The sequence below is a fragment of the Ornithodoros turicata genome, chromosome 1, assembly GCF_037126465.1.
Source record: "Ornithodoros turicata isolate Travis chromosome 1, ASM3712646v1, whole genome shotgun sequence".
NCBI classification, from domain to species: Eukaryota; Metazoa; Arthropoda; class Arachnida; order Ixodida; family Argasidae; genus Ornithodoros; species Ornithodoros turicata.
This window is the reverse complement of record NC_088201.1, coordinates 73,694,313-73,766,401: the sequence shown is the minus strand read 5'-3', so window position 1 is coordinate 73,766,401 and position 72,089 is coordinate 73,694,313. Positions and strand designations below refer to the sequence as shown.

Genomic DNA, 72,089 nt, shown 5'->3' with positions numbered 1-72,089 from the left:
GTTTACATCGTCGCGTTTGTTGGAGTAGTGTTGTCGGTGCTGTGGCCTTTATATTTGCGTGCCATTTACCACTTCTACCATGAACGACGACCTGCCTTCGTTTCTGTGAATTCGTTGCAAGTTTAGCGAAGGAAGTTCGCAGCATATGGATCATCGTGCTAGCTGCATCATGCAATTGAACTATTAACAGATGCATCAAGTTGTTTGCATCGAGTGAACTGCGCATTGTTGACGGTACTTGGCACAGAGCTCTGTAGGTCGATGTGCGATATCACAATCTGCCGTGATTCAGGCAGAATAGCTATTCGAATGCACGAAGTAGAGGGAAACGTGTAGGTGAATGAGAGAGCAACACACAACTTTGTTGCAACAAAGAAAATCTGTTTATTAATGCGAGTCACGATTTCATTAGAGAACAGTACAGTAACATTAAGCTGTTTCACGGGGTAGTCAACAGGCATGTACCTGCTGCTGCAAAGGAGCATCTAAAACGTAGTTGTGGATGGATGCCGTTCTACAGCGCTACGTCTGAGCAAACTATGCTTGCGTCTGTCTTTTTTTTAGGTATGCTCCCTAGAAAAGGGAAGAAAAATGTGGAGGTACAGTCTTTCAGTTTCCCATCTGTAAATCAGGATGACATCAGGTGCTGCTGATGCATTTGGGTGTTATAAGCGTCGTAATTTTTCTCTTTTCTCTGTGCAACTGGACCTCAGGTAAAGGAAGTCATATATACAGTTGTCACAATTAATGGTCACAAATCCTGATTGTTGTGATGTCAAATGTGCCTTGCATAGTTTATTTTTGCACTAAAATAATTTTACATTATACATATGCATTCATATTGCCACTAACTAGTAGATATGATACATGATTGGAGTTCAGACAGAGATCATGTTCAACCAAAATTGGGGCTCAACTGATTCGGGGTAATAATCAGTAGGAGATGAGTTTAACTTGAAAAAATCAGACCGTAAATATAATGCTGTTCGACACAGGTACACCTCTATATTAAAAGGATGGATGGTGATCATGAGTGGTCTACTTTATTGTACCGAATACAATTAACACATAATTTATGCAAGGTCAATATTCCTGCAAAATATAATTAATTGAGATTCATAAAGCGAGGCTTATAATTTTGCAATAAATGGGTTTTGTTTGAGAGGGCACTGTTAATAAAATAAAGGAATTTGAGAATTTCATCAATCAAGAGATGATTCTATTTTGTTTCAGTGAAAATACAATTGCATTGACTTTCTCTGTAACAAGCTGTGACTGTATTTCACAGGAACATTCGCCACGCCACGCTGCACTGTCAGTGTCGGTACTCCCCATGTAGAAGAGATGATCGACTGAGCAGCCACGATGTAGAACATGTTGTAGCACATAGCTGCTTGATGTAGACAGTCGTAGTGCCCGCACACTTTGCTGGAGATTCTTCCTTGGTTTTGGTATAATTGCACAAAAATTTAAGCCATAGTTTTGTGGTTAGTACATTAATTTTAGTCGTGTAACATATGCTAGATGAATATGCCTCACACAAACTATCTGGCCACCCTCTTTTGGCTTTTCTGGCATTTAAAAATTACATTTATGCAGCAATCATGTACTTTTAATTAGTACTTTACTTTTTAAAGGATTTGAAAACCCTTGCTCAAGCAAAAAGTACTTTGCAAGCAGCCTTTCAACTGAATGGCCCAAATGAAGCCGTTCCTGTGTCATGGCTTCATGGCAAATGCTTGAAGAGGTTTGCATCTGAGACACACTTTGCTGTTGGTATACTCTTGCATGACCTGCACACAAGCACAAGCAGGATAAAATTGAGAAAATTCACAGAGAAATACAGAGGCACACTGACACTAAAAGGAATGAAACAGTGTAAGCTCCATCACCTGAACATGTATACTTTGTTGACCTGGTGCCGGAATGCTAGGGCATGCACCAGGCTTCAGTACAGCTCGACTGTGTCCACCATAAAAGGAGCATTGCGGAAAATGAGTGGAGCACATGAGATCGTGTTTGCAGTCAGTGTAGGATTTCGCATTCACTTCCTCAAGTCGCTGAACCCATTTCGAATATCGATCGAATTCGTTTCGAATATCGTTGTTGTGGGAGCCTGTGAGGGCGACAAATTTTCATTAACAATGTCACCGAAACAACAGAAGTAGTGCCCTCTTTATCTTTATGTAGCACATGCATAATACACCTTCAAATGTGTCGGAAAAAGCTATAGGATCTTCAGCTGCAGGTGCATGCATCCCCAGAGCCTTCCCGAGTGGAGCTGTTAATGGGATGGTGCAGCATCTGCTTGCCATATTCCCAGAGTGAAAATATCTGAGTGCTTGTATTACCTTGAGGAAAATACAAGGTGCTCCTATATGTGTGTGTACTTGTATCTGAAATGCAATTATTTTCTTTGTAACTTGCACTGCTTCATTCGGTACCTGTTCTCAGATGGTTGAACAAAGACATGGCAGATGGGATCAAACAAATATAAGTAACTGGGATAAGGTGGGTGCTAAGCGGCATGCTACCTTGCGGCATGTGCCCTCTAGAAAATGCTGTGTTAGTAAAATATTTCTGATGTTGAAATTTATAGGTTTGGGTGAATGTTACAAATATAAAGCTATGTTTATACATATTGGCACTCTGATGTACAAAGCTGCACGGCCAGGAAAAGACAAACTTAATTCACTCAAAAACATAGTGGAAGAATTTCACACACATGAAAGTAGGAAAAGCAGGCTACTTACATTAGGAAATATGCTCCTGATCCACCCTCTCTGCACTTCTTGCAGTTCTCTTTTATGCATTTATTGGCCAACAACAATAACAACTTTATTTTAAGATTATGAATGGGGAGTTCCATCGCCAGAGGCCAATGGGGAGTTTCATGTTTATGTTAATTGCTGACTTCCGAAACAGCGTCGAACCTCTCGGATTTCTGTCCGTTTAAAGGCATCGGTAACCACGATATCTTTGAAATCGCCAATAAACTCACTAATTAAAGACACGTTCACGCGTTTTATGGGTTGACAGGTTTGACAACCACGAAATAGAAACCGAAATCTAAGTAGGCTTGAGTTAGAAAGCTCAGAGGTGGAGGCTAGTCTAAAAGAATACATCGGAACAATAAAACACACAAGATATGACCCCACTCTAGATTTAACCGCTTTTTATCACGTTTCACACGTCTTTGTTTGGTACACACAGTGACAAAACGACAAACATGAACCAAAACCATTGTTCAGATTTCCTCCGCCAAAACTAGCGGGCTCCGCCAGTTCTGGCCTGGCAACACGGGGACGCCTAATGGCGGCTTCCTTAGTTTGACGGCAGTTTTGGATGAGCTCCGGTGACCTGGCTCCGTCGGAGCCTAATATGACGTCACAATTCTCAAAAATAAAAATTGCTTTTCTCTAGCTTTCGCGTCAGGTAGAGCCAAAATATTTTGCAGGAATGTAAAGTGAGACAAGAAGATTTCAGTAACATAACTTTGGTAGTATTCTGAGGACACGAGACTTTAGTCCGTAGTGAAACATGGCTTTGACGTTGCTGATGTGAAACATGGCTTTGACGTTGCTGATGTGAAACATGGCTTTGCAAATCCACCTTGGACATCAAAAGAATGTTGATAGAGGCATGTTGCAGCGACCTCAATGGTGAGTGACAAATTGTGTGCTTTAGTTGATCCTCATGCACACGGTGTTTAAAAAAAACTAATTAATTGTACTTAGATGAGCAGAAATCCAGCGAACTGGTAGAGGTGTAGGAGGGGAGTTGCCTCAGCACGGGAGCAGCTACCTTGCACTCCTGTCCTGAGGCAAGTCCCTTCCTAATTAATTGTACTGTATCTTAGGCATCTCCTGTGGTTGACAATTAAATAAAACAGACACAAATTGGTGTCATTAAGCTCAAGATTACATACTTTGTTGTGTACAGTAGGAAAAATGTCATTATCAACACAGTAGGGTCTGACGTGACATTTTGGGAAGTTGCACTTCCAAAAGCAACAACATTATTTCAAAACCTTATACTACCAGAGGTCAAGACAAAGGGACTGCTTAAAGGAATTGAGACTGCAAAAGTGTCATGTACACGCAAAGGAACAAAATCGGGTGTGCTTGCTTGCTTGTGCATCACAGTAGTTCATGTACTATGTGATGGAATGTTTTTGTTGTTGTTGTTTTTTGCTCCAGAGTGTTTTGTACATGTTTATTGTATGTGACCACAATAAACTTCAGAATACAGAATGTTTATTTCGCAAGAAAGAAGTTGTATTGCACATGTTGGCAATTGATGTTCTGAGGCTGCAACACACAGAAATGACAAATACATAGAAAGCCTCAAGTGTATCTTTCATCATTGTATTGCACAGTGTCATTGTTGACAATCAGCTCACAAAAATCTTAAATACAGTAGCACTATTCTAATGCACGTAGTAAGGAAAGCTTTGAATTGGCTTTACTTACACCAGTGATGCTCACCGAATGAGTTTTCTGGATCCCTGACGAATGGTGGGAGAAGATTCGCCAACGCGCGACAGGCAATTAATGCCTTATCGATAGTTTCAAAATCATAGTCATTTCTCCTCTTGACGAAGGCCATGGGCAGCACTGGGCAGGCAATTTGAAAACTACGGAAGCATATCGGCCTTCTTATATTTCGAAGGTGAATTCTCACTTTCAATTTCAATTTATTTCCTTGCGGTTGGGAGAGCAGCAAAAGGCCAATGAGGCTTGACACCGGCTCCTCCCCCATTTTACTATTTAAAGCAACAATACAGTGACGATCACAGCGTGCAGAAAAGAAAGAAAGAAAGACCAATATCGTAACAATAGCCAAATGAGAGTAAGAAAAAGGGAAAGAAGAAATATAATGCCTATAACACAAACAAATCAACTAATAGTTCAAAGTTGACTCGTTGATTTGTTATGTTTTTGTGTCTACTGCCTTCATACACTACTCATTGCAATAAAACGTTCATCGCATATACCGGTGGCATAGCGAGGTAGAGTTCACCACCATGAACCCGCTCCGATGGTAGTGCAATTAGAACGGGAAAAGAACCTCTCTTGGAAATAATCCTCTACCACTGAAACAACCCTTATGATCTTTCCTTATCTTTTTTGGGGGGTGGGGGACGAACGAATTCGCACTTTTTGCATAACGCGTTGTATAAGAAGCTCCCCCAGTGAATAATTACGCAATAATGCCATTACGAAGTGAGACGCTATAAGACGTAAGTATGTCAATATGTTGCATTTTTAGTTATAGCTTTATCCAGGGATAAAACACGTTACTTTGAAGCGCTGTGGCAGTTCCCCAACTGTGTTGCTGCTATGGACAGGAAACACGTAAAAATAGTGAAACCGAAGAGAACTGGCTCCCTTTATTACAACTGCTCGTCCTCGTTGATGCTTGTCAGAACACAATGTATGCACACAGTGGCCTCCCGCAAACGCACCTCATGACTTATGGTGATCTCGGGGTGCTATCTGAAAGCTTGTGTAATGACAGCCCTAAAATATTATAGCATTACATGGTTAATTTATGATGCCAGACAACTATTAATATGCGCGACCCCCGCAGTGGCCGGCTCGTGGATTAAATTTTGAGCCCCTTTGGCTACCTGGCGTGCGACATACTGCTCACACATTTTCTCGTTTTTAAACGAAACTGAGCCGATACCTTCTTCTTTGGAACGCGAGCATGCAGCCAACTCGTTGTTAATAATTAACACGTTCTCAACTGATACAACGACTGCGCAGTGAACCCAAATGGGGACCCAAAATGTGGACCCAAAGAATGGGGACCCAAAAAGTGCTTTGGTGTACATGGCTACCGTTGCTTCGACATCCGGGTGTCTCTTTTCCATTTCAAAAGCGATCTTTTCCCACTTGGCATGCTTCCTTGCTACATTTCGGTATTGCTCATCATCGGCAAGTTTCCACAAAATCAGGTGTTGCTCTATCAGGTGTATTAGATAAACAACAAAGGAGTTTGTCACATTGGCAACAGAGGGTGGCTTTTTTTTTTCTTTTCGTTTTTCGTTTCGTCCTCCGGGAAGGATCTGAGCGTCAGTCGTCAGATTCTGTGCCTCGCGAACAAACTATCCGTGTGGTTCTTTCTGACGGACGGAGCTGCCGAGCGTAGTGATGTTGCACAAGGCTCTTTCTTGTGTCCGTCCCAATCTCCTCCGTGTCTCTGGTTCCTCCTTCTTCAAGTATGTACCAGCTTGTCAGCGTCCTCTCTCTTTTATCAGTCTCTCTTTTATCACTCTTTCATATCTCGCCAAAAATAAGATAAAAACTTGCGTGTAGTGGAATAATATCTTGCGATATCCCACTCGTTACACAATATATGGATGACACCGTGAAGCTGTCGTTGGCCCGGTAAAGTGGGACCGATAAGAAGACACGTAGCACAGAGACAGAGCACAGAGAATTTTGCTCAGCGAGGTTTATTTTGCGACTAAAAAACTAATGGCTTTTCCTGGGGTCCAGAGACCTCCAAGTTCGAACAAGTAAAACACAAGAAAAGCAATTGAGACACAGGAAAAGGGGAGATAGTTTCCCAGGAAAGTGGAGTTCCATGCCCCCTTTCTCCTGGCTGTGTCATGACAGCCACTTGTCACTCCGAGCCGCAGCCGTCCAGCTGCATACCCGTTTTTGGCCGAACACAGTTTTACAACATTGCGCGCTCCATTGATTCTGCTGTACAATAAGCCCTGCCCGCGACCGAATGGTTGGATGGTTGCGTGATTATGCTGATACCTCCGTCTCCTCCTCCAGTCGCTGCGCAGTCAGAAAAGGCGCTCGTGTGAATACACGGATACAGACGTCAACCTCCTGCATCTTTAAATATTAATGGCCTCACATTTGTAATCATACAAATTACATGCACAATTTTCTCAAGATACTGACCAACTCGTATGGTATGCGGTGATTTGTACGCCGCTTCCATCTCTAGCTCTGTGAACTGTGGACTGCTTGCAAACGGTGGCATAACACGTGTTACATTTCGGTCCTCAAGTCCAGTCCGTATGCCAGGGAAACCCTTGTCGGCTGCACCTCACCTCCTTACTGCAGGAGAGGCAAAAGCTCCGACTGCACTGTGAGAGCAGTGTCCTCTGCCCTCCCTCCAAATCCAGATGACAGAAATATCATAAGACCATTTGGTACTATGCCGATGAGGTAGTTTGCAGTATAGCTAGCTGCCTTTGTAATGTGGATACCATGTGTTTTGCTGCTCTACTGTTGGTGGCATTTCAGTCTGCAGCTCCGTACAGGCCAATTAAAACACAGCTACTTGACTAGTGCAGACGGATGCTTGGTGGCATTGTCGCTTGCACTGCAAACCTGCTTGGCCAAAAGAGCCACTTGCGGGTTGCACCCTGTAGGCATTCCAAAACAGTGAAGAATATCCTAGAAGCTGCTGTCCGATGCACACTGAACATAACAGGAAGGAATGACAACGGGACACCATGTCTCAATTTCACAAGAAAAAGCAAGAGTTTGTCGTGCAGTGCTTGCAGTACAGTTCATTTGTCTTTCTAGCCACATCTGGCAGTAAGCGGTGCAGAAGTGCAAACACATGACATGAGACAGCTGTGAGGGCATGCAGTCGACGCTCATCTTCATCCACAGACTTGAACCCTCCAAAGAAAGGACCTTTATATGGTGTGCCACAGGCACTGTCTTCCGTCCTCACCAAATCCTGTGTGTCTGTAGCCGCAGTCTTCAACTCTTTGTGGGAAACATATGTAGAAGCATCTGCTCCACCACAGCACGTAACAGATGCAGTAAGTGGCCCAAATGTGAGTGGTTCATTTTCTGTCATGGTGCCCACCTGTAATGAAAATCTAAACAATGAAGTACAACCAAACAGGCCCATAACATAGCACTGACACTTGCAGTAACACAAATCTGCAGTGATTACTAGACCTCGGATCTTCAGGTAAATACCTATTTTTTCTATTGAACAGGTTGCTGCCTTTTCGATACTAAAGCACGATTTACGTGATAAGGACTTCATATAAATGATCCTATCGTGCCTATAAACGCCTATTTTGACGTTAGCGCCTATTTCGGCGTTTATGCCTAAAACGTCATTTTTCTCTCGTAAAAAGCCTAAATTGACCTTTTGTGTCGTCTCATCTTCCTGTTTTTCCTTTTTTTCCAATAAAGGAAGACAGAACGCGCTGATCCGTCTTTGCCTTACATTGCACCATTTTTGCCCGTGCCGAAAATAACATATTTACGTATTCATAAGCCTGCCGCACGACACGTGGCAGCAATACATGCACGATAAGCGAGAGAACAGTCACAGGCCAAAGCGAAACTATAGCGGACGCCGCGCGTGCCATCGACGCCGGTCATCCTGGCGAGTAGACGCATCCACAAAACGTGAGATCGCGGGCTGCACGGAACGTTGCAAGTGTTACACCATGCCGAAAATAAAGTCGTCCAGGCGAAGTCTCGTTAATTCGTGGACTCAGAGCTTTGAGTGCTATACCATTAACGGATATGTGGTGTTCTGTCAGACGTGTGGTAAACAAGTAAGTACACGGTTGGCTTTCTCCTCGGCGCCCCACGCGGCCTGCTAGGTCCGTTAGTTCCGTTCTGTAGGGCTTACCGCTGCCTAGCCTAATTAGCCCATAATTTCCAGGTCCCATGCGAGAAAAAGTCTCATCTAGAGCAACACGTTGCTACAGCCGCACACAAGTTCAATTGCGCAAAGGACCTCCCGTCGACGTCCCGCCAAAGCTTTCTTCAGGATTGCGTCGCGGCCGTAAAGAAGAGTGAACTGCACGCTGACTTGTGCACGGCACTTGTAGCGGCAAACATACCCTCTGCGAAGCTCCAGTACCCCGTCTTCAAGAATTTCCTGGAGAAGTACTGTAAGACGAAAATTCCGTGTGAATCTACGCTGCGTAAAAATTACTTGGTCACGACGTACGAAAGGGTGCTTAACAGCATTCGCTCTGAGGTAGGAGAGTCCTGCATCTGGATTGGGGTGGACGAGACGACGGACGCAAATGGGCGATATATTGTCAACTTGGTGGTCGGAAAATTAGATCCAGATCAACCCAGTCGTCCATTCCTGATAGCCTGCAAGCCACTGGAAAAGACGAACGGCGACACGGTGGCTTGCTTTGTCAACGATGCCATGAAAGTGTTGTATCCATCAGGAATTAAGGATGAGAAAGTGTTGCTCCTATACACTGACGCTGCAGCATACATGCATCGCGCCGCGACCTTGCTAAAAGTGTTGTACCCCAGGATGATACACGTTACCTGTCTCGCGCACGCTTTGCATCGAGTTGCAGAAGAAATCAGTAACAATTTTGCAGAAGTAAAAAGCTCATCTCATCAGTGAAGGTGTTTCTCAAAGCCCCTTCAAGAGTGAAGGTGTTCAAGGACAGGCGCTACCTGACGTCCCGCTTCCCCCCCCCCCCCCAACCGATTTTGACGCGTTGGGGCACGTGGCTGAAAGCTGTCCAGTACTTCCACGCCAACTTTGAGGGGCTTCAAGCCGTCATTCAGCAGTTCCTGAGGGAAGAAGCTGAGAGCGTGAAGCGTGCTCAAGATATCTTGCAGTTGACAGCGATCCCTGCTGAACTGGCGCACATTTCTGCGAATTACAGTTTCATCGCCGACAGCATCATGCGCCTGGAAACATCCGGCCAAGCTTTGTGCGAAGCGGTTGCTATAGTGTCAGCCCTACAAGAGCGAGTCCACAACGTACCAGGAGGTCCTGTGAAAGACAGGGTTGTGCGAAAGGTTGAGTATGTCCTGCAGAGAAACCCGGGGTTCAAAACGATGGAGTCAGTGGCTGCCGTATTAGCTGGGACTGGCTCAGCTGTGCCAGAGGATATCCAGCCTTCAGACATTACCACATTGAAATTCGCACCGCTGACCTCAGTGGATGTGGAGTGCACCTTTTCAGCCTACGAGCTCCTGCTTGGTGACAAGCGCCGGAGCTTTACGCCGGCAAATCTGGAAATGGTGATTGTTTCATATTGCTTCTACAACTACGGCTGATGAGTGCTTGTTTATGCTTTAGTTGTTCTGTGACTTTCCTACTTCAGCTAATCCGCTGCTGTTTTCAAATTCACTGCATGCAGTTTACTGAGATTCATGTTAAATAAAGTTGAATACAGACGAAAGAGCCCGTAGCGGAAAAGGACCTAACGCTAACCTTCACTTAGCCGTTGCTACCATGGGCGCTGCGAAGGGGGGGGGGGAGGGGGAGGCAAAGGCGGCCGTTACCCTCCTGGCCGCGGAAATTATTTCATTTTGACGACATTTGAGGACAAAATTGGTGTCTTGCCACACCCTGACGTGGATGCGGATTCGCCCCACTCAATAAAGTCCTGGCAGTGCCCCTGGTTACTACCATGGGCGAAATGCTCAATTTTATTGAGCCTAAAACTGCGCTTTTAGTGCCTAAATCGGCATGTTTTGTGCCTATTATAGGTGCCTAAAACCAGCTTTTTAGTGCCTATACATCCGAGATCTAGTGATTACCTCTGCCGAGGTGATGCCTACAGGCGTGCAGGAGTGGTCAGGCTCAGTTAGGTCCATTTGTGAAGTTTCACTGACCGATTAGTTTTGATGGTCTCCTGATACAGAGATATTAAGCTCCGGCACAGCTTCCACGTCATCTGCATGGCCGGACCTTATGCGCCCTCGTCTCATCCTCCCGTTGTAATAAAAAAGCTGCATTCAGGCAACAGATCTTAATTCTGCCACATGCTAGGAAGCATGAAGTATTGATATAGTAGGTTCCGTGACCCTCAATCTACATTCACATGCGCACTTTGAACGACATTCACAGAAGTGACAGGAACTAGTGATGCAACGGGTAACGGAAAAACAAGTCTCTGCTTCTGTGTGGAAAGCACACAACAAAAATGTGGACGAGAAATGTTCTGAAAGTGCTGCAGCTAACCTCTCGTGCCTCTCTGTGATGTCTGATGCATTGGATTTCTTGTACACGTCAGGGGATATCGTTGGGTTGTAACTGGGGCTGTCGGTTTCGTCCGACTTTTTGTTGCCGATTAAGTGTTTACTGCATATCCTGGAGTTCGCAGTCGGTTGCCAGTTCCCACCTTCTTCACAATGACCAGGATCAAAGGGATGAGAATTGCGACAAAAGGCAGCAACGCTAATGGACATAAATCCAGGCAACGCGCGCCTACTTACTTCTGTCGACGAACAAGGGATATCCAATTCTCCAGGCGACCTATCTCGTACCACCGGGAGGGAATGAGTAAAAGCGGATTCCTGGAGAATTCCTATAGCAGCTGTTGCATTTAACGTTATGACAATTTACTTTGCTTCTTTTAATGTGCGCCATCCCATGCGCCGAGCGAACTATCCATGTGACAGAGAAAGGAACCAAAGGAACGACGCGTCGGATGGCCCCACACGGGACGACGCCACCGCCGACAGGATGGCGCTCGTGCCTGCGAGAGTTCACGAGAGTTAGCTCCGCTCGTGGCCTCCCTCTCAACCGGCCTCTGCCTCGATTTGTCTACCGTGTGAGGATGGCCACCTACCCCCTCAGCGGCTGGCAACATCGCATACGCCAGAGCAAAGTTTCGATGGCTTTGAATGCTTTTGATTTAGATTGTGGTGAACTCCAATAAACTGCTAATGTGGACACGAAACGCCTAATCTCGCTGATCATTGCCACACCGGAAAGACGAACATCTGAGGGAATCCCTGCTACTCTAAGCGACGTAGAAATCGTGATGAAGCCGGCATTCTTTCTTCCGATGAACGGTAAGACAGGTTTAATTACTTCTTGTTGAATGAAGTAATGCAGGTTTATCGTGTGAAGTGTATTACAACATTTACAAGTAGCTGTGCAACGTTAGAGGCGTTTCATAGTGCGGTGCGGCGCCGTAACTTGTGCATTTCTTTATATGCCGCTAAAGAAATTATATGGGGTGATCATACTAGGTGTCCCTCACGTCCCAGCTATTCATTCACTGTCACCGATAAACGTTTGTGACACGCTGCGATGTTCAAATAGCAAATCAGATTGGATTGCCGATTCATAAATAGTGCAATAATTTTCGTCCAGTGTTAAGCTCGATCAATAAATAATTATTATTTTCGCTTTTTAGTCCGCCTGCAGCAATCGGCGACGACACACCTGGCTCAACCAGTACATATTGAATGTGCGCACTGCGAGCACTCTCTGCTCCTCAGTGTTGAAAAAGCCTAAAGGCCAAATGGAGCCTGTTACAAGACATATGTATGCATATACGTATACTGTGACTCTCTCGAAACAATTCAGGAAGATAAATAAATTTGCTCTGTAAACTGCAATCCCTTTTTGTTCTTCTACTTTTGAGCAACACGTACGTTGCTTAGCAAGCGCGGAAGGAAGACAGGCGAAGCTTGGGGGGGGGGGGGGGGGGGACGAGAGCAAATGACAAACCCGAGGAGAGACGGAGGAGGAGGTTAGGAAACGAGGTCGGCCTGTATATGAGCACTTCATTTCTCCCCACTGGCCGCTCGAGAGTGCTGTGAGTGGCTCGTGGAGATCACGTGGTTTCACCGATCGCCATTTTTCTGGACCATTGCATCTATGGAAAGTTCCGGCGGCTGTGTTTGCGGCAGCCGGGTGCATGTGGCGCCACCCCGTGAGGAGCGATATCCCGTAAAAAGGCGAATACTCTTGGCGACATGACCAAAACCTGGCCTGACTGTCTGAGGTTTTCCCTGGGTTTCCCAGACTTTCCAGACGAATGTCGGCACAGTTCTCCTTGAAGTCGGCCCAGGACGCATACTAACCCCCCTGTCCCCCACTCCTTCCTGCTGTCCTCTCTTCGTGATCACTAGACGTACCAGAAGTCACCGTCATCCACGATGACGGTCGTACATGTGACGAACACAACGTGAGGTCGAGTACAGATCGGGTGGTTCCTCGTACGAACGTTGCCGAATCATCATTGGCTATGGACATGTTGTGGCTGCAAATCCAGCCCCAGAGTTCGCACCCATGGGAACCAGTTTTGTGACCCCACATGACGTGATGAGAATTGGGGTCGCCCGCCACTACATAAGAGCCAGATGATTTAGAGACTACATCCCCTTGCGCGCCTTGATGGAACGACGACTGTGCAATAGCGTATAGGCGCAGCAAGGCTGCATGGAAACAAGTGCTTGCCAACACCTGCTATGTGAACTGGAAGAACTACCAGTTTTGTAAAGCTCTCTTCAAGCGATCTGTTGCTACAGCAAAGCGTGAGTTTTACTCTGGACGCAACACCTTCCTTTCTGCACCGAATCGTAGGAAAGCGCTTCATAGGCATAGGCTTCGTTCGTCTTGGTCATCTCCTCAGACCTCACTGTCCTCTCGGACACCGATTTTAAGGCGCGCCTTGAAGAAATTGCCAAGGGTCTCTCATTGCGGTTTTTCAACGCTGTGCCTCTCGGATCAGCACTTCCCTCTTCTTATGTGGGCTATCACGATGTCTCTGCCGATGAGTTGGAATTTGTGGTGCAGACCTTGCCCGGAACAGCCCCTGGACCCGATGGAATTTCTGCTGCCACAGTGAAATCCCTGTGGGCCAAACATCGGCCGGCTTTACTGAACCTTGCGAATATGTCTCTTCAATATGCATGGATTCCCGCTACCTGGAAGGTGGCGCGCATTGTCATCGTTAAGAAAGTCCCTTCCAGTGGCCTTACGTTAGACAATATTAGGCCTATCGCTTTAACATCTGTGCTCTGCAAGACCGTTGACCGTATTATTAATCGGCGAGTTCTCTCCCATGTGGAATCCCGTGGCATTCTCGGTGCCCACAAGATAGGCTTTCGCCGTCATTGCTCGATATGGCTCGCCCATACGAACATTGAGAGCCAGATTCGCCTTGCAAGGGAGATGAGACACCTTTCAGCACTTGTTGCCCTGGGGTGCTAGATTCGTCGTTTCTTGAAACACGAAGAAAGTTCAAGAAATGGGAGGGAGCGCAACCATTGGATGCTTTCCGTGGCCCACGTGAGCGCTCCTGACTGTCCTTCAAACCTCAGGTCAAGGCTACCGAGACGCGCGCACTTTTGGCTGCCCGGGAGGATGGTGTCTTTGCAGATTTCACCAATGCAAACAATTCGGGAGATACGAGGAAAGACAGCCGGGAAACGGGAGGAGGAGCCTATTTTGTGCCATGCATAATGGGCACAAAATAGGCTCCTCCTCCTGTTTTCAACAAATCTAGGGCGAGAACGTTGTCATTCGGTGTGATGGTTGGCTAGGAGCGTGCTATGTGGTGAAGTTCATTTTTAAGAGTGTACATGTTTAGAGCACGTGTATAACCAGTGTGACTCCGGCCTTAGTGGCTCACGGCCATCATCTCCTTGGACGAAGAACAAGAAGAAGAATCAATCGGAGTCTCTTTGTGCTAACACTTCCTCCCCCCTTTCCCAGGAAACAAAGAGACTGGAGAGATGATGCAGACAACAGATCCCGTGCTTCCACGCATAGCGGACACCACAGTTACCGGTGCCAGTGTCACAATGACTACTGCTGGAAAACCGCCCAGAGCTGGTGCCGGTATGAATGAACTGATGCCAACGGACGAATCCCATACCGGCTCTTCACCAGAACTCCAGAACGCGCCACCCGAGGAAATTCCCGGAACTCCTGGCCCTAAGATGAATAATGTGCAGCACACAAGGTACGTTGGTATCATGAGTTGCTTACCTGCCTACATAATCGAGGATCCCTTCCGATTTAAATGGGTGTGCACTCTAAAAACGGATCTTCACCGCATAGCACACTGTGCGCCAACCAATGCCACGAATGATAGGGTTATCGCTTGTGATTGGAAGACACAGGGAGGCGTACGCCTTTTTGTGGCAATTTACATACAGTCAAACCTCACTTTACGAACACCCTTCGTTTCTCAGAAAATCGTTCGTAAATCGAGGTCCGAGGTGTGTAGTGCACAAATAGCTCACAGAACAACGGGAAATTGATTTGAATGCGTTTTATTTTTGAAAATACTGCGTAATTGTGCTTTGCAGCATACTTTCTCCAGGGTCTATCCTGTTTAGAGGAGATGACAGAAGTCTGACACTTGACTCATCCACCCGGTCTTCAAAGTACCGTATCGCGCGCGGATGAGACTGTTTCCAAAGGCAAATATCACGCTTGTCACCGGCTGTCAGGACTGAACGCCTTCTCTTGGAACAGCAAGGTTTTTTCCATCTCGGAGACCTGGTCCAAACTCACAACCGTTCTGCTGTAAACGCCCGAATTATTCTTTCAGGAAATGGTGAATCATGTTTGTGGAACGTAGTGACGTTGAGACATTGTCTGTTTGACCTTGGCAGGATGTACTGAGAAACTTTCATTATCCTCCGGTCCTTGGCCTGTCCTGTACGTTCATAACTCCGTTCGTATATCGAGGTCAGAATGGCTTGGCTACTTTGGGTCCGTTCCCTAATAATCCTTTCATAGTTCTGATATCGAGGGTTCGTAAAACGAGGTCAAAATACACAGAAAAAGTTTGGTTCCCTGTGGAGCCGTTCGTAAGTTGAGGGAATTCGTATATCGAGGGTTCATAAAACGAGGTCCGACTGTATATCTAAATTGCCACAAAAACGCGTGCGCCCCCCTCTCTCTTCAAATCAGAGACGATAACCCTATCATTCGTGGCAACGGTTGGTGTACAGTGTGCTATACGGTGAAGTTCTGGGCCCGCTTGCACGAAACACTTTGAGGTCACTCCGGGACGCTCCTCGGCACTTTCCTTCCTCTGTGATGTCCTCAAGCGGAAAAGTGGCTTGCACGAAACAAGTTGAGGATCGTAGCCATGAGGAAGGTAGGACGGTGGCGCCGGAAGGGCTGAGGAAGCTACTAGCTCTCTCACCGCTGTTTCTACCGTCCTTTACGCTAGCACCAACATGGATCGCGTTGAGGCTGCGACGTCGTCATCGGCTTGCGCTCTCGTTGTCGCGGCCGCGAGTCTACAGAGACCGTCAAAATCATTTGGACTGTATATCTAGATGAAGGTGAGCTGCAACGGCGGTTCCGGTTTACGAAGGATGGAATACTTTTCATAACATCCCTCGTTGCTCCCGACATCGAGCCTGCGACCCGTCGGAGCCAGTCCCTCCCGTCGTCGCTACAAATGCTGCTGACACTGCAGTTCCTGGCTCCTGGAAACTTTTTATCACAGCGGGTGACACCACCAACATACATGAAGCGACGGCCTGTCGTGTGGTGCTGTGTTCGTCGTTCTACATTTAATTGTCTCATCTACCGAATGAAGTTGTTCTTGCTACATTTGATAACTCCAGTGGTGGAGGTCATGCTCCTCGTACAGGTTGATTCTGATGTAGGACTGTGTGAATGTCTTTATGTCACTTCCATTGCAAATGAAACGGAACCCAATATAAAACCAATGTATATAATAAAGCAAGATTGCGTTGAGAACGTGTCGTGGTGTCTTTTTTCTGTTCCGTGTCTCTGGATTTATCGTCGTTTTGCTACTTACCCATTTGGAATGACTTTCTCCTGAACTCTGAGACACACGGAAGAGACAGTGGGCAATGTGAGGTTCATTTATTTACAAAAAGTACAAATACGTGTATAAGATTGAAAATGGAACAATCGCTCGCTCTTGTGGATTTGCAAAATTCTATGAGGCGAACCCAGAAGCAGACGACAGTGCCGCTCAGAGCGATCGCTGGTTGGTCTAAACGCGAAATGACAGTGTTTTTCCAGGAGGAGCTTTTGGAGGCCGTTTCGCCTATAACAGCATGCCGGAAGTTCCTAGCAACAATCCACTCAAATTAGGACATCTCTCAAAGCATTCGTGCAAGCCACTTTCTGCTGCAACCCATAAATTCCTCAGTTGCGGCACGAAATGCTTGAGGAAGGTGAGCATTGAGGACCGTACCGAGGATTGTTTCGTGCAAGCGGGCCCTGTTTTTAGAGTGTGGGTTCAAAGTGGCTGACTTTTAGGAAGTGATGCTTATGCCACTCTGAACGTTGCAGCCAGTGAAATGCGAAGCGTATCGAGCTTATAACGGATGCATTGATAACGGTAAAATATTGGCAAAACGGCATTGATAAAGGTAAAAGGTTTGTAAAGGTAAATTTCTGAGGCATCCATTGCACTGTCAGCAGCTACAATACATGACATTCTCATGTAAACAAAAAGAAACCCCCGCCACAACTTCCGCGGTGCCACGAAGACTACCGGTGTTTCCGTGACTAAGGACGCTCGGTACCAGCCGCCATGCAACATTGTGTCTTTCGCTTTCCTGATTTGTCGAAATCAGGAGGCGTACGCTTTTCGTGGCAGTGTGAATTCCCACAAGGAGGCGTATTCGACTCTCTCCCTCCTCAAATCAGAAGCGATAACTGTATCAATCGGCACAATTGTTGTCGCAGAGCCAGTTTGCTGTGAAACCGAATATCGTTTTTGCACCAAACTGGAAACGGTGAAAATCACACGTTGGACCTGTTGCACTAAAATTTCGTCCGGCGACCGCAGCGCCAACTCCCTCCTCTTGTGTAGAGCGCCTTTACAATACACTCTTAGAAATGAACTTCACCGCATAGCACGCTCCTAACCAACCATCATCTCGAATGATATCGTTATCTGTCCTGATTTGCTGAAAACGGGAGGCGTACGCCATTTTTGTGACAATTATGAACCGCATAAGTGTCACCAAAAAAGGCGTACGCCTACCGTTTTGGACAAATCAGCGCACATAGCGATATCATTTGAGTTGATTGTTCGCTAGGAGCGTGATATGCGGTGAAGTTCATTTTTAAGAGTATAGACGATCGTGTCCGGCGTGTTCCCTGCCTTACCGTTGTACCCCGAATATAATCCCTTTTGTGGAAATCCTTGCGCCACGATTTATCAGAGCCGCAGTGTAGGTGATACATGCCTATGTACGGAAAAATCTCCGGCTACACGACCACAAATGGCGTTGCAGTATACGGTGCGGAGAGCCCCAAACGTCGTGAAACGTCGTGAACTGCTGGCTTTGAACCATCTGACTTTTCGTAGGGCTGATGGGAGTGACGGATTCGGTGGTCCACAGCTTAGGTCTGTGAATACTGTTCAAGTCTATTACCAGTCCCTGTTAAAAAAAGGCATGAGGTCTCAGAAAATATTGAGGTTGCAGCAGAAATCGCGAGGTTCGGCTTTAACCCCTAGAGTTGCTCCAAGACACCATGTATACAGGGTGGTCCACCAACCATGATAGAAATTCATAGTAAAAAACGTAGGCCCGGGAGAGACATGTGGTCAAGGGATTTTTTTCTGGCAATAACTTATGCCACATATTGGTAACATTTTCATTGCATTTCAATTGACGGAAAGTTAATTTCTTGAACTGAACTTCGAAATTTCTCAAGGCAACCTAACGTTTTCTTTGCGGAAATGGGTTCCCCGTGGTCATTTTACTCAGTATAGCCCATAATCCCACTCGTATTGCAATGACAATTGCCGAAATAAATTCGCCGAAAATTCGTTGAAATGAGCCCTTGGCTCCGCCACTTTTTTTTACTGCTCATACACTCTTAAAAATGAACTTCACCACATAGCACGCTCCTAGCCAACCATCACCCCGAATGACAACGTTCTCGCCCTAGATTTGTTGAAAACGGGAGGAGGAGCCTATTTTGTGCCATGCATAATGCAACAAAATAGGCTCCTCCTCCCGTTTTCAACAAATCTAGGGCGAGAACGTTGTCATTCGGGGTGATGGTTGGCTAGGAGCGTGCTATGTGGTGAAGTTCATTTTTAAGAGTGTAGTTTGAGCGCAAAACTGCGAAGAAAGGAGGTTACATTGACAGCCACACGAGGGGGGAAAGGGTTACAAGCCGTCGGGTGACCTCATTTTTGATAAGGTAGCTCTGATTCCCGCACTCACCGCCCGTGTTTGTTCCGTGGGTAAGGCTTGTAACCCTTTTCCCTCCCGTGTGGCGTGTCAATGTAACCTCCTTTCTTCGCAGTTTTGCGCTCAAACTACGAGCCGTCAAAAAAGAGGCGGAGCCAATGGCTCATTCTCACGGATTTTCGGCAATTTTATTTAGTCAATTGCCATTGCATTACGAGTGGGATTATGGGCTATACTGAGTAAAATGACCACGGGGAACCCATTTCCGCAAAGAAAACGTTAGGTTGCCTTGAGAAATTTTAAAGTTCAATTCAAGAAATTAACTTTCCGTCAATTGAAATGAAATAAAAATGTTACCAATATGTGGCAAAAGTTATTGGCAGAAAAAAAATCCCTTGAAAACATGTCTCTCCGTGGCCTACGGTTTTTACTATCAATTTCTATCATGGTTGGTGGACCACCCTGTGCACCCCAAGAAACCATATGATTAGGGTTACACAGGACTTTCTGGTTCCGGGGGAAGGGGGGAGGGTGCTGTCTGAGGGTGTACTAGTAGAACAGGACTCAAATGCATACAAAAAGTGCTACTATCCATTGTGCCGTTGTACCAGTTGCATACACATGTACGAACATACACAGAACGCGAATGGGCAGCGTTGACTGTCCGGCTGGGGTTGTCCCATTTGCGACAGCCCTGATGATTTCGTGGTTTTACATGGTTCGAAGACGTCGACTACGGAGTTCCCGTTTTAAAAGTCTTTTGAGAGGATGAAGAAATCCAAATCCCCACCAAGGTGCGACAGTTAGAAATCAAAGCTTTCAGAAGACGGTGATACGAAGCTTTATGAGGGTGATTATCACTAGAGGTGAGAACGGTGAGTCAGTTTCTCAGTGAAACTGCGAACAAAATCTTCAGAATCCTATCTAATTTATGACGTTGCAACGCACGCTTCTCACCAATTTTTCTCCTAAAGCCGTAGATGTATTTTTCACTGTGTGCTGCGGAACTGTCATCAATTAATTTCTAGTTTTCAGAGGTGTCACGTCACAGTGCGCGCAGTCTGCGACACGTCTGGCAACGTTGCTCTACCCAAATGTCATTTCAATTTCCTCGCAATACGTTACAACAGTTTGTCTGCATATGGGAGATGGTGACGTGTAAAGAAGCCACGTTGCGAATTATCTCCCCACTTAGAAGGTAGCAATGGGTGGAGTATTTGTAGACCCACACGGGTCGACTTGAAACTCAACCATGAAACGTTACCCGATTATTTTGGAAAGAAACCAACGAGGCAGATGCAGGAGTAACAGGGGAGAGAGGGAAGCTGGGAAGACGACTGACCTATACTGTTGGGTAAGGTATTGCCATTGTGATCTGTGCCGCCGCGACCCCCGAGCATTAATGGCGACCGTAGCATGACAGCCCGTGCCGCGGCTGCCGTTATTTCTCCAAGGTTGCGGCAAATTAGGAAAAGGATGGCGCTACTTTCCCAACCTATATTTACATGGCGTATAGCCGTTGGTAGTCTTCCAACGAAACATGAGACCAGTAGTGTCCGTGCACTATTCCTAGGATACATATGCCAGTGCTCGTGGTGACGTCATCTCTTCTGATGCTCATCTGAAGCTACAAAAATTTGCGAGCTCTTTCGAAAATTCGTTGAAGCGTATAATGCTCACTGACTCCGTTTATGTGTGGATACTGCAGTGTATGACAATATGTGTTCCCCCAAATAATGGATTCGCTTTCACACCACTCGATACTCGAGATAGGCAACTGCATCGTACCACACGCAGAAAAAAAGGTCACGTGATAGCGGAGTGCTCTTTATGCTTTTGGAATCGTCGCACGCAGAGGAAAACAGGAAACAGAGTACTGGTCACCTTGCCCCTTTCGTCGCGATACCCTGTGCGAATCGCACTCTTCGCACCCTCTGTGAGGCTACTGTCAGTATCATTGCAGGATTGCGGTCCCATTTCCATTTACTGAATGTGCCGACTGTTGCATTGTAGCTGTTATTATGATCTCAACCTTTTCGTATTCAACTTTCCAGTGCAAGTGGCACCTCTCGGAGCTTCAACCACGACATAACTTTCGCAACCCTGGATCCACCAACGGAGGACAATACCGTGTACTTTGATGCACTTAGTTCTTTTACCTCGTCTCCTACATTTCAGGTTTGTTTCTTTTTGTTCTTCGGATAATATTGCGACTTGTGTAATTGTTTGCATCTATCTCGTTAGACTTAAGAATGTGTCGCAACTATTAGAAAAGCTCATCTGCGGTAGATAACAGTCGTGTAACAACACCAAGTTTCTGGCATATACAGGGTGTCCCAGAAAACGTGTCATTGAATTATAATAAAAAAACCTACACCACCTAGGACTATGCGGTCAACGACATTTGTTCTTACTAGGTTTTTGCTACCTCCTGATGTGCATGTCATGTAACGTAATTTTAATTATGTAAATGTTTGCAAACTGAAGTCGGAAATTTGCCAAGGAAAGGTCGCTTTTTTACCTCACCGATAAGAAGAGCGTGCCTATTTTACTCGAATTAGTGATAATTGACAGGGATATTCAGGAGCTATCCCATCGGGAAAAATAGCTGAACATCATGCTCTACGGGGCTCCCAGAGGATAGCACGCGCAGAATTTTTTAGCGCAATCGTTGTCAGTCCGACGAAAGGAGGTTGGAAACCCAGCCCACACCGGTATAGCAGAAAGAGAACACAGGCATGGCTTATCGCGTCCGGCTTTCGTTGGGATCATGCTTTCCCTCTCCCAATTTCAGGAACCGTCACTTTTTTTACTATCACTCTGTGGGCTGGGTTTGGAACCTTCTTTCGTCGGACTGACAGCAATTGCGCTCCGAAAGTGCTCCGAAAGGAATGATGTTCGGGTATTTTTTCTGATGGGATAGCTCGTGAATATCACTGTCAATTATCATGAATTGAGTTAATTGGGCACGCTCTACATATTGGTGGGGTAAAAAAGTGACCTTTACTTGGCAAATTTCCGAGTTCAGTTTGCAAATATCTGCATAATTGAACTTAGGATATATGCCATTCACATCAAGAGGTGGCAACAAATGCCGTTGACCGCATGGTTCTAGGTGGCGTAGTTTTTTTTTCTTAGAATTCAATTACACGTTTTCTGGGACACCCTGTATAGTAGATGATAGTAGATGATTGTCAGTCTTCTAGTGAGATAAAGGTGCCAAGATGTGATTGCACTGAGAAAATGCACTGAGTACACTGAGGCAAAACCTGTTGGTAAACTGCGTCATGCAGTGTCATTCAAACCTCGTAGTAGATATATTGGTTGACCTCATCATTTTGCTTATAGCAGTAAAAGCCGAGACTTCGTTTTGTGACCATCTGGTGGAGTGGATGCGCGTATGTCTGGCTTAACTGAACAGGTGTTGTACACTGTTAAAAACATATATCTCCTTTATACCTTCTGCTTAACATGTATACCTTTGGAGCGTATAGAAAAGGTACAATGAGCCGATTTATATCTCCAACTCTGCACCAAGGTAACAAAAAGGCGAAAAGCAGGGTTAACGTAGAACATTTATGGCTACCTCATCACCACGCGTGTATACACGATGTGTACCATGTGTGAGACAGAGGTTAGATCACCGAGGCTATACCTCACACGGTATAGGTGAGGCCGCTTATGCCTTAAGCGTTTTTATATACCTTTATGCTTTTTTATACCTTTACTTCCGCAACGTGTTACATCATTTTTTTTTATAGACCGGTATGATCTAAGCTACACAGTACATTAATTAAGAAACACAGACATCAGTACACTAGTATTTGAATTCACACAGAGTTCATGGCTGGGTAGTATCTGTTCCACCAATGATTATATGTAGCCGTCCGCACCCGTTGAGTCGCCTGTCATGCGAAGGCTGCTCCACAATTTTCCTTGTCTACAGCAGTATATCGGTGTTTCTTGACCTGTAAATGTCTATCTCTCGATACACACTGGCCAATGAGCTCCCACCGCCAAACTCATGGAGCGGTCTTGCTCTTTGAAACTTTTCGTTCTACTTCCATATTTATTTTTACATGGGGAATATACCCAGTATAATGTGCACCAGCTTTGCTCTCCACATGAGAGAACTGATGTTCTAAGGCTGCAACAACATAGAAAAGACAAATATATCCAGAAGGTGTGGGTCCGAGTCCTACAGCCTGGCTAAACTTTTCAGTCACTTCCATCTTTCATTGTTAATTTGCTTTCCAGTTCGCGTCCATGTTATGAATTCGCGTTTGCGTGTGTTTGAAGTATATGCGTGTATGTGTGCGTCAAGATTTTTGTTGTTGCCTTTCCCCTCTAAAGGTGAGTTTTCAATTCCCTCTACAAAAAATTGTTGCAAACTGGCCTTTCTAGTGCTGTGCTTTGTGTACCCAAGAGGTATCAATTCGATACCTTAACTAGGGTATAGACTATTTATACCTTTCCAGAAAACATAAAATTTATACCCAAAAAGGTCCCAGTGTCACGTTCTCTTAGTGCATGTATGCTTCTGTTTCGTGAAGTCGGGATTGTTGCCCAGGAAAGTGGTCAAACCAGGAATCAATCAGTGCATCTCGCCCATCCTCAAAATTCCTGTCAATATCGCTACCTCAAAAAAAGTTCGACGTGGTATGTATTACATGATACTTTCTCCCAAATTGGACATGTACCAGGATGTACCATTACACGCTTATCAACACCGGAAAAAGCTTAGCCGCGAATAACACTACAGTGTTGCTCATTGCCTTTTCGCGCCCTCGCGCCATTAAGCGCTATAGACCAATATTCTTGGCACATAAGAAGTCTATTTGCGAAATATTGACGGCTCTATAGTCTTGAGCCTCTTCCCTTTACATTTGGTCACCGCGTCGCTGGTTTTTCTACCTTCCTACGTTCGCTTCTAATTGTTCATATCCCGTTGCGTTAAATATTGACATCTGGACACTCGTATTACTTGTGCTGCTGTGCTAGCTGAAAATTTGCATGAGTGTCTTGAGCAAACTCTCACGAAATGAGAGAAGTAGCTGAGCCTACATCCAGTGATGACCACTAACTACTTCTACAGTAGTTGAACTACAACTACTAACTACTTCGCGATGGAATAGTTTAACTAGTAGTTCAACTACTTTTCAGGGGAGGTAGTTTCAACTACTTCTTTAACTACTGCAACATATTTTAACTACATCTGTAACTACTTAACGTTGTCCATCAGCACCAATCCCATTCTATGGTGTTCTTGGACACCTAAATATGAATCACAAGCAGCGATAAAAGTGCAGACTTAGTACACATGCACGGCACAATTGCTCTGCACCTCCGTTCTCATCAAACAAGTAGTTCAAGGTAAAAGTCGGAAGCACAATCGTGCCGTAATGCTTGCGGCTTAATCAGAAGTAGTTGGCGGCTTCAGTAACCTAACTACTGTAGTTAACTACTCGAAACAGTAGTTTAACTAGTAGTTGCACACTACATTTCTGCAAGTAGTTGATAACTACTTTTAACTACGATCAGGTAGTTTAACTAGTAGTTTAACTACATGTAAACTACTGGCCATCACTGCCTAAATCATTTAAGGTCCCTAACCTGCAACTTTTGGGCCAACGAAATGCAAATCCAAGAACCTGTCCTTGACTATAGAGGGAGCTCCACCTGACATGGAAACAAGAAATCGTATAAACTATTTGTCTGAACATTATATGGTCAACGCTGTTTATCGAGAGTTTTCCGTGACTACTTGAACTTATTACGCGAGATACTGGGTTTTCCTAACTGAACTCCGAAATTTGCGAATCCAAAACTCACATTTTCTTTTTTTTTTTTTTTTTTTTTTGACGGAAGCCGATGCAGGATTTACTCCTGCACTGGTAATAACTGGGAAAAAATGCGAGAAACGTAGTTTCGGGAAGTGCAAATAGACAATTTTCCTGGGATGCGGCACCCTCGCGAATGTCACCTGCTACTGGCTGAAAACAAATGCACGTGAGGAGGCGCAGCGGCTTCGTTTAGATGTCTTTCGTTCCAACGTCCTACGTGTGTTCACTTTTTGAGTATCCATCTCAAGTTTCGAGCCCTATATCTGCAGCTTCTCTCTGTACGAAGCTTGAGCGTCGGTTTGATGTATGCAACGTGACCCTGGAGCCCACCCTGCCATTCCATGCCAGACCAATAAGTTGTGCACCACTGTTTAGAAGAGGAGGAAGATTTGCGCTTTTTGAATGCATACAGTCATTCTGCATTAAAGCTGTTCGTCGTAGTTCCTGGGTCCTTTCCCATTTAAGTACCCATTTTAATGCCGAGACGGCCTGCCTTATAAGTTATGTTTTTCACGAAATTCATTTGAAAGTTTTATTTAAAGAATGAGCGCCTCCCACTCATCCACACGGTGAGCAGCCTGTAGGTGGTATCGGACAGATACTTGTAAAAAAGTTTTTCGATTGATGCACCCGTTCGCGAAGTATTTAACTAAAATATCCCGGGGATTGAACTAAAACATCCTGGATGTAGCTCACATAGCTAAATGTGACAGCCTTTCTGGAATAACGAATTATAGCACCCACACTCATCACGCGTTCCTTGCATGGGCAACGAAACATCATTTTATTCACACTTGCCATATCCACAAAAATTAGAGTGTGTAAAATTGATTAAGAAGTATAAGTGACGCGGGTTTATGCGGTATGGGATACTTAAAGGTATGAGGCACAAGTCGTGTTGATACGGTGCAGCGTGCAGTTCCTGCTGTGTACCTCACGAATCCGCAGCGTCATCGTTCCGGAACGGTTGTGTAACCGCTGTTTAACGTTGTTCGCTTCGGTGTAACGCTTGTATACCTGATCCCACGGGTCCCCGCTTCTTTGGAGAGGTACACAAGAGGTACACAACATACATCAGATTGAGAGTGCAGCTCGGTCTTCTCCTCGACATCTCTCATTTGTCGTCTTGTGAGTGCTTGTCACATTTAAAAGAACGAAGTCTGACGTTTCAGCACCAATTTTACCTTTCAGTCACGTGACTCAAGAGACATTCCGAGGAGTGGACATTCACATGCTGGAGAAGAAGCTGCAGCACATTTACCCAGCACATACTCCCTACAACGAATAGATTTTGCTGACACTGACGGCAATATAATGCTGTGGAATAAAGGCCCATTTGGTGATGGCGACCCAGCTGCTCCCACAGGCTACGACCGTGAAACCTTCAGCACTGGACCACGTGTGTTTCTTCATTGTTTCCTGTGGTGTACACAGCTAAGCTCTAGCCAGCTCTAGCTTGCTTAAGGTAGAAAGTGGCAAAAACGTTTGAGAGAAATGTACTCGGTGACATGCTGGAAGATTAACATCCGCGTATGTTTACTTATTTAATTTAGTGGGGGTGGGATAATAGTGTCAAGACTGAATAATACTGTCAAGAACATGGGGACATCAGATGGCATGTCGAAGGAAAGACAACGAGCAAATAATATGCAACAAGGTATTTCCATGCTATTAAATACCTGTCTGGTGCATGTATGATGATGAGTGGTATTGGCTACCTGTCAAGGCAGACCCTCCCAACCAACCACAGTTTCACAGAAAATATAAGCAGGATTCACAGAAAAAAATGTGTTTGTGTTTTAACTCTAATCCGCGCAACGAATCTGCTTTCTCACTCATTGCAACCGGTGGGCTGAGGCGCGGATTCCCCAAGGCCAGTTAACACTTGGACCCAGATTAGGCTTTCCTAACCTTAGCTATTAATCGTCAACCCTGTGTCACCAACGACTTCATGTGACCCTGTTTCACGGGAAATCTCGATGTCCCGCGTTTGCGAAAAAGGTCGGCAAGTAACGCCAAGCTTCAGGAAGTATAACCTCGGTTCAAGTGTTATTGAAACAGGGCCTAAGTCAGCCAAGCTGTACGCGGCTTGAGCAGCCAAGAATGTTGGGTACGTCACAGTGGTAATGATCGCAAGTTTGAGGCATAATTTTTTACTTTTATTTTTTGTCCTAATCGTGAGATTACCACGCTACCCCGCTCTCTGAGAACAAGGAGCGAGAAAAAAAAAAGAGTAAACGGGGAATAACTCCCACTTTTACCTCATTTTCCCTCCTCCTGTAAGAGTCCCTCTTTCTTCCTGCATTTCCTATGTAACTCCATCACGGCAAACAGGTGGGTAAGTAGGGTAAGTAGGGTAAGGTGGGGCAAGAGGAGACACGAAACAAGACGCGACATTTTGTGTTTGACGCCGCCTGTCGCAGAGACGCGTTGCTCTATGCGCTTGTAACTTTCCTCATAAATGGCACTGCATGTCCGCCGTATTGCACATGAGTACTATCCGGATTGATGTTTGCGCTGAAGAGAAAAAAAATCGGTTACTTCTGCCTGGAATTTAAAGACCCGCAAAAAAGGCGCGATTTTCTGTAGTCCTTTTTCTTGTAATCTCTGCAGCAGCGTTTCGTAGGACTATTTTGTCAATGGTCACTATCATGTCAACTTTTGAATACACTCAACCCTATTAGGCACCACATTCTGCGATCTAGTGACCATACACTCGTCATTAATGACAACTCGCTAGAAGATTTCCATATGCGCATCTCGAACATCAACTGGGACAGCTTTTACGAGGAAAGTGACATTAACATATTATACTCTATATTCCTTCAAAATATTACGAGCTGCTATAATGAATCATTTCAGTTACTAACGCGTAAACACCGATCCAAGAAAATAAGGAAGCCTTGGATAACTAGAGAACTTTACTTACGCATCACCGCAAAGAACGAGCTCTTTCAACGGTTCCTAAAAACGCGTGATGGCATGATATGGCAGGTATTCAAACACATTCGTAGCCAGTTAGCCACGGATACAAAGAGAGCGAAGGAGGAATACTACGCGCGGTATTTTACAAATAAGCGGAATGATCCACAGAAAGTCTGGAGAACTGTGAAGAACTTAGCATTTGGTAACACCCCACCACCGCTCCCTACAGAACTAACCATTGACTCTATATCATATCAGGGCTTAGAACTAGCTAACATAGATAGCACAGATCCCAGTTCTACAACCTTCGATGGCTCGTTCCCTGTGAGTTCCGTCTATCTTTATCAGGCTACAGTTGCCGAGATTGAGGGGATATTGTGCGGATTAGATAATTCGTTGGCTGCTGGCGTCGACGACCTTAAAGTAAAGTCAATAAAGCACATATTGCCACTTATTAGTGACAAGCTCTGCTACTTGTGTAATAACATTTTAGAAACGGGTACCTTCCCTGACGCATTAAAAATAGCCAAAGTTACACTAATTAGCAAAAGAGGAGATAGAAATGACCTGAATAACTACCGCCCAATATCCGTTCTACCACTGTTTTCGAAAGTGGTGGAGAAAATAATAAATGATAGACTCACCAGATTCCTTTTGAAACACAACATAATAACAAACGCACAATATGGATTGCAGAAGGGGAAATCCACTGAAACCGCATTAATGAGAATCAGAGACCAGATTTTGGAAAATATAGAAGATAAGCGGTATACTGTAGGCATATTCCTAGACCTGAGGAAGGCGTTTGACTCGATACAGCATGATATTTTACTGCGAAAATGTTATTCCTGTGGTTTACGCGGGAAGATACAGGAATTAATAAAAAGCTATCTGTCTGAGCGCTTCCAATACGTCAAGCTTCATGGTTATGGATCTAATAAGCTTTTAATAAAGTACGGGGTACCCCAGGGATCTATTCTGGGTCCACTCTTATTCCTGCTTTACATCAATGACATCGTCTACATTCCTAACACATCAGATATAATTTTGTATGCCGACGGTACTAACATCTTTTTTTCCCACCATAGCCTGTAGCACCTTGCCACGTTGATAAACAGCTATCTAGAACACCTTTCCGGATGTCTAGAAGCAAATCGATTAAGGGTAAATGTTAGCAAGACGAAATTCATAATATTTCGATCTATCAACAAGGTATCCGACCCGACGTTCTCGCTAAGTATTAATGCGATTCCCTTAGAACAGGTTTCTGAGATAAAATTCCTCGGCGTATGGTTTCACGAGAATTTATTATGGAATACGCATGTTGATCACCTTACAAAACAACTATCCAAGGTAATCGGTACTATCAGTCGCATTAGAAGAGCACTGCCAAGGTGGCTCATGAGCAATATTTATTACTCACCTGTCCATTTTAAACTCTCCTACTGCTTGTCAGTATGGGGCAACACGTCAGCAAATAACCTAGGCAAATTACACATACTCCAGAGAAGAGCAGTACGTTTTCTAACAAATGCCGACTTCTTTACTCCTTATCCAGACCTCTTTTCCGACGCTCACATTCTTACTGTTAAACAGATGTTTATTCTAAAACTCTGAATTCATATTCAACAAGAAGTTAAGGAAAATCGCATAAACCTTACAACTAAAACCACGACGTATGGGCTAAGGCACTCAGGAATTATACAACGCCATGTGTGCGAACCAATTACGGGTATCAATTAATGGCCTATCTAGTGCTTCAATTTTTAAACAAATTTGCAAATTTTGTAAAGCCTGAGTACACACAGGCACGGTTCAGAGGACTCTTCCGCTCATATTTAGATGTTAATTATAATATTAAGCTATTTTAAAGTGGTGAACCTTAGTATGGTTGCGTGTGCCTTTGGCTAAAGGACACTTTGCACAGCGATGTATTTCTTTTTTCTCTTTTGTGTGTACCATCTAGATGATAGATGATTGACCACGAACAGTGGAGTACTTGTACTGTATATATTCTAGAAAAATGTTATCGATGTTACTACTGCATAATCACGTTGCAATGGGCACTGTACTGGCGGACAGATATCCGCCGACTGTTTCTGTATATGTCTGTATGCATTCCTGTTTCTCTGTCCAGGTACCTCATCAGGCTCCGCCTTTTGTACCTGGACCTCATTTCTGTATTTTTGGAAATGAAATAAATAGAATAGGAAAATGTAAGTCCATATCCGCTTTTTTTTCATTCATCTAGATATATTGACAATATTGGCAAAATATTGACATTCTTGGTGAGTCGGTGTTTAATAGAAACATTAATGAATCCGATGAAATGCACGGGGCAGGACGCGACAATTTAAATTAATGCAATTTAAATTTAATGTAATTTAAAACTGGTAAGTCAACTATTAGGTAGCTTTATGCTTGTTCCTCAGATATTTCGTTTTCTCTTTTTCTTTTTTTTTTTGCATTGCCTCGTATTTACCAGCAAACGTTCGTTTTCTGTTGGCGGTGCCTTGTTTGCAAAGGATGGTGGAGCAAAATAGCACGGGGATCTATGTGGTTTTATTGCACATCATGTGGGCCAGGGGCTCAAGGGAGCTGTGTAGGTGCTTGGATTGCAAAAACTAATTTGTATAACGAAAGGAAAGTTAGGTAGCAAGCGAGCTGGTGGTGACGATCCATGACTTGAAAACCCGAGACGAGGTAGGGACGAAAACAGACATACACAAACACGGTCTCAAACTCAGCTAAATTTGTATATTTCATTACCATGGCGTGTCTCGTCTTGCTCCACGCGATGTCTCGTCTTGCCCCAAGGGTTAAGGGGCAAAATGAGACCATCTGCATTTTTTAATTTCTTGCTTTCTGTGTTTATTTTAGAACCGGCCGCGTCCGTTCTAATTTACAGATAAGAAGCTCAGACCTCTGAGACTCTAGCTCTAGACCTCCTATGTGCATTTTTTATCATGAAAAATAAAAATTCCATATTCAATTGGAAATTTCTGCCTCATCTTGCCCCACCTTACCCCACTTCCTCTTGCCGTCCAAATTTTAATGAACAATGGATGTGTGACATGACTCTCCTTCTCTACAGTCACTCTCGAGTTATAAACTTGCGCAGCCATACATTTGTGGCATTATTTTTCTGATATATTCCACGCTTTTGCATTAAGACTCTCAATTGAAGTTATCGCCCTTATGGGAGAACATGTCATAACAAGAGACCTTCTGAGTAGGGTTCGGACCCCCGGGATCTTGAAATTCTGGGATTTGGGGGCAATTTCTTGTCCCGAAATCCCAGGATTTAGGGGTAATGAATTTCTGCTTTCTGGACAACCAATACGCGGCCGTACGACTGAAAAGGAAAGAACGATGTCTTACTGACTTTTGGTTTCAAGCGGCCCTCCTTTAAAAGTGCCATTTGCAACCCGAAACCGAATCAGGCTCACCCGCTACGACACATGCCAAACAACGTTACCATAAGGCCACACAAAGCATTGCAGAAAATGGGGAAATCGGCGTAGCTGACCTATAAAGAGCAGGCCTCTCTGACGCTTCTTTCTACTCGCTGTATCATCGAATTTTACTATCATAACAGTCTTCCTAGATACTCTCTATTTTCACCTCTTCATCACATGTCCAGTTACCTAGACCACTCTGAGGAATTATTCGTTCCATTTAGCCGCACAAATTATTATGCTAACTCCTTCGTCCTAAGACAGCTAAGGACTGGAACAACCTGCCCGCCTCCACCGTCGCCGTCCGTGATCCTACAAAGTTTCGGAAGTTACCAGAAGCATTATACAGTCGACCCGCGTTTATCCGGACGGCTTCGTTTCCTGTGAAAATGTCCGGATAGCGGGGGAACCGGATAAGTGAAACACGAAAATCCAGAGTGATCCTAAAAGGACATCTTTATTGACCATTACACAGAAAACTATCCATTGTCATCTGTTTCATTCTAATACACGCATCCAGTTCCTGCAAACCTTTGCTAATGGCATTGACTTGCGAAATATTGTTCTGTTGCTCAAAAAATAATTGCGCTGTTCTCAGTGCCGCCCGCGCATTTTGTACCGTCACAGCTGGTGCATCCACGCTTTCATCATCAGATTCTTTTTGAACACTATCGGAAGCGACGACACTGATGATGTCGTCATCTGTGATTGCAGCGACGGGTCCTCGTTGCGGACCTTCTCAGTCTGAAATGACCAGACTGCTCAGGTGGATTACGTTTGTGTAACGTGCAAAGTCGGAAAGGCAGAAAATTCTTCCCAGCAACACCGTTTTGTGTCAGAAGGAGGCCACGACCAGGGTTTTCGACCTCGCTTGACTAAGTGTGGGCCAAGTGTCATTCCTGAACAATGACCGGATAACTGAAGCCGATTGTTGGGTATTAGTCACTTCTGTTCCCTGGAATTTTCGTCCGAGTCCGGAAGCTGAAGCCCGGATAAACGAGGGCGAAATACATGGGGAGAAATCCGTCCCCATGCTTTTTTGTCCGGATAGTGCAGGATCCGGATAAATGAAGTCCGGATAAACGCGGGTCCACTGTAGTTATATAGCTGATGCAACCGCTCCCCTCTGTTGTTCTCAATGACCTGAGGCTAAATAAATAAATAAATAAAGTCAGGCGTGCTCTCCAGGACTCCAACGGCTGTGCTCGCAAACGCCAGTGGATAGTTTCGATGGCTTTGAATGCTTTCGATTTAAATTGTGACGAACTCCTATAAACTGCTAATGTAGACACGGAATGCCTAATCTCGCTGATCATCGCCACACCGGAACGTCGAACATGACAGGGGATCCCTGCTACTCTAAAGGACGTACAAATCGTGATGAAGCCAGCATTCCTTCTTCTGATGAACGGTAAGACAGATTTGGTTACTTTTTGTTGAATGAAGTAATGCAGTTTTATCGTGTGAAGTGTGTTACAACATTTAGAAGTAACTCTGTAACGTCAGAGGCGTTTGTGTTTCATAGTGCGGTGCGGCGCCGTAACTTGTGCAGTTCTTTATACGCCGCTAATGAAATTATATGGGCTGATTATAATAGTTGTCCCTCACGTCCCAGCTATTTATTCACTCTCATCTATAAATGTTTGTGATACCCTGCGATGTTCAAATAGCAAATCAGATTGGGTTGCCGATTCATAAATAGTGCAGTAATTTTCGTCCAGAGTTAGGCTTGATCAATAAAGTATCCTTATTTTCGCTTTTCAGTGCGCCCGCAGCAGTCGGCGACGACACACTTGGCTCAACCAGTACATATTGAATGTGCGGACTGGGAGCATTTTCTGCTCTTCAGTGTTGAAAAACCTAAAGGTCAAATGGAGCCTGTTACAAGACATGTGTATGCATATACACTGTGCCTCTTTCGAAACAATTCAGGAAGATAAATAAGTTTGCTCCGTAAACTGCAATCACTTTTTGTTCCTCTACTTTTGAGTAACACGTAACGTTGCTTGGCAAGCGCGGAAGGAAGACAGGCGAAGCTGGGGGGGGGGGGGGGGGGACGAGGTTAGGAAATCAGGTGAGCCTGTGCATGAGTACTTCACTCAAGATTTCTCCCCGCTCGCCGTTCGAGAGTGTTGTGAGTTTCTGGACCATTGCATCTATGAGAAGTTCCAGCGGCTGTCTTTGCGGCAGCCGGGTGCATGTGGCACCACGCTGTGCGGAGCGATATTCCGTGAATAGGCGAATACTCTTGGCAACATGACCAAGACCTGACCATACCGAGCAGTGACCAGGCCCCGTCGGGGGACGATCTTATGTTCTCTTGCGCTCTAACGTTTCCGCAGGACTGGGAACTATAGTCTGGCATTATCGCCCGTTCAGAAGCCGAAGTTACCATTGGGTTCCCATTCTTTTCCCGATGATCTGCGTTGCCCGGGCAGTGATGACGATAAAAGAACCATCGTAACGTTCCATCGTTAAACACATACGATTTTAAAATGTTTGTTTTCATGTTTGATATCCTAGAATGAATAACAGTGAACAACAATGAGACCTCACCCTATCAAAAGCAGCGAATTTTTCGCAGCGAATAAGGCGCATTGCCGGTGCGACGTCACACGTCTGTAGGAGTGGCTTGGAGATGGAGTCCTGAAACCTCCGCCGAGGCAGACTTTCTTACAATTAAATGGAGTTGTAGTGGTACCCTTTTTGAGCCGAAATATTATTCGTGTTAGCTTTTATGGGCCGTTTCAAGAAATACGAGCGGTTTGTAGACAGCTTGAATACCCCTTCCATGCTCTTTTAAGTCATGAAATAATTACAGATTTGCAATGGATACCACTAAGCGTAATGGAAGCATAGAAGGATGAGCGACTCTTTGATGATTTCTATCCCTGAGAACGTTGATGACGACTGTGTAAGCTTTTAACGTGTGAAAGAATGCGGCAACGATGACTCGGTTGTCCTGTCGATTTGTCAGAAGACAGCAGGGACGACAATATGCAACCGCGGGTTATGCCTGGTTAACGGAGATGTGGCGAACTGCATCGATATTCACGTCATGTGTAAATACACATATTCAGCTCCTCTCCGCTGTGATTTAGTTGGAAAGGCATGTACAGCTCCTCCTTGCGACAAAGAAGAAGAAAGTAACTAATGCATACTGTACACGTCTACATGTACAAAAGAAGAAGATATTACTCTGCACGAAACCCTGGCCAATCGCCCTGTGCGGCTTGTGGCCACTGTACCTAGTGGTAGAAGAAGAAGAACGAAAGCGAAGTTATCATCTCCTCCATCATCTCCTTGGACGAAGAAGAAGAAGTTATTGCAGTCGACCGTGGCCACTGCTCCAAGGACGAAGAAGAAGAAGAGGAACGTGGTTAGTCATTCTAACGTGTTATCGAATCAACCGGAGTCCCTTGGTGCTAACACCGCCTCCATCCTTTCCCAGGAAACAGATCCCGTGCTTCCACGCATAGAGGACACCACAGTGTCACAATGAGTACCGCTGGAAAACCGTCCGAAGCAGGTGCCGGTATGAATGAACTGATGCCAACTGACGAATCCCATACCGGCTCTTCACCAGGACTTCAGAACGCGCCATCCGAGGAAATTCCCGGAACTCCTGGCCCTAAGATGAATAACGAGCAGCACGCGTGGTACGTTGGTCTCATGAGTTTCTTACCGAGTGTAGTTCCCTCTCGGGACCACTGGTTTTTAAAAATTAGTGAAATGGTTAGGAAGGTAAATATTGCATAGAAGTGGAAGGTGATATACTGCATCTAAAAATGCAAGCATTATAAAATTCTGTGGACTAGAAGTTTTTTATATGCATTTCAACAACCCCATCTGATCTACTTTTAGCGCAGGAGAAACACGGGAATGCTAAGCCTAACGGATTCGAAACTTGCCATTTTGCAAGAGGTAGGGCCGTTGTATTGGGCTCGATCACCTCACCTAATTAGCTCCTCTTTCACGTAAAAGCGTTTGATTTCTGTTTTTATTCTGTTTTCTTTAAAAAAAAGCCAGTGGTCCCGATACGGAACTACATCCATGGAAAAAGTTGTAAAGGCTCCCAAAATTTCTGTGACATTCATTACACCGTCAGCAGCTACAATACATGACATTCTTGTGTAAACAAAAGGAACCACCTGTGCCAACCTGCACTCTTAAAAATGAACTTCACCACATAACACGCTCCTAGCCAACCATCACCTCGAATGATATCGTTATCTTCCCCGATTTGTTGAAAACGGGAGGCGTACGCCTTTTTTGTGACACTTATGCTGTTCATAATTGTCACAAAAAAAGCGCACGCCTACCACAAAGCTTCTGGAATTCGCTGAATTCCGGACCTGCTTTTGGAATATGACATTGACCTGAGTGCTGACCTCCTTCAGCTTTGAAAGATACCATATAGGGAGACGATCTCTAAGGGTTGTTTTCAGTCACTGTTGGCTGCGCGCATGATCACATCTCAGGATGGAGCCCCACACGAAGGCTGTGCCTTTACTTCCTTGGCCTTATCTGAGGCCCTATTTCGAATTTCACCTATTTAGGTGTAATTTCACCTATTTTAGGTGTCTGTTCTTTATGCAGAGTACGAAAGTATCTTGTATCTTAATTACTTTTTCAAGTATTTAGTATTTTACTCTAAATACTTTTATTCGTAAGTAATTTTACAGTATTTCAAATACATTTTCGCTTATGTACTCTGTATCTTATTTCAAATACTTTTTTGCGGTATTTTGTATATGTCTGCCTGAGATCAGTAGCGTCCGTGCACTATTCCTAGGATATATATGCCAGTGCTCGTGGTGATGTCGTCTCTTCTCTTGCCGATCTGAAACTACAAAATTATGCGAGCTCTTTCGAAAATCCGTAGGAGCGTATAATGCTCACTGACTCCGTTTATGTGTGGATACCGCAATGTATGACAGTATGTGTTCCCCCCAAATAATGGATTCGCTTTTACACCACTCAATACTCGAGATAGGTAACTGCATCGTGCCACACGCAGAAAAAAGTCACGTGATAAGAAAGTGCTCGTTATGCTTTTAGAATCCTCGCACGCGGAGGAAAACAGGAAACAGCGTACTGGTCACCTGGCACCTTTTGTCGCAATATACCCTATGCGAACCACACACTTCGCACCCTCTGTGAGGCTACTGTCAGTATCATTGCGGGATCGTGGTTCCATTGGCATTTATTCAATGTGCCGATTGTTACATTGTAGCTGTTATTATGATCTCAGGCTTTTCGTATTCGACTTTCCAGTGCAAGTGAAACGGCACCTCTCGGAGCACAGAGCTTCTACGAGGACATAACTTTCGCAACCCTGAATTCATCAACGGAGGACAATACCGTGTACTTTGATGCACTTAGTTCTTTCACCTCATCTCCTACATTTCAGGTTTGTGTCTTTTTGTTCTTCAGATCATATTACGACTTGTGTAATTGCCTGCATCCATCTCGACTTAAGAATGGGTTGCAACTATTAGAAAAGCTCATTTGTGATAGATAACAGTCGTGTAACAACAGCAAGTTTCTTACATCTATTGTATAGTAGTAGGTAATAGATGTATGTCACTTTTCTGGTGATGGCACTGAGAAAACTCACTGAGTACACTGAGGCGAAACCTGTTGGTAAACTGCGTCATGCAGTGTCACTCGTAGGAGTTATTGGTTGACCTCGTCGTTTCGCCTATAGCAGTAAAAACCGAGGCTTCGTTTTGTGACCATCTGGTGGAGTGGCTGCGCGTATGTCCTGCTTAACTGAACAGGGGTTGTACACTGTTAAAAACATATAAAGAAGGTATAATAATGGGCTATTATACCTCCTTTATACCTTCTGCTCAATATGTATACCTTTAGAGCGTATAGAAAAGGTACAAGGAGCCGATTTATATCTCCAACCGTGCACCAAGGTAAGAAAAAGGTATAAAGCAGGGTTAACGTAGCATATTTATGGCTACCTCATCACCACGCGTGTATACAGGGTGTGTACCATGTGTGAGGCATAGATCACCGAGGCTATACCTCACGCGGTATAGGTGAGGCCGCTTATGCTTTGAGCGTTTTTATATGCCTTTATGCTTTTTATACCTTTTCTTCCGCAACGCGTTACATCACTTCTTTATGGAACGGTATCATCTAAGCTAAACAGTAATTTAATTAAGAAACAGACATCAGTACATTACTTTCAGGAAAAAAAGGAGAGAGTAGAGGGACCCAGGTCCGCACCACACAAGGTATCGCAGACCTGGGACTAATAGATAAAGAAAAAGCTAAGAAAAGAGAAAGCAGCTCAGCTAGGGTTAGTGGAGATAGAAAGAAGACGAAACAGGAAATGAGAAAAAAGAATAGGTAATGAGCCGCGAAACCACAACCAGGGGAACGGGGAACAGGCAAAAACCAACAGCGTCTATGAGTTATCAACAACACATGAAAACACTTGCATACATCAATATACGAGGGTGGTTCCATAAGTTTCTGGCCCGACCAACTTTTGATAGTCATAGAGACGAAACAAGTGTATCACTCTTCGACATAGTCACCCTAACCTTCGATGCACTTTTGACACCTTTCAACCAGCATTCTTATACCCGTGAAAAAATAGTCCGAAGTTTTGTCCGCAAAATGCTGAAAAACTGCCTCTTGCACCTGGCTATCGTTTTGAAATCTCCGTCCTCTGAGATCCCTCTTCAAGTTTGAGAACAGGAAGTAGTCACTCGGTGCCAAGTCTGGATTGTAGGGTGGGTGGTGGATTTCTTCGAAGCCGCACTCCTTCAGTGCAGCCTTGGCAACAGAAGCCGTGTGGACAGAGGCATTGTCCCGGAGCAACCGGACACCTCGACTCAACCTGCCGCGCCTCTTTTCCTTGATGGCGTCTCGCAGTCGGTGCAGGAGTGAAGCATAATAAGTCGCATTCACTGTGGTGTTCCTCTCTTTGGAGTCGATGAGGAGGACCCCGTGACAATCCAAAAATTGTTGCCATGATCTTTGTGGATTGTGTGACCTTGGCTTTTCTTGGGGGTGCTTCTCCTGGTTTGCGCCATTCCATCGACTTCTTTTTCGAAAAGGGATCATAGTAGAGCACCATAGTCTCATCCCCTGTGACAATTGACATCAATATTTCTTCGTTCTCTTGACAGAGCTCCAAAACTCTTTGGTACAGACGACGCGTTGTTGCTTTTGAACTGACGAGAGAAGTCGTGGCAACCATCTCGCACTGAGCTTTTTCATGTGAAGGCACTCGCTGATGATGCGAAAAACGGTTGTTTTGAAAAGCCCCAGCCTTTCTGAGATTTCCTTCACCTTCAGACGCCTGTCGCTCAGCACTTCCTCCTCGACAAGAGACAAATTTTCTTGTGTCACCACTTCCACTGGACGACCATCGCGTGGATCATCTTCAATGGACTCTTGCCCCAGTCGAAACTGCTTAGCCCAGTCTTTTACCGTTGCGTACGACGGAGAGGCTTCCCTGTACACGTTGTCCAGTCGCGCTTTAATTTCTTTAGGCGAAAGTCCCTCTTTTGTCAAGGATTTTATCACAGCGCGGTACTCGATTTTTTTTTCATTTTAACTGAAGAGTGCACCCTGGCTGTTTGAAATGCCGCTCTCCAACCGACAAAAGCATGGAGAGGGTTGAGGGCGGTGCTCCGGCCCTCCAAAAGATGGCGCCACGCGCCTTAATCGCATTTTCAAATTCGCGCGCATTTTCTACCTCGGACCGGAAACTTATGGAACCACCCTCGTACAACGTAACTTCGTAACGTCTCCCGACAACCCGGACACACATTGATGGCTTTTCATTTCTTCGGGTCGTAACACTAGACCTCTCAACACCAAAGTTACTCCTGTTGTTGTCATTCGCAAGGCACAGTCCACTCCAGCTACAGTTCCACTTAGTTGACGCATCGCAGTCTATGGTCTTCACGAAGTCCTACTCCGGGAGTACTCCGGGAGTACTCCCGGAATACTCCGGGCACCCTCAACCAGCCGTGTCCTGGGCCAGCTTCACCGCCATAGTGGTGCAGTCCCACCGGGGCTTCTAACGTGAGCGTCCAGCATGGCCAGGTATCTCTATTATAGGGCTTCGTCGCTGCTCCAATGCAGACCGCCAGACGGTCCTCCCGCCAGTGATGTTCCGCCGAATCCTCCATGGGGGTCCGAATACCACACGCTGTCTGATGAACTGTACCCGGGCTGCTATCGCAATCAAGGCACTGTACAAAGCAGACCATCCTCACAGCCCACTGCACCGCCAGAGCATCCCCCCCGCACCCCACCCCCAGGCCCCCCACGGGCAAGAGGCTGCAGCAGAGCGTAACCACCTCCCCCCCGTGGCGACCCCAGTGGCGAGATGCGAGAGTCACCGTACAGTTGCAATAAAAAAATAAAAAAGAACACTACGTATTCCCAGGGGACCGCCGCTATACATATTTACCAGACCGTAATGAAGACTACGTTGAATAGCTGGAGATGAACCTCGCAAACAATGCACTCTGCTACAATTAACCTACTATCTGTCCATCCGGAGACCACCGCAACTCCACCTAGTGGGAACAAAGTGGAGCGATCCTGTCCCACCACACTGCATCCAGCACATTTTGATGATATAAACACAAGGACAACTCAGAGGATGAAGTTAGATTACATAGTAATAAGAGCTCAGGAAGTGACCAAAGCCACCCAGCACGCGCGCACCCCCCCCCCCCAAAGGTAAAAAAAGTAATATATGGCTATGTAAAATGATATAAAAAAGACACGGAGCTCCCCCACCACCCCCGCCAACACCGCCCCAGCGTACACAGCGCACGGCGTCGAAATGCGATCACGTGGGGGCAGCCACGGGGACGGTCCGGCCATCGGACATCTCGACACTCACGTGTGGGACCCGGCTCCGGACCGCCCCGCTCCCCGATCATTTGCTACCACGAAACGAGGCATCCCAGGAACCCCAGGAATCGGCACACCGGACCCCCAGGGAGGACCCCGGCGACCCGCGACCAGAAAGGAGAGCAGAAAGGAGAGCTAAAAAAACGCCAACGCCGGGGGCGATCGCTACCGCCCACAGTGCTATATAGTTAGGCCATGAGGGGAGCGCCCCACTCCAGGGGAAAAGAGGAGGCACCTCGGGCGTGCTACATGCAAGTAATGTGGTGTTTCACACCTGCTTATCCAAAAAACACGTACTTGCTTTCCTTTTATATCTTTCTACTTTTTTTTTTATCACTTTGTCCTTTTCCCATGAAATATAGAAGCACCCGGCTCACGAGTGAGCACGTGCAACAAGTTGAAACAGGCTGTCAACTCAGCCGGCACCATCCCCCCCCCCCCCATGACCCGCCCTGGCCCTACTCACAACCAGAGCCCCGTCTGGTCCCCCAATAACCAAGACGGCTGGCTGAGGCCTCACAAAAAAAAAAAAAAAAAAAAAAACGAGAAAAAGCTGCATATCATTTGCGGGTGCCGCAATAGCTCTCAGGGGCGGTAGAGCCCCTTCCCAGGAATGCCCAGGAATGCCAGTGAAAGTTTGAAAGGGGCACGTGCCAGGTCACCCGACACCTCCTAGCCTCATTAGCAAAGGTATCAGCAATCTCATTACCAAAAACACCAGAATGCCCATAGACAAAATGAAAAAAAGAAAGCAATTCCAGACTCAGCGGTTTTAATTAGCTCTTTCAGTTCCTGGACTCTGCGATTTGCATGTACGGCGTTGTTCAACGCCTGCAATAAAGAAAGACTATCTGTGTAGACGGTTCCTTTTAAACCACTTTGAAAAACATCCTGAATGCCAATGTGCATGGCCGCCAACTCAAGACAGGTGCGTGGGATGATAATGCGACCTTCCCGAACCGCTCCACCTGTCCCCTCCTCAATAAACAAAGAGCTGCCGCGACGGTGCCGTCTCCTTTGGAGCCATCTGTATAAAGTTGCGCAGAATGCGATATAACCGTTTGTATTCTATCGAATGGAATACTGATCCTATCACGCGGATGTGTGCAGCAGATAGGAAAGCCTGTATCTATCTCATCCGGGTGAATGACTCTATCCCCTAACTTAATCTCTCTTCCTGCCTGCCAAATTCTGAAAAATACGTATTCCGCCCATGCCCTCTGCAAGATTGGCATGATTTTGCAAACAACTGGGAGAGTATCGTTAGGGATGGTGCTATACCCACTGCAAATTTTTAATAATGGTATCCTGTGTATAAATTCCTCATGTGCGCATTATTACATTCCTTGAACCAAGCACCCACCCCGTACAGAATGATACGTTCAATACATTTTTTACAAATAGATTGAAATAACAAAAACCTATTACCAACATAACCTATTAACCTTCAAAGTTAAATCAATCACAATAATATTCTTAACTCTATCTAAATGCGGTAAGAAACTGAGGGTGCAGTCAATGATCACACCCAAAACCTTTACCTGAGTACCAAACGTAATAGAATTTGTCCCAAATTTAACAACTGGCGGCCTGCTTGCATACTGACCCCCTTTAGCAAATAAAACAGCCTTTGTTTTATTGGGGTTGAATTCTATGTTGTTGCTACTACGCCCCCATTCTGTAATTAAATCAATTACTGTTTGCGATTTGACCTCAACTTCCCTACGGGCATTACCCTGCACAATAACGTTGACATAGAAAGGAGGTCATTAACAACAATATTCCATAATATCGGGCTAAGCGGCGACCCCTGGGGACACCCAGACACCCCTTGCAGTCCAACACTATCCATACTTGTCATTACATGGTACTTCCTATTAATTCGCAAAATCGCAAACTGCTTGACTGAGGTTGCGTTATTATGTTGCGAAATTATGTGCCTAGGACGCACTGACGTAAAGGCATTGGATACGTCCAACGCGTATAGGGCTGCACATCTACCCCCCTGCCTTGCTTCCATCAAGGATGAAATGATATGATGTAGCGCCAATGTGCAGGATCTGTTGTGCAAAAAACCATACTGGTTGTTACTAAAAAAATTATTTCTGGAAAGGACAGACTCCAGCCTTCCATGCAGCAACCTTTCGTAAACTTTACCTACGCCCGTAGAAATACTAATCGGTCGAAAATCCTTTGTTTCCAATATACCACCCTCCTTCTTAGGTATTAGAATAACCTTACCTATTTTCCATGCACATGGGAAACTTCCCAATGCAAATACTTTGTTCAATTACAATGAATGCTCTGCAACGTTTCCAAAATATCCACATTACAAAAATCAATACCATTGTCGGCTTTCCTGTTGAGTGCTTTAATAACGTTATTGACTTCATCTACCCCAAACGGTTTAACCTGATAACCCATGTTCTTATGATCAATACTTTTACCATATACCCCTGCAAAACCAGTACTATCCGAGTGATGTGACCCATAAATAGTTTCAAGGATAGCAGTACAAGTTTCTTTAAGATCTTTAGTGATAGTACCGTCTTGAAGCCTAATCGCCGGGATAATTCTGTTGTGCTTAACTTGTCCCGTAAACTCTCTGTAAATAATTCCAAACGGTCTAACAGGACTGATACAATTAATTTTATTATTAGCGGACTCTTGCTTAACCTTGATAATCAGCGCCTTATAAGTCTTGAATAAGTGAAAATATTTATCCTTATAAGAAACTCTATTGTCACCTCGAGCCCTCTGGTATAATCTACGCATAGCGCGTACTCTCTTCCTAAGGGCAGATAACTTTCCTGACCACCAGTCAACCGTTTTGTTTTTCTTCCTTACCAATCTTAATTCCCTAACCCTATATCGCGCGATACGCTGCTGCATAATAGTTACGACATCTTCAATCTGATGGACATGACAAATGGGTTGTTTTCTAATTAAGCCTAACCAATCGTCTTGAATTATAGCCTCAATCCACCTCTTTCTGCCCGTAGCGGTAAGTTGAATTTTACCATGATAATTCTTACCAAAACATGTAAATGAAATAAACCTGTGATCACTACCCGTGACAAGATCATGGACTGTCCAGTTTAATACCTTACCAAAATCATTTTCTGTCACCAAAGTGACAACAATCCATGAGTCCCCGTTCCAGGAGTCAAAAGTAGACAATGTATTTTGGTGGTTAACAATTGCCATGTCATTAGCTAATATGTAGTCCAGTAGCTCTTCGCCCCTATCATCATTTCTGATTCCTCCCCATAGCTGATTTTTTGCGTTAGTCTCCTAAAACCAGAATCATTTTATGTTGAAAGAGGCTGCTGATAAGGCGCAGATCCTGCATCACTGGCGGAACTGCCGAGGTGGGGCTCATATAAACATTAACAACTACCAGTTCCTTGTCACCCACCGTGATAACCAACACAATCAAATCATTCCTGACAAGATATGAAAGCACCTCACCCTGGAGGTCACAAATAACTGCGCCTACTTTTGCTCCAGCCGTGCAGTAGACCATACTGATACCGTGAGGAAAACAAAACATCTTATCAGGAGAAACAAACGGTTCCTGTACAAGTGCCACGTGAACATGCTGTTCTAAACAAAACTGCATCATGGTCTGCATGGCGGCTCTACCACGACCAGCATTAAATTGCAAAAATGTTAACTATGACATGTAAAAAAGAAGACTTTAGCACCAATTCCAAGCGTAATGTAAGCCCTATTGCTGTTAAATTTGGTATTTATGGTCGCTATTCCCCCGTAATTTTTCAAGCTCCCTTCTAAAGAGCGGGCACCTAGTAGTGTTAAAAGGGTGCTCAACCCCGAATGCTGACCCTCTTAGAGCGTTTTCGCGCTGGCAGGCCGCACAAAGGTCTGCCCCACGCGCCCGGGAGCACTGCCTCGCCAAATGTCCCACGTCCCCGCACCTAAAACACCCCATGTGTTTCTCTGTACATGCCTTGGATCCATGCCGGTACGTGAGACATCTGAAACAGGCCCTTACATTGATAAGCTCCTGGACCCGGCACGAGGACCAGCCAGTGTGCAGCCTACCCTTTCTTACCATTAGTGCAGCCTTCTCGGGATTCACCTCAACAACAAAGTTACTATATGCCCCCTGCTTTGTCTGATTCAAGACCTTGAACTCATTCTCAAGTATGTTAAGATCATTTTTTACATGTATGACATCCCTAAGTAACGTTGCGTCTACTCTGTTTTCCACGCCCCATAAGTTTAAACGAGTGTTTCTCTGTTTGGGAAAAGAACTTTTTACCATACTATCAATCTCCTCGTCGTTGACCGTGGCGTCAGCCATAGCCTGCAACCCTTCTACGGTCTTTGCTTTCACCAGAATCCCACCGTTTTTGATATCTCTTAATTCAACCTCGGGTATTCCCAGTTCAACAGGGTTCAGCTTGGTCTGAATTGTGTTTCTAATTTCCTCATTTGTTGCGCCCTGTTTTGCATGGATGAAGATGACAACCTCATTTTTTTGTACAGTTGGCCCCACGTGCAGCACACCACTTTTTACTGTTTCTGAATAAGATGGCACTGGGGACTCCGACCTCTGGTTTAGAATTTTTATTTCATTACTTTTATCCTGTACCTCCGTGGTGGCCACCTGCAATCTTTCATGTGTGACACTCACAGCCCTTTCAAGTTCGATGTTTCTGTTCTGCAACTCCTCAATTCTATCTTTTACTTCCTCCAACAACAAGACGTGAATGCGCTTACTTTCCTCTTTAGCGGCACATTCCTCAATCAATTTCTGGTTTCTGGATCTGCCTCCCTTTTAAGATCCAGAGTCATGTTGGCCCTAGTTACCGCCTCTACCAGTTTTGTTTCAACTTCCCGGATAATAGGTTCAAAATCTAGGAAAATATTTCCTAGTCCCACTCTGGTAGGCTTAGTTAAATTAGCCTCTAATCTGAGGAAATCTGCCTTGAGTTCGGTAAGCTTCATGTCCATAACGTTACTGCCACCCTTTACAACCTCCACGGTTCCCTTCACAGTCTGAGATGCACCTGCATGTGACAACCTCTTTTGTGCTTTACCTTTCCCATCTTCCGATTTAACGGGTGACCTTAACAAGCTATTCGCTGGCGCAAAAGGCTTGTCATCATTACTATCTTCCTTATAACTCATACTGCACTTATTACAGTAAAGCTACAGAGCCACACACGAATCTCATAGTTTTAGCTGAACTATATATTGCAAAAAACTTACGACCGACTGAATACAGTTTATGCGCACAAAAAAAAGAAAGAAAAATACACGACAAAACTGAAGCCCCCCCCCCCTACCCCCCAAAAATACTAATAAAGTTAAAACGACAAGGAAAGTGAATGCACCGTCTAGAAACCGAATGTTATGACACAACTTTTGCTAGTCCTAACCGTAGACTAGCCATGTGTTATACAAAGATACCCAAAAAGAGGTACTCGAAGAGAAAACAAGTGCTCAACGCTACTTTCACACCCAATTGACTTAGCCGAACAGTTAAAAATACTCCCTACAACGTGAAATACATCTATCCACGCATATGCAAAAACCGCAAATTCTCACAATGCTATAATACTTGAAAAACCTCACGCGCCACTAGAAGAAAAACTCAAAACCCTTCTACCCCCGAAAAATAACCATAAAGTACACTTTACAACCAAGAAAAGAAAAAATTGCGTAGCGGGCGGTTACTCACCCCAGCTGCTCCACACTAACCCTAACTCGGAAACAAACAGCCCCTTGGTGTGTGCCTCAAAATGCTAAGAAAAACAAACGAAAAGAAAAAATAAATGAAAGAAGATTAACTTACTGCGCTAAGCCGAATTCCAGGAGTTAAATTTTCCGTCCGCAGACCTAGGAAGCGAGGCACACACACACGAAAATCCCGACGACGAAGCAGGCGAAGCCGCTCGGCGTGGAAAGGGGCGTCGATTCCGGAGAGCAGCTGAGGTGCGTCCGCTCACCACCAAATCAGTTCGCGAACATCAGTACAGTAGTATTTGAATCCACAGTGTTCACGGCTGGGTAAAATCTGTGCTTGCAATAAATAAATCTAGCGGTCCTCACCCGTTGAGCCGCCTGTCAAGGGTCACACAGGGTGCTCCACAATTTTCCAAGTCGCCAGCAGCATATCGGTGTTTCTTGACCTGTGAATGTATCTCTCGAAACACACTTGCCAATGCGCCCCCACCGCCAAAGTCATGGAGCGATCTTGCTCCTCATTTCCATATTTAGTTTTACATGGGGAATATAGTCAGCATAATGTGCACGAGCTTTGCTCTCCACATGCCAGAGAACTGATGTTCTAAGGCTGGAACAACATAGAAAGGACAAATACATCCAGAAGGTGTGGGTTCGAGTCCTACGTACAGCTTGCTAACGTTTTCAGTGACTTCCATCTTTCATCGTTAATTTGCTCTCCAGTTCGCGCCATGTTGTGAATACGCGTTTGCGTGTGTTTGTAGTAAGTGTATATGTCCGTCAAGTTTTTTTTTTTTTGTTGCCTTTCCCCTCTAAAGGTGACTTTTCAATTCCCTCTACAAAAAATTGTTGCAAACTGGCCTCCTTCCTAGCTCTACTTTGTGTACCCAAGAGGTATCATTTCGATACCTTAACAAGGGTATAGACTATGTACACCTTTCCAGAAAGCATAAAATTTATACCCAAAGAGGTCCCAGTGCCAGGTTCTCTCAGTGCATGTATGCTTCTGTTTCGTGAAGTTGGAATTGTTGCGCAATAAATTGGTCAAACCAGGGATCAATCAGTGCGTCTCGTCCATCCTCAAAATTCCTGTCAATATCGGTACCTCAAAAAAGTTCGACGTCGTATGTATTACATGATACTCTCTCCCAAATTGGACATGTACCAGGATGTACCATTACACGCTTATCAACACCGGAAAAAGCTTCACCGCGAATAACACTACAGTGTTGCTCATTACCTTCTCCCGTCCTCATGCCATTTACCACGATTTGTGTGTATATAGACCAATATTCTTGGCCTATAAGAAGCCTGTTTTCGAAATATTGGCGCCTCTAGTCTTGAGCCTCCTCCCTTTACAAGTTGGTCACCGCGTCGCTGTTTTTTCTGCCTTCCTACATTCGCTTCTGATTCTTCATATCCAGTTTCATTAAAAGTTGACATCTGGACACTCTTATTACTTGTGCTGCTGTGCCACTTGAAAATTTGCATGAGTGTCTTGAGCAATCTCTCACGAAATGAGAGAAGTAGCTGAGCCGAAATCAGATAATGGTACTAGGACCTAACCTGCAACTTTTGGGCCAACGAAATGCAAATCCAAGAAACTGTCCTTAACTGTATAGATGGCGTTTCACGTAACATGGAAACAGGAAATCGTATAAAAAAACTATTTGTCTGAACATTATAGGGTCAACGCTGTTTATCGACATTTTCCCGTGACTTTTTGATCCTATTACGTGAGAAACTGAATTTTCCCAACTGAACTCCGAAATTTGCGAATTCAAAGCTGTCGTTTTTTGTTTTTTTTTTGTTTGTTTTTTTCTGACAGGAATCGAAAGCGCATGCCGGATTTACTCCTGCTTTGGTAATAACTTAAAAAAGTGCGAGCAACGTCGTTTTGGGGACTGCAAATAGACAATTTTCCTGGGATGTGGCGCCCTCGCGAATGTCGCCTGCTACTGGCTGAAAACAAATGCACGTGAGGAGGCGCAGCGGCTTCGTTTCCATCAGAGCCGTGTATGCCAAAGGGAGTCTGGCCATTAATGGGACCTGCCTATACCTGGTGCTCCAGCCACTTTTTGAGCTCTCTGGCCAATCATGAGGGAGAATACAGTTTGCTATTAATCCCAGGCTATCCAAGGTATAAATCACCTCTATTCACTGGGTGCCAACATTTTCGGGAAACTCGATTGGATTGAATTGAATAGGATATTCCATGACGATCAAGCAATATAATGGATTTTGCGTCCACTTTTAACGGCGCCATCTGGATGGACAGGGGCATGTGGGGAAGACGCAGGAGGGCAGAAGTAGCAGAAGCAGAAGTGTATGCTAGCAGAACTGATTGGCCGGTAGAACCGCAAGTTGGAACAGACTGCCGGTATTATACGTATTTTAACTATAAAACATAACATGATTCAATCAAGATTGGGCAAAGGATACATGAATAAAAGTATGTCATAAAATGCAAATTTTTGGCAATCCTTAGCGTGTTTCTTGCTATTTGCCTGTGGTTGCTGTCGTTACTAGGCCTAACAAGGACGACGAAACCTGTTATTTTCAGGTAAACATCGACACTGGAGCGTAATTTAAAGGTGAGTTGCAAGATAATTGCAACAGAATATACACTTGCGAAATAACATTGACGTAATTTATGAAAGAAATTGGTCATGAAATTCTCGCTTCGCCGTTCCAAGCTACGCCGCCATTTTCGGGAAAATTTTGGTGTCATGGCGGCGCGTATAGAAAACAGCAGCCAATGAAAAACGCTCAATTTGATTGACAAGTCGAGCCTCTTTTTTAGGCTCCTTTTAAGGGCCAGACTCCCTTTGGCATACACGGCACTGGTTTCCATGTCTTTCGTTCCAGCGTCCTACGTGTGTTCACTTTTTGAGTATCCATCTCAGGTTTCGAGCCCTATTTCTGCAGTTTCTCTCTGTACGAAGCTTGAGCGTCCGTTTGATGTATGCAGCGTGACCCTGGAGCCTGCCGGCGCATGGGGCGCCTACACGTACCCTGATTGGCTGCTGCAGCGCAGGCGACCCATCAAAACCTGGTGCTTGTTGCACAGCGAGTAACTGCGTGGCCAAAGAAACTGTGGCCAAAAAGTGTGGCCAAAGCGCCATGGCGCTATACGCTTGTGTTTTGGTTCTGGTTCGGTTGTCATCGCAGATTGTGACCTATACAACGCTTTCAGTAGCGGTTGTCACGGCATATTATCGACCTATTATCGCGTTGACACAGCTCTGGCATATGTCCGCTTTCTTGTTGGTGTGTTGGCCGATGGGTGTTTACTTGTACCGCTTAGCACCGCTGTGAAGATTCAATCTTCTGCAATTACCAGCTGTCTATGTGTTCTGGTCGTGTGTGTATACTTCGTCAAAGCGCCATGGTGCTCTACACGTGTGCTTTGTTTTGGTTGATTGTGGGTATGGTGAGCTGCCGCTATTACGATGTTACCGCGTTCACACCGCTGTCACATGTGTTCGCTTTCTTGTTGTGTGTTGGTAGATGGGTGCAGTTTACTTGCGCCGTTGTGAAGCTTCAATCTGATGCAATTTCGCCTGTCTGTGTTATCTGTCATGCCTATTTGTGTTTGTGGTGCTCTTTCCCTTGGGCGTCATCTTATTGACAAGATAATGCGATACTTTTCAATTTGTTCCAAAGCAGGCCTATAACGAGCGTCCTGTGCTATAGCACAGTGCGTAAGTCACGTGCTGTTGCCGCCCTCCGCTTTGGACAGAACTAACTTAACCTCCTTTATTTAAGATGTATTTCACACAAATTGAACAATTTCTCTCGGTGCTGTGAGCTATTGGAAGTCTTATTGCACCTGAAGGGTGTCACATGGTTGAAATAGCTCTTCATCCATTGTTTCCCAATTTTGTGGTCAGAATCACTTTGTGCCAAATAACTTTCACCTACTGATGCAAAAATAAAACAGAACAGACAATGTCTAGACTAGTTATCATTGGAGCAAGAGGAATAGACTGCCCGTCAATAAAAAGCAAATTAGAACCACCAAACAGAAAAATTGGACCAGTTAGGATATACACAACAGATAAAGTCTATCAAAATTCCTGCAATGATTTGTCAAATGAATTTAGAATCAGGTAGTAGATAACAAATAATAACACTTTTTATTATGTGCATAAGAACAGACACAAGGGCCTTGGTGTTGGCAAACGTTCTCAAAGTTTTTCATAATGCTGAAGACGACAGGTACCCAGGAAACGGAGAATGCACTCGCAGCTTACGTAATACACACATAGGTCACAGAACATATATACAATAATATTGGTGGATTGCTTATATCTAAAGTGGATGTCTTGAATAACACATTGCACATTACCTATATGCGCAACTAGGACTAAATATGAGTAAAATATCACAAATTTTACGCAATACTGATCAGAAAAACTGCAGGACGTCAGGAAAAGAAATCTGCACAAGCAAAATGGGTGAACTTCACAAATGAAAAACTTACAACCTCTTTGCATACAACAGGAAGGTATACAGAAAAAATATCACATGACAGCGAGTTTATGAGGGTCTTTCCTCGCGAGATAGTCCTCCTTAGATACATTCGGGTAAAAAAATGTAGGATGCTTCCGTGAGGACACACGTGAAATAGCACAATGCAGAGATCCTAGCAACTGTGGGCAGTCAATTTGAGAATGAATCGGTAATGTCGCACTGAGTTGAAAGGGGAACGAGACCAACATGTCGGAGTAGATCTTCATAATTGTATGACTAGAGTCCCAAGGTATTACAGAAATAGATAGTGCAAAACCTGAAGTGTTTTCTCCAATATTCAAATAATTCACTTCGCTTTGAATATACACTTGCAAGCACACTGAAGTCAGGTAAAAATGCATTCAGTGTCCACAAACAGGGAAGTAAAAAATGAGTGATCCACACAGCAAGCAAGATAATAAACACATAGTTATTGATGAAAAATGGAAGTCACAGAAAAGGTTAGCCAGCTGTAGGACTCGGGACATCTTCGGGGTTGCCGGTCCAGGGCTCTACCAATTAAGCTAAGCTAACACACCTCCCCAGCAACTTCCAAGGGTGCGTCATCTGAAGGGACAAACCAACCACTCTCTCACTCATACCCCTTTCACTCTTACATTTTTCACACTCATAACCACAATCATACGACGGGATCGACGCAAGCGGAAACTGTTGAACTTGAGAGAACTGATGTTCTGAGGCTGGAACAACATAGAAAGGACAAATAGATACAAAGCCTCAAAATGCCTAAGAATTAACGATGAAAATTTCATGATAATTTCTTAGGCATTTTGAGGCTTTGCATGTATTTGTCCTTTCTATGTTGTTCCAGCCTCAGAAGATCAGTTCTCTCGTGTACATAGTTATTGTTACAGGGATTGGGAAACCACATGCAACCCACTAAACGTATGGCCCCATTTCATATGTTGTACTCGTCATACATACGTTATATGCAGCCCACATTCCTTGTTTGAATGTGTTTTTCAAGCCACCGTTGACGGTGGAACAACGCTGAGACACCGCGACAGAAAAATAGGAAGTCACAGCTATAGGCACTGCACCAGCTTTTGTTCCATAAAGGAAGACTGTGACTGTGCTGTGTGCTGAATCACATGATGAAAATAACCTCTGCTGCAGTCAGGGGGCCCTGCAGTCTCCTCATTAGTGGTGTAACAATGAGGATGGCCCACAAGCTGCTGTCCTTAGACTGGCTGCATTCTAATGCGATGCCTGTAGAACACAGCAAATGATTGTTAGAAAATCCAGCAAACTGGTAAAGAAGTATGAAGGGAAATGCCTCAGGACGAGAACCGCCGATACTTCGAACAGAGTGTTGTTCTTCTGGGCAATGATGAGGGCGGTGCCTAGAAGAACAACAGTCTCTATTCGAAATGTCGGCAGCTCTCGTCTACACTTCCCTTCATACAGCAGGTTATTGTCACCCAGAAGAGAAAAAAAAGCAGAATTAAAAAATCTCAAATGAAACACCAAATATAAAATGTTATGTGTAAATAGAAGTTGCAAATAACAAAGGTTTTGATTTTGAAGCTTTTACGCGCATCTTGAGGGTTTACATGATAGGGGGTTTTTGTTTTGTGCTGTAGTTTGTTCCCCAATGTTCGCTGATCTTCTGCTCCTATGTAGTCAACGCAACCTGCAATTCTATTTCAACACATTTTACCATGGTATGCTAAAACCTACTTTTTGTCCTAACAGTAGGTGTTTTGTTAAAATGGCTTCTGTGATATTTAAAATGCCTATGAAAGGAGGAATGAGGTGACGTTTAACATGGCTTATATAACATGAGGTTACTTTAATACATGAATTAAAGTAACCTTATTAATTAATTTTAACTGACGATAATGAACAAAACCTTGTCATATAACGTAAAGGTAATGTCAAATTTCAGCAATAGCTCTGTCGTGCAATGTGCATTATTCTCACTTCCTGGAGCGCGTAGGACCTGTTTTATAACCAAGAGATATTGTTCTTATTGCCGGAGGTGGTTGTACCCCAGTCTAGGAGGCATAGTTCAGATGCGACAGAAACAGAGTTACAGGGTTGCATTGTAATGTCTGAATAGCATTTCGTGGTTACGTACCTAGCTCCTTCTACCTGGAGCTCTTCTCCTTCAATTTCAAGATAGGATCGAAGGTTGCTTCTCTTTCTCCATATTGATATTTCCTCCATGTCTCATACCAATGGCTGACAGTTCTAGTCGTTGGATTGATGGCTGCATTTGCTAGTAGTTCAGCACCATTAACTTCAACTGCAAGCTTAGACTCATGCAGCCTCTTGGCATTGGCTGCCGTCATGCCTTCATTGAAGTATTCTGAAAGAGAGCAAGAACATGGACATGCCTCATGGCTGATGCAAAGGCACGTCATTAACTATTGTTTCTTTGTAAGAGCAGAGCATTCACCACAGTTACTACCATGGTTATGTCACAGTTCTGATACAAAAAGAGGTGTCAGCATTCCTTCTCATCTGCAACTGCTAATGAACTCTGTTAAAAGATGATTTTGCTACATATTTACATGACCAAGGCCCGGTTTCACCAACGTTGGGTAGCTTTGAACCGAGATGAAGGGTTGCTAAAACATGAGTTAACACCCAATTCCTTTTTTTTTTTACGAATGTTGGTTGGTGACGTGATGAATATTTCAGTGACAATAACGACCCTTGGAGAAGCGGAGGCTGAAGGATTACTACCCTCAGATTTGTTAATTGTGTTTGAGAAAACTGGGCCCAAGTCCGACAAACACAAGATACAGCAAATACATTTTCTAAAATTTTGCTTATTATTAAATGTGCACTGCTTTAAAACATGACGAACAAAAGTTACGTCCACATTATTTGCATGTATATGTCTGTAACTGTGCATGTTATTAACATCATGTAATGCAGAGCTAGGTTATGCAGTGCATTTCTTTCAGATGCTGGAATTCTTTTCGTTCATGTTGCAGTATACTACATATGTCTTAGTACAATTCCTATATGTGTTTTTCCCCAACTAGCATGAAAGATTTAGTTTAGATTCTTAATCGTACCTACCCAGGAATGTTGCCTTTGCTTCTGGGGTGCTACGAAGTCGTCTCAGGGCATCCGCACTTTGCGTACTGTGGTTGTGCCTCGAGTCGAGTCGAGTCGAGTCGAGCAGGAAGAAACATATCTCTCCGTAAAAACTTTTCATACCTCTTGGTGTTTCTGTTAGACTTTTTTATCTTCACGTCTAGTTTTGCTGTACAACCTGTCACACGCTGACTACTTGATGACCGCTTGTTGCGTCCATGGTGTTGACAGCGCCAAACCTTGTGAAACACCCATCCTATTTGGAAAGATGCACATTTTACAACAAGTTGTAATCGTAATTGAATTCTAGTCTATAGCATTTCTGTTGTTATTGCAATCTATGAATTCTTGTCTAGCCTAGTCTCACTATGAAAATGAATACTTTCAGTTAGCTTCACTGAGTAAGGTATCGTGCCATGCAGGTATACTTATGCTCAGAGCTGTGATATAGTTAATCACAAAAATATTTTTCTCATTTTGAATAATTAGTCGCTTTGGCTTTGCACTTCTTTTATCGTATTTTGTACAATCAGTAGGTTGTTGTTCTGTGATGTCCGTGGCAGAATTTGAGTATTGAAACGTTTTCCAAGCTACCATAGCAAAATACCATAGCAAGGTACCATACCTGAGCTGCAGTTTCCAGGAGTTTTGCATAATAAACTCTCAAGCGATTTGTGCCGAACATTATGTAGCCTCACCGGCGTAGCCAGAAAAATATTTAGGAAAGGGTTCTCTATAGGGACTTCATGGGGGAGGAGGATTTACCCTAGTTTCCCTCTCCTAAATGCACTACCAAAGGTACCATTCCAGGTGGTTCCCCCTGGCTTCGCCGTTGGCCCCAGTGACATTAGCTTTCAACACCTTGAAAATTGCTGGACCTTTGAAGCACGGTGCGCACAGGGCCACAGAAATCGCGTGCATTTATTATTATTATTATTATTCGCGGTTGCGAAGTAACAGTCGCGCTCAGAGATTGCTGCGCGGCTATGTATATGCATGCAATTCAGCCAAGGTTATTCGTTTTTCATTTCGGACCAACTATAGTCTCCTCTTACAGTTACACTTACAGAGGCGGCACTGTGCTCCTTCCCCCTCTCCCGTTGGGGATGAAGGAAATACGCGTCTTCTAAGAAGCGCAATGAACAAAATAAAGAAAAAAATGGCGTTCCTTCACGAATTTTTTGCGCGCGATCTATCGAACGGATTTTTGTTCTGAAAACGGCTATGATATCAGGTGACCGAAAGGAACAGATGTTCTCATTGGGACAACTTTGTAGCTGTTATAATTAAAAAGTTAATTAATGAAAGTTAAGACATTGCCTTTAGACTTTGCTAATGCTCTGCTAGGGAATGCCCTTCAGCATATGCTATATTGCAATTGATTTCATCTTGGAAAAAGTGTTATATATATTTTTAAAAAATCTGTTCACACTTAGCGTGGACACCCTGTATATATATACATATATGTATATACTCATGGAACGATGCGACAGCACCAGAGGACACGTGTTTCGCCGTGTTTGCGGCTCGTCAGCTCTGGGTAGCTGCGCATCGTTCAGAATTGGCAAACCAGGGGTCGCTCAGCGAGCGATATACCCCTGGGAGGGTGACTGAGCACTCCTGAATGCCACAGTGCAAGCCAGTGAATTCTAATGAGAAAACAAAAGCCATTAAGTAAATGACTAGTGTCATTTACTTGTTTCTTTAATGGCTTTCCCCCCTCATTATATACATATATTATTTATTATATATTATTTATTATTATTACATATAATCTGCGGGGGAAAAATATATATATACGGCATGTAGCATTTACCTTTCGCAGTTGCTACGCACAGCATCAACAATCCACGACGTGTTCGTTGATGAACAGTACTGCTTGATCCATTTCTCTACGTCCTCTTCGTTCAGCAGATTTCCTCTAAGAATCTCCAACGAAGTTGTTGGCGCCTCTACATCTTTGACAATAATATATTCTTCCATCATCACAGCAAGGCGTAATGTGCAGACGGAAGCAGAACCTATATAGACCTCAAACAAGCGCGGGATGTGAACGTATCGAAGAAAAAGCCTGATCTTGGGCGACGCGGAGGATCGAATAAACAAACACACCAGAGCTCAAACCAGCAAAGCACAGCATTTTTACAGTATAGTGGGGGTAAAGGGGGCAAGGACCACTGAGAAGGGATATGTCACAGCGCATATCATAACACCGCTTCAAGGTTGGGTGGTTTACAACCGACGACTCGCTAACACATGTGCCGTTTCCCAAAGCTTGAATTGCCAAGGCTTCTCGTAGCAAGCGTTTGCTTTTGGAGAATAGCCTGTTTAAAACAACAGTTTCACTCCAGATGGGATCACACTTATGGTTTCGTATATGATAAGAGAGTGGAATTCCTATGCTGCCCCATTCTGTCATTCAAAAACTGCGATGCTTGACTAATATATATACGAAACCATGCTTTAACGGTATACAACAGATAACGTTTTTGACGCAATAGTTTTTGCCACAACTCGCTTGTTGAGACGAAATCCATTCTGCAATAAAAGTCCTATGTTGTGTTTATCCAAGCTTTTTCTTCGATGGATCGTCTTACGCGTAAATCTACTCCTAATTATCATTATATTTATTATTATAATTATTATCGTTATTACTGGATGGATTTCGTCCACCAGCTCGCCTGCCTTTACTTGCGTTTTTCCAATGCGCGCGCGCTCGTCGCATTACAAACCAGTCTTTTTCAAACCAGTTCAATCTGCGCGCTTCGCTGTCAAGACAACGGCGTCAACACCTGACGAGCATGGGCGTAGCATACGCTCCAGGTTTTGATGGGTCGTCTGCGGCGCAGCAGCCGATCAGGGCACGTATAGGCGCTCCATGCGTGCTGCTGGTTAGGTTACGGATACAGTCAACCCTCGATTTATGAACCTTCGATTTATGAATTCCCTCGCTTTATGAACACGAGCACGAGGAACCAAACTTTTTACATGCATTTTTCCCTCGTTTTATGAATCTCGAAATTCGAATAATGAATATAATTTCTGGGAACCAACTAGGAGTTGTTCAGCGTTTTTGCCCTCAGTTTATGAAAGGATCGTTCCAAGGTCAACAGAAACCTTCAAAGGGATTAATCCGTGGTCTTATGAATGACGGACAAAACTTTTTCCAGGTATTGCACCCTCGGTTCTTAACCCCTGGAAATCCGAACAACAAACGGGTTTTCCGTGGCCGCACAAGGGTCAACCAAGTGTTCGTGACCTCAACTCATCAATAGGGTGGCGGCTAAGATAAATAAACGGAAGCTAAAAATCCCGGAGCAAATCCAAGACCTGTCGACTGCGAATGTCCTGACATCTCTATTTTCTATGATTGACACAGCGCAAGGCATGGTCCAAAGCAAAATTAAACAATTTAGTATTGAATAATAATCAGAGTGTGAATGCGCTAACAGCACCAGACATGGTTGAAAGCAAATTTACACAACATATTGCATTATAAACACAATCCCACCACTGAAATACTGTTCCATTTGCTCGATAGTACTCACTTAACGGAATTTTCGAGTTATGAATCCCTCGATTTATGAACGATATTTTGGGGAACCGAGGGTGTTCATAAATCAAGGGTTGACTGTATACGCAGCCCGCCGTGCCATTCCATGCCAGACGGATAAGCTGCGCACCACTGTTTTGAAGAAGAGGAAGATTTGCGCTTTTTTAATATAACAGTCATTCTGCATTAAAGCTGTTCGTTGTCGTTCCTGGGTCCTTTCCCATTTGAATGCCTAGACGGCCAGCTTTATAAGTTATGTTTTTCACGAAAATCACTATTGCTTGCTTGCTATGCTTGTAGGTGGTATCGGAGAGGTACTTGTAAAAAAGAAACTTTTTCGATTGGTGCACCCGTTCGCGAAGTATTTATCCCGGGGATTTAACTAAAACATCCTGGATACAGCTCACATAGCTAAAACGTGAGTCTTTCTGCAATAACGAATGATAGCCCAAACACTCATCATGCGTTCCTTGCGTGGGCAACGAAACATCATTTTATTCACACTTGCCATATCCACAAAAATTAGAATGTGTAAAATTAAGAAGTATAAGTGACGTGGGTTTATGCGGTTTGGGATACCTCAAGGTATGAGGCCCAAGTCGTGTTGATACGGTACAGCGTGCTGTTCCTGCTGTGTACCTCATGAAGCTTCATCGTTCCGGAACGGTTGTGTAACCGCTGTTTAACGTTGTTCGCTTCGGTGTAACGCTTGTATACCTCATCCCACGGGTCCCCGCTTCTTTGGAGAGGTATACACGAGAGGTACACAACAGACATCGGATTTAGAGTGCAGCTCGGTCTTCTCGACATCTCTCATTTGTCTTCTTGTGAGTGCTTGTCACATTTAAAAGAACGAAGTCTGACGTTTCAGCAACAATTTTACCTTTCAGTCACGTGACTCAAGAGACATTCCGAGGAGTGGACATTCACATGCTGGAGAAGAAGCTGCAGCACATTTACCCAGCACATATTCCCAACAACGAATTGATTTTGCTGACACTGACGGCAATATAATGCTGTGGAATAAAGGCCCATTCGGTGATGGCGACCCCGCTGCTCCCACAGGCCACGACGTGAAACCTTCAGCACTGGACCACGTGAGTTTCTGCATTGTTTCTTGTGGTGTGCATAGCTAAGCACAGACCAGGAAGCTCCAGCTTGCTTAACGTTGAAAGTGACAAAAACGACAAATGCACACGATGACATGCTGGAAGATTAGCATCCGCGTATCTTTATTTATTTATTTAGTGGGGTGTGGGATAATAGTGTCAAGACTGGATAATACTGTCGAGAACATGGGAACATTAGGTGGCATGTCGAAGGCAAGAGAACGAGTAAATAATATACAAGGTGTTTACATGTTATCCAATACGTGTCTTGTGCATGTATGATGATGAGTTGTATTGGCTACCTGTCTAGGCAGACCGTCCCAACCAACCACAGTTTCACAGAGAATGTAAGCAGGATTCAGCAAAAAATTTAGTGTTTGAACTCGAATCCGCGCAACGAATCTGCTTTCTAACTTATTGCAACCGGTGTGCTGAGGCACGGTTTCCCTAAGGCCAGTTAACACTTGGACCCAGATTAGGCTTTCCTAAACTTAGGTATTAATCGTCAACCCTGTGTCACCAACGGCTTCATGTGACCTTGTTTCACGGAAAATCTCCATGTCCCGCGTTTGCAAGCAAGGTCGGCAAGTAACGCCAAGCTTCAGGAAGTCTAATCTCGGTTCAAGTGTTAACCGGCGTTATTGAAGCAGGGCCTAAGTCAGTCAAGCTGTACGCGGCTTGAGCAGCCAAGAATGTTTAATAACTCACAGTGGTAATGATCGCAAGTTTGAGGCATAATTTTTACTTTTATTTTATGTCGTAATCATGAGATTACCGCGCTACCCCACACTCTGAGAAGAAGAGTAAACGGGGACTAACTCCCACTCTTACCGCGTCGATCCATGCACTTGTAACTTTACTCATAGGTGGCACTGCATGTCCGCGTCATTGCGCATGAGTGCTATCCGGATTTATGTTTGTGCTGAAGAGAAAGAGAGAAAAAAAAACCTGATACTTCTGCCTCGAATGTAAAGACTCGCAAAAAAGGCGCGATTTTCTGTAGTTCTTTTTCTTGTAATCTGTGCAGCAGCGTTTCGGATGACTATTTGATCAATGTAAGTTCATATCCTATTTCTTTATTCATTCGTCTCGATATACGCAAAATATTGACATTCTTTGTTGCTCAGTATTTAACAGAAAAATTAATGAATCCGATGAAATGCACAGGGCAAGACACGACAATTTAAATTAATGCAATTTAAATTTAATGTAATTTAAAAAATGATAAGTCCGATAAACTGATATTTTATTGCATATTGCCTAGTATTTCCTCGCAAATTTTTGTGTTGGCGGTGCCTTGTTTGAAGGGATGGTGAAGCAAAATAGCACCGGGTTCTGTGTGGTTTGATTGCAGATCACCTGGGCCAGGGGCTCAAGGGAGCTGTGTCGGTGCTTGGATTGCAAAAACTAATTTGTATATTTCGTTACCATGCCGTGTCTCGTCTTGCCGAGATAATCTGCCTTTTCTAATTTCTTGTGTTCTGTGTGTATTTTAGAACCGGGTGCGTCCGTTGTGATTTACAGATCTGAAGCTCTAGACCTCTGATAATGTGCCCATGTGTTTTTTTAAACATGAAAAATAAAAATTCCATATTTAATTGCAAATTTGTCTCATCTTGCCCCACCTTACGCTACTTCCTCTTCCCATTCAAATTTAATGAACAAGGGATGTGTGACATGACTCTCCGGTACGGTCACTCTCGAGTTATAAACTTGCGCAGTCATACATTTGTGGCATTATTTTTGTGATATATTGTACGCTTTTGCATTAAGACTCTCTGTTGTTGGAAGTTATCGCCCCTACGTGAGAACATGTCATGACAGGAGACCTTCTGAGTAGGGTTCGGATCCTCGGGATCTTGAAATTCCGAGATTTGGGGGCAATTTCTTGTCCCGAAATCCCGCGATTTAGCGGTAATGAATTTCCGCTTTCTGTACAACGAATACGCGGTCGTACGACTAAAAAGGAAAGAACGATGTCTTACCGACTTTTGGTTTCAAGCGGCCCTCCTTTAAAAATGCCATTTGCAACCCGAAACAGAACCAACCTCATCCGCTACGACACATGCCAAAGACGTTATAATAAGGCCACACAAAGCATTGCAGAATTTCTTTTTTGTTGTTTTAACCTTCGTGAATACGTGTGCTGTGAAAGTGAGAAGAAAGGACTGAGCCAGCCTTCTGAGAAAATTAGTTTGGGATGCTCCAGACCAGGACACACGAGCTACTGTGGATAAGGGAAGAAGAGCAAAACTCACCAGTCCCCAGAATACTCCAGCGAAAGATGCGAAAAACGTCATTGCTTTTTGCAGCCTTTCTATAGTACACCGGGTGCTTCACGGAAAATGAGTCAAACTTAAACAAAGCTTCACAGCACACACAAAAAAAGACGAGCTGCACAGTGTTACCAGTGTTTTTTAATCGAATATCTGCGACGTAGCGGACGAGAAGAGACGCGTTCTAACGCAAAGTCGATATTTTTGCACGATGCGAAAACTCAATATAATACGCAGCAAAACTTTTGCCCGGTGAGCAGTCTTTTTTTTTCTTTTTCGTGTGTTTTCTTCCTCTTGAATGTTCCGCGGGAATGTCAGGAAAAGCGCACTGTATGACAATTTGTGGTAACATGACGTATATGCAAGTGGATACGTTTCTATACGGAATCCTGCGAATAGCTGTACGTAAAAAGAAAAAAAAAGCCATTGCGATCCCGTAACTGGATTCAGCGATTCGCATCCCTCATTCTCATTCTCATCCCTCATCACTATTGCACGCAAACTTTTCCCATCCCCATCGAGCATGAACTAGCATCGAATTGCACACAAGCGAATACACAGATATTCCAGACAGCTGCAGAGGTAATGACATAAACCCGTTTCATGGTATCAGCTTGACGCCCTTAACTGGTGTCCTGGTTACTCCTGGGGAATGGAGCGAAGTGGAACTCCCTCTCTGCTGCGTCTTGGACTACTGTTGGTTTTGCTTATTAACTGTCTGTTTGCTCATTAACTACCGAACTATTGACAGTCCTGCATGACAACGAAAAAAATTCTACCCAGAAAAGTAAGAACATATGTGCGCCAATGTTTTTGTAGAACGGAACAGGAGGTAAGCAAGCTGTTGTGTAGGATCAGATGGCAACATCTCCTTAAGTTTGAGGAGCAACTTACAGCACAGGGACGGAGGACAGAACAAGAGCCGCCAACTGTCGTCGTCCTTTATGTGTTCCCTACCTGTGCAGGACCAGACCTGCAGGAACCTTTGCCGCCTTGGACTAGTATTATCTATAGGGATGGGCCAAACGAGCCCACGAATCCTCCTAAGCAGGGATTCGGGAATTCGTTCATCCGAGTCCCAGTGTCCAAAATGGCGAATCGAACCTTTCAAATACACGAACCATGTTTCTTCGTTGTGTTTCCAAGATTGGGAGACCCAGAGTCCGCCGAAAGCCTAATTTAGCGGCGGGAGCGGCCCAATTAATTTAAAACTTTCAGCTGTGTTAACTTGTCGTGGCGCTTTTTTTTTACATTGCTCTGGACTAAAAGAATTCTGGGAGGAAATCTTACATTACAAAGTTAAAAGGTAACATGGTTTTGCTTTTGAGCCTATATTTGTTCTATGGGAAGAATACAGACTCGAGATCTTATGTACAGGGTGTTACCCTATAAAAGTCTACCCGTGCAGGCACGCTGTACTCGCTGATTACTCAATGCAGGTGGCAGATGGTCTTCAGATAAAGCTCATAAGGACATTTAGTCTTGGCAAATTTCGAAGCGATTGAGAGCCGCAACACGAAGTTATAACGCAAAACGTGCAATTCCCGTAGTCAAAATGGTGGCGTTGGGAAGAGCAGTTGACATGCTGCTCCCAAGACGGCGATGTGTCGCATACCCTGCCAGCTGGACGGGACTGCAGTTTTCATTTCGCTTTCGTGTAACTGTCGTATTTTGCTCCCGAAGTGAGCAACGTGAGGAACGAAAATGCCGACGTAATTAGCAGACGACACCCAGAAGGGATGTCGTCTGCTTACTGAAAACAGTGAAACAACAGTCGCCGTCTGGGGAACCGTGTCACAACTGTGATTCACAACACCGCCATCTTTGCTGTTTTGACTACGTGAACTTCACGTTTTGCGCTCTAACTTGCGGTGCTCAATCACTTCGATATTTACTATGATGAAATGTACTTGTGAGTTTTATACGTAGGCAGCACATCGTACCACCTGCATTGAGTAATTGGCGGGCACGGCATGCTGGCGTGGGTAAGCTTTCATAGGGTAACACCCTGTATCTCTTGTAGGAGGTGAACAACATGTTAAATAAATTTTCTTTGAGAGGTACATGATTTTGTTCTCTCCTGAAACTGAACTTTCATTAAATTTAATTCTTTGTCTTTCATTAAACAAAGATGTCAAATTTTGCTTGAAAACACTTTCAATAACTTTTTTTGTTAAAACTATTTCTTAGAAAATGATTTCTAAGATTCGTGGATTCGCAGAACCTTCTTTGAATTCGAACTCGGATTCCGGGTTCTTCCTATCTCTAGTATTATCCGAACTGCATGCTAACTTACGTGTCGTTTGATCTTGACTCTGTCCTAGTGCATTTCTCTTGTTTTGTCGTCCGTCCCTGCGTAGTAAGTTTCTCCTCAAACTTGCCATCGTTGCCATCTGCTAAACTTTGTCATGGAGATGACCACAACTGTAGTGCTGTAAGAGACAGTGTGCTGGGTGTTGAGCACAGCACACAGACAGTGTGCTAGATATGTAGCGAAGATTGTGTTTCTCCTACACATATCGGTGGTCAGTCCCTCTGGCGGTGAAACGGTAGTACAGGCTGAGCAGGCAGTGACTGGCACGCAACTCATTGTATCTGAACATGTGAATACGCATGTACCGCACTTCAGTACCAGAAAAAGTGTATTGTTAGTGAATTGTCTTCTACATTTATTTTCTTCCAGGAACGAATGTTTTCTGAGGAGGAGATGTGTCACTCACTGAAGTTGCAGGAACAGATGTTTCGAGAACGGCTACTCAAGAAAGCCCAACAGGGTTTGGAAAACCAAACAGAAATGCGGCAACGCCTGGAGATGCAAGACAGAGTCGCTCACCGGATGTTTAATGCCGTGAAAGAAATGACCAGGAGATGTGACGATGCTGCGAAGGAGCGAGAGCGCCTAACATCTGATGTGGCTAAGCTCACCATGGAAAGGGACGAGGTGGGTGATAATTCTCCTTCCAGCGAGAACACCAGAAATAACATCTACACTGTATAACAGCATGCCAGTGTTCGAATAAGTAGTCAAGGGTTTACTTGTAGCACAACACTTTACGTGACGATGAAAGATTGGAAGAATTCCACCTTAGGAGGGTGTAGAAGCCTGGTCATGGAGAAAAACCGAGAGGAAACACACACACAGCTCATCAGTGCCCCTCGGCTTTCCTTCACGATAAAGTTTGCTTGCACCCTATCTCTGCTCCTAGAGACACGGATGGACATGGAAGACACGGATGGACAACAAAAGGACAACGTTCAACTGTAACTAAGTAGTTATCTAGTTATTCACAACCCCCGTCTTGAGTTAGCCCCCAAATCCGAGGACACAAAGTTGACTTTATTCCCGAACATGCTAAGTACTGACTGGCGTTGATTTGTTCGTGGCCTTTCAATGTAAATGATCTTATCACCACTGTGCCAAAGCGGGAGCCGTGCATCTTGGGAATCGTAGTCTTCGTGAGGAGCCGGTTGTTACTGGTGGTGCAGTGTTTCGTCAGCGGATATGAAGAGTCGCCGGATCGTAGCTTACAGGAGTACTGCAATAACATTTCATTAACACATCGTCCACTTTGTCCCATATTACTGCTCACTATATGGGAGTCGGATCGCGTAGATGACATAACGGGACTAGGATACGAGAGCATTACTGTGTCTTGTCAGGCAGATCTGCGGTTTCTTCTTGGGCTTGTGCTGGCATCATTTGGGACAAATTCAATGACCACGAGAAGAGGACTTGACAGAACTGGCTCTTCCCTGTTAATATGGTGCGACACAGAATGTGCGTGCGGTATCGCCACTCTTTTACGCTGTTGTTGTGGTGGCTGCGGATGTCGGTGCTGTAGAAGATAGCGACAGGCAGTTCATTTCACGAGATCAACCGTGTAACCAGCGGCAGAAAGACGCTCAGTTTGTAAGGTGGCACCTGACAAGACGAAATGCGGGCAGGAGGGAGGGGGTAACGCGGATTTAACGATTTTTTACAATCTTCGTGTGATTACTGGGAAAATAAAGGAGCGGATTCCTGGAGTGCTGCTGGAGTGGAGCTTAGACCGGAAGGGAGGATGTGAAGTTGAACATCCAGGAACTGTAACACACCAGGCGTGGGTTCTTCCAGAGGGCAGTGTAGACCACGATATCCACATGTCCATCGGATCAATGCCGGTGAGTTGGTGCATTACACATAAAATCATCCAGTTGGCCAGGAAAGAAATGTCCACGCTGTTAAAAAGCGAAGGCTCAAAACCACTTTTCAAAGTGCTCCCACTATGAGTGCTTTTGAGTGCTCCCACTATGTCATCTACGCAGTATTCCTTCCTTCTGGGGAGCAGTACACAGGACAAATGGGCGATGTCTTGATGATAGATTATGGCAGCGGTCCTGTAGGCTATGATCCGGAGATTCGTCATATCCGTTTAAAGAACATTATACCACCTGTAACAACAGTTCCCTGCTCATCACGAAGATTACATTTCGCACGATACAGGGCTTCCGCATTGGTAGAGAGTTCATAGAACCATTTCACATTGAAGAGGTCACGAGTAATGTAGCCACATCTCACTGATCCTGTACGTCAAATGATTTGGGGGGGGGGGGGAGGCTAAATCTTAGTTGCAGTTGAAGCTGTGTTGTCCGTCCGTATCGTCTCCACGTTCCTTTATTGTGTATCCACTTAACCAACACGCTCTTTTGTACTCTCGTCACTCACAGATGTCAGGTGCAGGACATTCCCATTCTCTCGGCTTCTGAGAGTTTGTGGGGAACTATAGGGTTGCATAAGTAACCCGACCGGAGTTTAGAAGTGAACAATACTAGTTTGCCAGTTCAAATAGGAAATAAAAAGTGTAATTGTGGTGTCTTCCTGATTCGCGTTTGCTTCAAATTTCAGCTGGTGGAAGACCTGAAAGAAGTCGAAGCCGCTTTTCTGGAACTTCACAGCAGATATGAGCGCGCGAAGGATGCAATTGGCAAAATGAAGGAGGTATTGCTTTTGAACATCCCTGCATAGATGCCAATTTTGGATCTGCCCTACGTGTTGCGTTATTGCTAGAAGTCTCCCCGTCTTTGCTTCAACAGAATGAATCTCTTATGAACAACCAATTGACAGAAGTTCAGACAATGGTGGAGAGAAGGAACGAGATGCTGAGCAGACTCAAGACCAAAGTTGAGGAATCCACTGGAGCGTATGAACTATTCCTTTTTTTCCCTTTTGTGGTCATTTTAAAGGAGCTTCGAGGACACATTGAACATACATATGTTTTTGTTTTCTTCTTTTTTTTTCTGCTGCCTGGCATGAACATGCTACATTCTGCAAATGTCATACAAAATATGCCCATAGGAAGCGCGCATTTCCTGAGTACATAAGGTTACGGCGCCGATGTCTCCGAGCTCCGTGGCATGTGTTAAAGTCAGATCACCAGAGCACTTTGATTAAGTGCCGCGAATGTTCTACAGGGGCGCGTGAGCAAAGGTAAACAGCCCTGCCTCATGCGCGGGGTGGGTGACGCGAAATACAACCGCAAGAAGAATGAAAAAAATAAGGAGTGTCTCACTATTGTGCGGACGACGTGACGTCACAGACTGACAGCCGAGGGAAGTTGTATGTAAATACGAAGAGCGGTGCAGAGAACTAATACTTCACTTTGCCAGAGCATCTCTTGCAGAATTCAGATGTTCGCCGCACAGCATATGTCATGTTAAATAGTTGCACATGAGAAGTCAAGAGAAGGTGTCAGATATACGCGTGTATACGCAAATGGCTTTCAAAATATGTATTGTTCACGTATACCTTTGACATACAGTCAGAGTTTTGCAAACATCAGGGTCAGAGATAACGTCGTATGAGCACGTTTTGCCATGACCACATCAAACAAAGAAGTGTTCGCTTGCAAATGCCTATGTGAACGTTAACTTGTGCATAACAATTTTTTGATTACTTCACAAAGTGCCGACAAATAGTATCTTAATTCCTAGACACGACACATCCAACGGGGGAGTAACTGCTCACTTTTACTCCCCCCTTCCCCATAAGTTCCTCCATTTAATTTTTGTTACTCCCCACATTCCAAGGCCTTCGTTGGTTATACGCCAAGGAAACCTGAATCATCATCATCATCATCATCACCACATTCGAAATTTAGTCCGTCGCCCAGAATTCTTACTCCCCCTATAAGTTGGCTACTCCATTTTGTTCCTGTTACCCTCCCCACTTCGAAGTCACTCCCATGCACTACATTCCCACTCCCCTGTACTCCGACTCAAAACTGCGTATTCCGTCCAGACAATGCTTACCGCTCCCTGTGATTGCGGAGACACTTTGCTTGAAGTTTTCCAGGGGGCTCCGCTATTATTTTTTTCAGGGGCAGCAAGCCCTGTCTGGGGTGAGGGTGGGGCCTTATATCAGCAATGAACTAGTCATTTGGCCTGATATGAGTTTAGTTTGTAAATGAACTCAGATGTAATGTGGGAATTACCAGAAACCACTCCGCAAATATTGCCGAAACGTATGCCAGAAGCTGGACGGGTATTTGTTCATCATTCTGAAGTTTGTCATCTCGCAGTGGGCAATAATATCTGCTACAGAGATTACGTGAGATAACCTGCAGGGCAAAATGGGTAGTTGGCACCCTGTCAGCTGATGTTGATAGAAGACAGTCTCTCTAGGTAGCAAATTCCATTAAGAGCAATTAATTAGCCCTTTGGCCTGATATCAGTTTAATTTGTAAATGAACACAGATGTAATGAGGGAAATTTGCAGAAGCCAGTCCGCAAACATTGCCGTAACGTAAGCCAGAAGCTCTGCATGTCATGACAGTTACATCCCCATAAGGCATTTTATCAACTCCTGTAGTGGGCATTACTGCTATTCCATTTCACAGCATTAATGGGGATCCATAGGGTAGTGTCACTGCTGCACTCTCAGAAAAAGGAGTAACAGGGGAGTAACTACCCACATTTACTCCATCTCCACTCCCCCAGACAGTCGCTTAATCCCTCTTTCTTCCTGCATTGACCATGTAACTCCATATCACGGTAGGTAATAGGTAGGTACACGGCAAATAGGTACTCCCTCTTGCTGGCCAAATTTTAATAGATGATAATGATAGATTTTAATAGACAAGTGATGTGTGAAGTCACGTTCCTCCTCGTACAGTGACATTCGAGTTATAAACTTGTGCACTACAGCGGAGCCATCCATATATTGCATCATTTCCGTTATATATTTCATGGTTTTGCACTAAGGCTCTCAGTTGTTGAAGTTCTAACTGTTACGTGAGAGCACATCGTGAAATGTGACCTTCTGACACACTAATTACGTCGAATACTTATCCCGGAGTTACCGTGTTCGAGAGTATTTCCCAATGAAGGTTACTGAGGGAAGCACGGATGTTTTCTCTTCTAGTGAGTTGTTCCGTGGGACTCCCGAATTTCTTAGGTGGCGATATCACACCCCCTACGTTTTGTACGTTCTCATAACACTTCACTTCCTCTTTTATGCACAACTTTTCCCATCCCCATCGAGTATGTACTATGGAGAGTTGCTTATAAGCGGATACACAGATATTTCGAAATCACGAATTTCACAGATTCCAAAGCAGCTGCAGAGGCACTGGCATAAATCCGTTTCATGGTGTCAGCATGCCTGTAACTGGTGTTATGGTTACTCCTGGGAAATGGAGTAAAGTGGAACTCCCTTCTGGAGGGTTAAGTTTTACTCCATAAGGGGGAGTTCTCCGAGACGATCCATTTGTGAGGACCGTTGACGACAAAGTGAGTTGTGACGACACCATTGTTTCACATAGTGTGCTACCACAGCGGAGGCAGTGTTTATACCGTAATGATGTCTCGTGTTCATGCCTTACCCCGTATTAAGAGAGCTCCGTTTGGGCCATACCGAAGGAGGTCGTCAGGACATCTGCGGGTGCCGGCCTCACCCCCCTTGGTGGTGTTGGTACAGCTACTGCAATGGGTGTCACGGTTACACCCCACAAATGGAGTAGCATGTTACTCCCCGTAGGGTGTGTAACTTTTACTCCGAAAGGGAGTGTTCCTTGGGACAAGTCATTTACTTCCTTCGGCAGTCGTGACGCCACCCTTTTTTCTCAGTGCCACATGTAAATACTAGAGACTATCGGAGGAGAAACTCAAACATTATATTGTCCCCCTCGACCCTTTGCAGATTACTAATCCACATTCCTGTCTGACCTTCCCCACTTTCTTTATCTTTAATAAACATATCCCCCCCCATTCCAAAACGGCTGGGGTTTGCAAATTTTGCAAAAGCCCAGGTACGCGCAACATTAGTTTACTACACTACAAGAAAATATACCGTGAGCTTTCCGTGTGACGTTGAATTCAGATTGTCTTTCACATACGTCTCTGGGGAAAATCTCTCAAAAATCCGGATAAAATTGCGTGGATAAAATTTTTAAAAAATCCACAGGATATCCATGTGGATTAAATCCAAACAACCCTGCTTGCAGATCTCTATTACAAGGTTCGTTCATAAAGCGTCTCCAGTTCCTCATTTTGTGTAAATTACCTATGTGCTGGTTCATCATTCCGCATGAGATTATTTGCGGACGATTGCATTGCTTACCGTACTATACATACGTAACAATTCAGACCGTCAGGCCCTTCAAGGCTATCAGGCTGTGACTTTAGCATGGTGTTCAACATGAAAAGCGCGAGACTTGGCCACAAATAGAGGTCCAGGACAAACACACGACGCTGGTTTTGCGCATCACTGAGTTTGTTCACCAGCGAGCCTATACATATGCCATACTCAGACCTTCGGGAATGTAAAACTGCTTTATCTCGGCATTTCTGCTTATGAAACCCCTAATTCACCCCAATCTTACATGTTGGTACCTCACTTGCTTTCATTTAGTTATGTCACGTTATGGCCTCTGCGTTACGTAACGACCTAACTGACCATTACCGTATGGCAAAATAAATGAGTAAATACTACAAAACAGCGATACTACATGACAGCGAGTGCCCTCCAATGAATGTGTCTCAATTCACGCAATACTAGAAGCTCGAAACTGCATTATAGTGACAGATTATTGCTTGTTGTGATCAGGAACCCTATTCTTTTATAACCTGCAATTTTTTTTATGTGAGGAGGAGCAGGAACCTCGCGGTAGAGCGAGAGATTGTAGTATTTTTTTACTGTCACGGTTTCTGTCGTAGTGTTACTTCTCATATGCCGAGCAGCAGACTACTTCCTGCTTTGGTCGCAACATTTAATGATCTTCGAGGGTACATGGTAGTGACCAAAGAACAGTAGTGTGTCACGATTGCATGTGTGTGTGCCTTTTATTTCATTTCCATTGGAAGCGAGGATCAGGTACAAAAGGGAGAGAATTTTGTCTCATTAAATAAGAAAAAAATCTTTCATGCTGTATTTCTGTGACTATACAGGACACGGGGCACAAAAATCGAGGGTTCCAGAAAAACAATGAATGCGGAAAACACCGTGCTGAAAGGTCAGTTGAAAAAGGCTGAGATGAAGATAATCAGACTGGAGAAACGTCTGGAGCAGGAGGTACCCATATTCTTTATTCAGACTCCAGAACTGTGTCACCTGACTTACTATACTATACTACTATAAAGTTACTAACAATTGGAACGGCTCATAGTGCTAATCTGGTCTTTTTTTTTTTTGCTTCATCTTCTTACTGAAATAAAGTTTTTCTTTTTTTACTTGACCCAGCATTTTTTGCACCTTACATAAAACATTACCGAGGATTCTGAGGCAAGGAAAACTAAACTATATCACCTAGAAACAAGTAATCCTCAAGAACATTACCGCGATAAGGCGCATGAAGCAAAGTTCATCATAAAGCAAGGACCATCTTCGGTAAAATTGCACCAGGGTTGTCCCGGAACCAGCAGAGTGCTCCACAATGGTGGCGTCCAGAGCAAGGGCGATATCGAAGAGACACCTGCACGATAGCGATATTCGTAAAGAGGCACCTGGTGGTTCGCGTGAAATTTTTGCTCTGCCATTTCGACTAGCGTGTAGCGAACCCTAGTCCTGCGTAGCAATATGTGATGCCAACGCAAATATGAACGCAGCAGACGTCGTTGTAGACGTAAAAAAATGATCCGACTAACAACGGTGAAGGCGCAGCTAAAGTAGCTAATGAATTGTGAGTGTCCTTTTGTGATAATGATCCCTGCAAGGTTGTTCCTTCCCACTTATTCTCATGAATTGTCCCGAAAAGTTCGTCTTCATCGCTGTTCGATTAGATGAAAGGACACTCCTATTGCAAGTAGCACATAATTACGTATGGATGTCATAATGTACGCTGCTGTCGCCTGTCGTAATGCTCCTAGGGATTTCGTCTGTGCGCATCGGGGGCAACTCGGCCGAGTACCGAGCGGGTGCACCTCGTTAATCGTAGACATCCTGTGCGCACCGGAACAGTTTATCGAAGTATGGGTGCTGCATTAGGGCGCACCAGTCCCCACCGGTGCAGTATATTGAACATGCTATATTAGACCCTATGGGAGCCTTGCTTCCTTTTGCTGCTGGCTTTCAGTGATGTATGGTCAGTGGCACCACCACAGCCTGAGTGACCACTCCCAAGCTGGTGATCGTACAGTGCTGAGGTGAATGCAGACTTGGACAGTGCCTTATAGTATTTGAATTTTTGTCAAGCGTCTGCCGATGGGTGTAACGGCCCCGGGATGTTCACATGTATGACATTGATATTAAGGACATAAAAGCGCGTGCGACTTTCACAAACAACCGGAAAGTCTGGGAAACGTGTGGAAAAATTTGCCAGAGATTCGGGCTTCCAATCGTTTCCGAACCAAAAATATTCCAGTAGTGCCTTGAGCCTCTTGCGTGTGGTTGTGTACAAGCCCGCAAATCCACCACATAACATCAACCGTTGCAAGATTGCTTTGGTGAAGTGCCAGACTTGATTCTGCCTCACTTTCTTTCTCTTAGACCGAAGAGAACTGCCGGCTGACACAGAGGTACGATGACCTGATCAGCAAGGTTCAGCAAAACTGAAGTCTGCGCATGGCCTTCCACTTCTGCGAGGCTTGAAACAGTTGCTGGCTTCTTGTATCTTGTCAAATGATACAATTGGTGTATTTCATTTCATTGTGTTTATTTTTGTTTGAATATGAGGTATACGTCTCGCTGAAGTGACGCCGAATTGCTACTGCATCAATAAAAATCATGATTCAAAAGAATCTAGAGTTTGTGGCATTACTATCTAAGGCAGTTGCGTAGTCAGATGCACCGAACTCTTCTCTTTGATAGTACATCAGAGACAGCGGCCCCCACCCTGCAATCCGCCTCCACATGTAACAATCTCTCTAACTGTAAGAAGGTACTTGAAAAGTGAAGTAAAAAGTCAGGAAAAGTCTAAGGAAATCTTATGAATCTTAAGGAAAGCTACCAATGAATTTTCTGCGTAGTTGCTGAGATTACCGAGTTACTTTGTGAAAGTAACGAGTTATTGAACGTTACTACTTACTAGTAATTAATGGGTGATTCAGGACGTTTTGTACTAGTTTTCATGTATCAAATTTGAATTGCAATTGAGCACCGGTCTTGAATAGGGCGAAGGAAGCCGTACCACCATGCGATTCCATAGGTTAGCGCTGCATCACTTGTGGTGTCGTAATAAAATATTCAGAGAACAGAACCGGCGTCGGAGTTCGATTCGTGCAATCCTCTGCGTATGTTTCTTATCAACTGTGACACATTAGTTGCTCAGTGCGCTCCGCCGTTCTACATCGTGCCTCGCCTCTACGATGGAGGTCACTCAGCCTGTGGAGGGTCCGAATCAGTGTAGCCACTTTGTACCAGCT

At 44.5% G+C, this 72,089-nt stretch overlaps 2 protein-coding genes across 2 annotated transcripts; both read left to right on the top strand.

Moving 5' to 3' along the window:
• Positions 1 to 14,440: 14,440 nt before the first annotated feature.
• On the top strand, positions 14,441 to 29,867 carry LOC135400881 (uncharacterized). Its single transcript, XM_064632859.1, has 4 exons — positions 14,441 to 14,698; positions 20,942 to 21,065; positions 25,922 to 26,129; positions 29,793 to 29,867. The coding sequence occupies exons 1-4, from the start codon at positions 14,469 to 14,471 to the stop codon at positions 29,849 to 29,851; spliced, it is 621 nt and encodes a 206-aa protein (XP_064488929.1). The 5' UTR covers positions 14,441 to 14,468; the 3' UTR covers positions 29,852 to 29,867.
• A 4,530-nt stretch (positions 29,868 to 34,397) lies between these two features.
• Positions 34,398 to 71,461, top strand: LOC135400876 (ankyrin repeat domain-containing protein 26-like). The gene is made up of 9 exons (XM_064632845.1): positions 34,398 to 34,492; positions 34,565 to 34,772; positions 36,391 to 36,526; positions 57,760 to 57,966; positions 62,938 to 63,195; positions 65,140 to 65,232; positions 65,328 to 65,434; positions 69,678 to 69,801; positions 71,215 to 71,461. The coding sequence occupies exons 2-9, from the start codon at positions 34,612 to 34,614 to the stop codon at positions 71,278 to 71,280; spliced, it is 1,152 nt and encodes a 383-aa protein (XP_064488915.1). The 5' UTR covers positions 34,398 to 34,492; positions 34,565 to 34,611; the 3' UTR covers positions 71,281 to 71,461.
• The last annotated feature ends 628 nt before the right edge of the window (positions 71,462 to 72,089 follow it).

Bases quoted from the DNA above. Each gene is read 5' to 3' on its own strand.
- LOC135400876 (XM_064632845.1), top strand. From the start codon at position 34,612: ATGAGTACCGCTGGAAAACCGTCCGAAGCAGGTGCCGGTATGAATGAA. The intron at 36,527-57,759 runs GTTTGTGTCTTT...TTTACCTTTCAG, and splicing joins CCTCATCTCCTACATTTCAG to TCACGTGACTCAAGAGACAT. The intron at 57,967-62,937 runs GTGAGTTTCTGC...ATTTTCTTCCAG, and splicing joins AACCTTCAGCACTGGACCAC to GAACGAATGTTTTCTGAGGA.
- LOC135400881 (XM_064632859.1), top strand. From the start codon at position 14,469: ATGATGCAGACAACAGATCCCGTGCTTCCACGCATAGCGGACACCACA. The intron at 21,066-25,921 runs GTTTGTTTCTTT...TTTACCTTTCAG, and splicing joins CCTCGTCTCCTACATTTCAG to TCACGTGACTCAAGAGACAT. The intron at 26,130-29,792 runs GTGTGTTTCTTC...TTCTCTGTCCAG, and splicing joins AACCTTCAGCACTGGACCAC to GTACCTCATCAGGCTCCGCC.